Source organism: Saccoglossus kowalevskii, chromosome 5 (assembly GCF_978046115.1).
Source record: "Saccoglossus kowalevskii chromosome 5, keSacKowa6.1, whole genome shotgun sequence".
In the NCBI taxonomy this organism is placed as follows: Eukaryota; Metazoa; Hemichordata; class Enteropneusta; family Harrimaniidae; genus Saccoglossus; species Saccoglossus kowalevskii.
Genome location: NC_140645.1, coordinates 30285179 through 30357267, shown reverse-complemented (window position 1 = coordinate 30357267; position 72089 = coordinate 30285179). Strand labels below are relative to the sequence as shown.

General features: G+C 35.2%; 3 protein-coding genes across 3 annotated transcripts; all 3 read left to right on the top strand.

The window, feature by feature from the left end:
- The first annotated feature begins 20214 nt into the window (after window positions 1–20214).
- On the top strand, window positions 20215–32778 carry LOC146746021 (uncharacterized). The gene is made up of 6 exons (XM_085498898.1): window positions 20215–20350; window positions 21028–21345; window positions 28940–29281; window positions 30062–30118; window positions 30425–30751; window positions 32447–32778. Exons 2-6 carry the CDS (start codon window positions 21180–21182, stop codon window positions 32776–32778), a joined length of 1224 nt encoding a protein of 407 aa, XP_085355024.1. The 5' UTR covers window positions 20215–20350; window positions 21028–21179.
- A 217-nt stretch (window positions 32779–32995) lies between these two features.
- On the top strand, window positions 32996–37351 carry LOC146746020 (uncharacterized). Its single transcript, XM_085499661.1, has 6 exons — window positions 32996–33235; window positions 33339–33635; window positions 33780–34034; window positions 34216–34346; window positions 34431–34523; window positions 35100–37351. Exons 1-6 carry the CDS (start codon window positions 33028–33030, stop codon window positions 35199–35201), a joined length of 1086 nt encoding a protein of 361 aa, XP_085355787.1. The 5' UTR covers window positions 32996–33027; the 3' UTR covers window positions 35202–37351.
- A 13078-nt stretch (window positions 37352–50429) lies between these two features.
- LOC146746019 (uncharacterized) lies at window positions 50430–63519 on the top strand. The gene is made up of 12 exons (XM_085498897.1): window positions 50430–50442; window positions 51645–51962; window positions 52996–53202; window positions 53972–54298; window positions 55293–55610; window positions 55824–56090; window positions 56195–56491; window positions 56631–56882; window positions 62241–62437; window positions 62539–62631; window positions 63099–63185; window positions 63508–63519. The coding sequence occupies exons 1-12, from the start codon at window positions 50430–50432 to the stop codon at window positions 63517–63519; spliced, it is 2388 nt and encodes a 795-aa protein (XP_085355023.1).
- Window positions 63520–72089: the final 8570 nt, after the last annotated feature.

Here is a 72089-nt window from a genome sequence, read left to right as displayed (position 1 = left end):
AGATGCTCGAATATCTTCCGCGGCAGGAAAAATGGAACACACCTATGAAACACCAATGGAAATGCAAGTTAAGGTTAATAGTTGTTAATGAATTCGAATTTTAATTTTTTAAACGAAATTTTAATATTAAGACTAATTAGTCAATCAGCATCTTAATCTGTGTAAATCTATTACATTTTCTACTCGTATGTGTAACTCCAATGCAAGCCTTATAACGTGATATCTAGTTTATGTTAATAGCCATAATGCCAATCAATACAGATACAACCAACCCCTATGTCGGCGAACCATAACATTGGAATAATCGTTGTAAATTAAATTATTATCCTAACTACATAGATATGATGTCTCGCATACACTATTTTGCGCGTATGGGATATATAAGTAAATACACGTGTTTAATTAATGTTTTGGTTGAGATAATAATATTTCATATAATGCAAGATTAGGATTTTTGATCTATTTTATATTATTTTAATATTTAATCTAAAGTGTTATACCCAATAATAATAATATTGATAAGACAAGAAAACGCTTTTGTTATTTGTATACAAAAATCATTCAAACAATATGGTACTCGAATATTCATGTTTAAAGGGAAATAGTGTCCAATCTTATTACCCAGGTCTTTATTATTTCAGGCGCATGGAGAAGATAATAATTACATGACACTCTCTCCAGATACACGAGAACTCGATTCAACATATCAGATGCCAAGTACAGTAGAGGTTAAGGTAATATGACAATTTGAAGAAAAAACGCTTTCTCTAAATACATTTAGCAATTCATGAATGTACTAAATCATCAATCACGAATTACTGCATCATCTAAATCATCAAAGGACAACATACTAAGTACTCCCTCATTCGACGAGTAATTACAAACAGGCAATGTAAGCATGTTAAAACGATTGATAGCGAGTGTAATAGTACATATCTATGTGTATCATATGTTGCGGCTAATAAGCTGCTAATTAGGTGTCAATTATGATAGGTCATGATAGTACTGTCATAAATACATTCTGAATAAAATAATTTACATTTTTTTTCTTTTTTTTTATTGGGGAAGACTTCAATTTAGATTAACTTGGTGCCACCTAATCAATGTAGTTTACCACATAGCAAATATTACAAAAATGATCATAACCAAAATAACAACCCCATTAATAGAATATTTTTCATTGGTGTATTACTTCATTTTTTTGTATAACGGAGCACAATTCATTTTTAAAATGTGAATTCGCTATCTCAACTTGAAACAGTCCAGTCATTTTAGTAACACATCATATTTGCTATGTATGGAAAGCAAAGACAATTTTCACAATCGTCTTTATGATTGACATCAACCAAAGGGCATTGTGGCTAATAAGCTGCTAATTAGGTGTCAATTATGATATGTCATGGTAGTACTGTCATAAATACAGAAATGTATTCATTTGCCGAAACAATTGTTAACGTGATATATGCATCACTAGAATCATTTTCGAGAGACACTATGTTTGGATACGTTAACGACAGTTTTTTTTCTCAAAATGAAAACTGTTATATGGCTTTTATATACACCCTTGAAACCATGTGTAAAGTTGTGCTGTACTGTGCGGGATCATTTATTGGATTAGTTTCTTTTTTTTTATGTGAGTGGATTTTCGCTGTTAAATATGTGGATGCCAGGTAAATACATGACCGACTGCTGTACGGTATCCGATTCATATGTAAAGAATATTCCATCATTGTTGAACACAACTCTGTATTAGACTTGTCAATACAATACGATACTTGTGGTGTAAATACTAATGATACAGATACATGATTACTTTAGTAACTATTTTATTTGAAAAGTTAACATATTTTTTTCATTTCACTTTACTATTATGAGCTATACATTGTGTAAATAAGAACACGGATGAATTAGGTTTTAGAAAGAACAACTTTGTTCCATTGAGACGCGACTACTGTTATTGTGACAAACATGATTAAATGTTTCCCTAAATTTGATATATCCCCTAAAGTTGATATATAATTGAAGAAAACAAAACTACTTAAATGTTTGTTTCAAAGTTTCCATTTGTTTAAACCGTTGTTTGTTATTTGTGTGAACATATTGTCTGTCATTGCAATATTTGGCACTTCGAGTTTTTTTTTGAACGCAACTATGACATTTTTCATATTTTTATTTTGTTAAAATCTACATACAATGACATTGATATATATTGCACTAATAAATACTTAGTAATTATGCGTAAATTCATTTCTGAATCAGCAAAATGTCGCGCAGTACAAATCAATCATTGCTATTATTAATCCTATATTGTATTGTGTATCAATGTTGAAACATTACAAAATATTTTACAACATAATTATAATTTACTATCTCTAATAATAGTTTTCATAGAGAGTACCATCTACACATATTTTCATTAGACAATTTCTGCGATAATAAAATGTTATTTCTGTATATGGTCCAGTCATTATTCTGCGACATGCTGTGGTTTGATAATTAGTTGACGTCATTTAGAGAACGCGAACTTTACAAAAACAAAAATATGTTGTATGATTCATAGATGCATAAAATCCTAACTGGAAATAAATGCACAGTCACTTTGGGGCTGAAAATCAAATTAAATCGATTAGTACTTGTGTTTAAAATTTTCACGTGTTTACATCGCTATTACTATAATAATATTCAAGTGGAAAAGCTCGAGCGCAGTGAAATCGATGCATCGTCCCACAGAAATCTGTAAATGCAAATTACAACATAGTTTCTCTTGACAACTCGCACGTTTATTTCACTGTACATAGCTCAGGGCATGATAGTAGAATGTTGTAGTTTAACAATATGTAGAGCATTTTTGTGTGAACTTTATTTACATAGCATGTACAACCAAAACATGTAATTTTATATGGAACTGGGAAATAACTGAAATTTGACCATTTCTCTTGACAAACTCAGCCATACTTTATATGGCCCCGAAGTTGTTTCGAACTTGCATACAGTGACCCGGTTAAGAAAACGACCAAGAACTAGAAGTTTGCACTAATACAAATACAAGGTTTTATGATTATAATTGTTGTTTTACGAATATAAACATGTTATTTATAAGTACGAATTTAAATCCTCGCACATAAATATTGTTAGTGAATATTGCACCCTGACTTCCATAGTCAAGTCGTTAAAAAACGCATTTGAGCAAGTTATCGATAATTCTTAAACAATTAAATTAGTGGAAGGCAAAAAATAAATTATTGTGCAAATTAGGTAATTAATAAGTATGTTTACAAACCCCAGATTAATAAGATTGTCGCATTGTCTTAGAGTATTATGTACAAGGTTCATTGACATGTAACGATTCGTACTCGAAATATCAGCGGAAGAGCACAATTTAGACAATTTAGTAATCGATATGCATCTATTTTACTCAAAACTAAACAGGTCTGCGCATTGTCCTAGAACATCTATGTACTAAGTTTCATCATAATCCAATTAGTAGTTCGTTGGATATCTCTGGAAAAGTCATGGAACAGCTAAGAATTAGCTAATTATCATGCAATTATTATTAAGTAATCAATATTCATACCTTAAACTAAAACCTAAGCAACTCTACGCATTAGCTCAGGATATTTATGCATCAAGTTTCATCAAAAACTGGCATATGGTTCATGAGATATTAGACACGATATAAAACTGCGCCACCAAACGTCAATGTGCAACTGATTTTTTAGTTTGTGAATTAGAGATTTGTTTGGAGATCAATTTAATATAATTGTCTTATGTCATCCTATAGTATTAAGCGGGTACAACATATTATGAAACAATTGGTCTTCTGGTGGCATTACATTGCACAGTCAGTATTGTAAACAATGCGGGTTTCGTCTATCAGGGTTGTTATAGGTGGATGGCTCGTCAGGTTGAATATACGGGAAGTGGTTGTAACGGGGAATAGGTAACTCGCAAGGCAGTGAATGATACTCTATGATCACTCGACACTAATACGCACCATTCAGTCATAAGGACATCAGTAGTATAGTACAGCCATATATTTATTACAACTTCAATCGTCGCCATAAGCCCCCGGTCCTCTTCCCCGTTATTACGCTAGAACCCCCCATTTTTATAAACGACAGTGTTAATCGTTCAACCAATAGTCTTAATACTTTGCATGCGTTGTATGGTTAAACAATATACATACAGTAGGAACTATATAAAAGTAAGTACATACATTAGGAATTGTATAAAATCAAATACAGACAACAAGAAATATATAAAAATTAAATACAGACAGAAGAAAATTTAAAAACAATTTTGGTGATTAAATAAATAGGATGATTATAATTATAATGTTAAAATGATGGACGAGTCTTTTTAGATGTGTCTGGACCGCGAGTCTTCCAGATGCGTATGAACCGCGAGTCTTTTTAGATGGTTATATTATATTCAGGAGCACCATAACAACATTTTAAATTCCTTACCTCAATTATCTTGTCAGATATTTAGGAGAGCAGTTGATTGCGCTGATGTCGGAGTTCAACTGACTCGATATATTCATCACAGTTAAATATGCACAGAGCTATAAACGGGACAGTGATCATTGGTCGAGGGAATGCTGGCTTAGCCAATAGGGCGTAGCATATTTGTTTAAAGGGACCAATCACCGACCATATGTATATTTTGCGTCTTCTGTCAGGAATCACGTGATGATGCTCATTTCGTAATTGTTGCAATGTGTCTTTTACTCCTATTATCACTTAAAACAAATATATAGATGCGTGAAATTATTACAATAGATATGGAACTAAGGAATATCGTATTGTCTGTCGACATCTTTTATCAACGATACGTTATAGGGTCTTGATGTCAAAACAGGGTGAATGCGTGTTTTCGGTGATACCACGCACATGACAAAATCGGTGCAATGCGTTAACAAAGTATGTATGAGGTGTTAAAATATAGACTCCGCTTTGTGACTATGGGTCAATAGAAGGGTGACAATAAGACAAATTCAAATTGTTGTTTTGAAGCTATACGTTACCTATATGATGAAATTCGCAGGAAAACGGTTAGCACCTAAAATATGTGTGTTACTGAACAAAAGTGGATTAACAAAAAAGAATACAAAATTAAAAGACAATAAATTATTATAATGTTAAAATAGATCAGAGTTAAACAGTGGCATGTTATTCTCTTTCAGTATAGATCTTATAAAATTACGTTTAGGCCGTGAATTCTTCCCTACGGTGAGGATAGTGTTCGTATCTACGAATTGATGTGCCGCGTAGTTGAGATCGGTGTACAGCACATATGAATTACGATTACTGGGATATCCTTGCCATTTACAAAGATATTCCCTAACTCCTTTATTCCAACGACATTTTATGATTTTTCCGACTATATATTCAGATTCATCACTAGAAGCAGACGATTGTGACGATTCTAGGCTAATGTCTCGTGAATCTTGGCTATTAGTCTGTTCTGTTTGGTTAACCGCTATTACGTCATTATGTTCAGCTTGAGGGATATCATAAACCTGGTTGTCATCGTAAGTGGGTCTAATAAATGCCAGTTTTAGGCGGTCTTAATAAACAACCTGACGAAGTTTCTTTCCACTTTCAGAGTCATTAAGTTTGGCTGTATTTGTTGGGTATGTCTCAACAATTTTGTAGGGACCTCTAAATTGATGTGTGAACTTACCACGTTAACTTCAAAATTAATAGGATGTGTGTGACGGTTATAGCGATTAATCATTTCTTGTTGGAACTTACGAGTATTGTTGAGTGCAACTTTTCAGGCATGTTTTCTATTTATGGCTAAATTATTATAGTGAGTGCTAACATTTATATATCATGCCGTAGATGGCGTACATTCTATGTCTACGGGAAAAGTTGGCTGGAAACCGAATAACATGAAAGCGGGACTAACACCAGTCGTAGCGTTTATCGAAATGTGCTGAGAAAATAATGCAAATGGGAGATATTTCGCTGATTGCATAGAGATAGTATGAATGAGCGTTTGAATTGCTCGTTCAGTTAGATCTTGTGCTCTAGGATGTCTACTAGCTGAAATGCGTTTGTTGACATTAAATATACGGCAAACATCTAGAATCACCTGAGAAAGAAGATTATTACAACAATCACTATGTATTTCCCTGATCACCCCAAACATGCTAAAAAACTCAACTAGTTTGTATGCTATGCTTTCGGATCTAGCATCTTTTAGAGTGTAGCATACCGGGTATCGTGTTAGGGCGTCGGTAAAAATAAGAACATAAATAAATATTTTGTTTTAGGCAGGGGGCCTATCAAAGCCATACAAACTCTATGCATTGGGGAGACAAAGGATTGTGACAGGAAATTTGATTTACATTAAATGTTTGCTTGTTTTCTAGTATGACAGCGTTCACATGTCTTCACGTAATTGTACGTTTGTTTTGCCAAAATATCTCTAAGCAGTGCGTATGTACGTTCAAAACCTGCATGATTAGCGGCGGTAGGCGAATCGTGCATACGTTTCAAAGTTTGATTTTGTAGGACCTTAAGGATTACCAGTTGTTTAATTATTTGCTTAGAATCCGTCGTTTAACCGATGGGGGACGCTAGTCAATAGAGATCACTGTCCACTATCATATGATGTTGGGCCTGTAACATGATTCTTTTAGCCAAAATATCATCAACTGAATTCGTGTGTGAATTATTACTGGAAGTATTTTCACTGTCAGGAGATGAAGAAATAGGGTTAGAATTACCGGCACTGGAAGTAGAATCACTGTTGGAATCGTTAGATTCGTTTATACCTAAAGAGAAAACTTGTGCTGTTAAATTGACATCATATACCTCATGTTCTTTCACCTCATCGTCGAATTTAATTGTTTCCCTAAGAAAGTCCAAATTAATGGAGTTAGCATAGAAACGCATCACTTAACGTCTTTTGTGTAATTTCCTTTTGTTAACTCGATCACCAAAGTCTGGCTCATCACTATTGTCTGCATCATAACGAGACAATGGCGAGGTTGTTAATGATGTCTCACCTGCTTGTGAAACCAGAGTGTTGAGTGCATCATTCGGGGATACCGCATTGTTATTTATTCGTTGTGAGACAAAATATAAAAGTAGCAGATGGCTGTGAAGCAACAGTTCCGTTGTTTGCTGGTGTGTCTGCGTTTGTACGTGTGAAATCAAAAGCCTCAAGACTCTCAGTCTGTGCACTACTGTGGGAATAAAATTTAGAACAATGGTTTAAGGAAGCATTTCCCTGATCAGAAATTTCAGAATCCAGTAATATACCCCCTTCTGATTTATACGATCTTCTAGAAAGTACATCGAATTGGTGGTATAGTTTTCCTTTCTTATGGGTTAAAACGAAATTGTAATTTTGTAAAGCCATAACCCATCTGCAAACACAAACACGACCTGAGAGATTTTGGTTTTTGAAGAAATGCAATATGTTTTTATGATCGGTGTAAATCTTAAATTGTCTACCTGCCACGTAGCTACTACAATATTTTACGGCATAATATAATGAGTATAGCTCCAAAATCCCCAATTGACCAACGTGCTTGTTGTTTTGATAATTTGTGACCTGAGGCGAAAATTAATCTTTGTTTAGAATCTTGAGCCTGTTCTAGGGTGAAAGCCACTGCTTTAGTACTGGCATCGCAATAAATTTCGAATTCTTTGTTTAAATCTGGGAACCCTAAAACAGGATAGTTACACAATTTATCTTTCAACTCGACAAATGCCTGTTCACATTTGTCCGTCCATACGAATTTAGTGTTAGATTTAGTTAAGTTATATAACGGACTAGCAATTGCTGAAAAGTGTCTAATGCATTTTCTGTAATAAGTTGCTAGACCAGTGAAAGCTCTGACTTCGCGTGCTGTAGTGGGACGAGGATAATTCGCAATAGCCGATATTTTCTCTGGATCCGGCGAGATACCTTCCACTGACAGTACGTGCCCCAAGAATTTAATCTGACTTTTAGCAAATTGGCATTTACCTGGTTTCAGTTTTAGACCAGTTTTAATGAACGTCTGCAGAACAAAATCTATATGTTGTATATGCGATTCAAATGTAGAGGAAATATAACTATATCGTCAATATATATCATAAGGTATTTCCATAATACATTGTTGAAAATAGCGAATAATATTCTTTGGAATTGGGCACTAGAATTACAAGATTCCATGGGCACACGCTTGTATCGATAAGAATTGTTTGCTGTTTTAAACGTTGTACAGTCCCTGGAATTCGGAGATAATTCTAATTGGTGAAAAGAAGACTACATCCAGAGTTGTAAATAGAGTAGGTTTATTAACGCCCACATATTCTAGACAATCTTGTGCTTTGGGGAGGGGGAAATTAAACGGGATGGTTTGAGAGTTGAAACCTCTAAAATCACAAGTAAAACATATTTTGCCGTTTGGTTTATTAACTAGAACGATAGGAGCATCCAATTGGCTGACTGTTTCCTCAATTATGCCCAATTTTCAGTAATTTGTTTGTTAAGGGATTCTCTTTGATTTGGGTTAAGTCGATACTGTTGTCGGTTAACTGGGCGCCCGTCAGGGTTTAGTTGAATTTCATGAGAAAAGATATTACAAAACTCAATTTGACCATCTCTGCCAACGAATGCTGCTTTATTTCGCAGAATAGTATTCCTTAGTATTTGTCGCTTGAATACATTCAGTTTTAGGTGGAATAGCGAAACTACGAGCAATCGCCCTGGATTTCCGTCCTCTGTGAATGGGTATATCAAAGCAACCCCAAAACACAAATTCGAGTGCAACGTTTGCACTCAGAAAACGGTTAGTCGTTTTTCGTTGCATCAAATTAGCGATCTACAAAAGAAACCGGTGATATTACGCATAGAGTATGATACAGGGCCAAACGATTAATAAATGAAAAACATACATTCACCAATGCATCCAAATATGGTACCAATTACCGATACCAAATATTATTATTACTACCAAACATACGTAATTGTGTAGTTATGTCATGGGTAAATTGATTTAAGTTAACGTTTGTCTATTGAATGCACGGTTACTGAGAGATCGTAACCAGAGAATTTCTACTGAACACTCTCAAAATGTACCATTGTAAGCCATGGTGACAGGTCGCAGATTTAATACACGAAATAAATCAACCATGAGCTTTTTCCAGAAACGTAGTCCGACTACCAATTATACTTTGCAGCAATGTTCCATTGTGACGTCATCAATTAAAATACAATAAATGACCAGCAGTAGACAGCAACTTGGAGACTCAATCTTTTTATTAAAATATTTATTTTATTCTCAGATATATAACTATAAATATGATAATATTCACATACCAAGAACTGATTTTGGATATCGGGGTAACAAGCATTACACGTGCACTTTAATGCCGTCGCTGATTAGCTTCTAACGATGGAAAATGTGGTTGGGATAGGCAGCAAATTTTAGAGTTTGCATTGTCCTTATTTTAGTTTGAATACGAATATACAATTTCAGTTAGGCTCATTAAAGCTTGTCTGTGTGTATTTACGTTGATATGCTGATGAGGTCAATGGTCAAACGGAAAACGGAAACTTTGCACAATTATTTGACTCAGCTAAACATAATTGTATTTTCAAACTTCGTTGCTTTGCTGTAGACAGTCGTAGATGTATAACAATGTAAGTTGTCATCTATGTATGTTAAGGTCATTGGCTGTTTATTTATCCACATAGCCAATACACGGGGTTCCTGCCTCGGATCGCCAACTATAGCGGTCGGAATTTTAATAAGTAACTGTATACCGTCTATATGCTATATGTTCATTAATTCGCTTACAGAGTTCGTTGAATTCGCCATACAAAAAATTAATTTGTTTCATTTGTTTTGCCGAACATTTGTTTCAAACGGTGACATTGAATTACCTGAAAAGAATTACAACGAAAATATGCAATACAGCAACTCTCGTTTTATGAATAGTTATATATTAACCAGTGTGTCAACTGGTGACCTAGATTCATAATAGTGTCTCCTGTTGACCTTTGATTAGATCACGTGATTTTGAAGGGTCAGGCAAAGGGAAGTCCATATCGGCATTATGTTGACTGGAAACCGAGTATTGGTAAAATGTTATTGTGTTTTGATTATTGGAGTTACAGTCTGTAAGTATAATATACAAATGTACCTGTAAATCGTATAAATATGAACTGTTTATACGATTCAAATTGTTTAAGAAATACAAGTTTATCGCACGAAATTGTATAAGGAAGTAAACAAGTCACCTTTAAGGTAGCTGTTTATATGTAACGCTAAACACAGCTACATCGATTCATAATAGTGTCTCCTGTTCCCCTAAGATGTTAATTATCAATTTCAGTTGAGAAAAAGCCATTCGTGTTGTCCTACATAATAAATGTGGGCGAACGTTATCTACAAACGGTTAACTATAAAATGGTAATGGGGGTCACGATTTGTTTACATATGCAACAATGGCAATAATAAAGCTAATTCATTCATTGTATGTAATATTACATCTCATAGACCTCGGTTATATATACATTTTTACTGACTTCATTGTAAAACAAGCTTACACACTGTCATATTTTATATGTTAATGTTTTTGTGCGCATAGTAACATTATTATTGGCCTAGTGTAGTCCTGACAAATAAATTGGCTTTACTTCTTTGTAAAATTAAATTGGTTGAACCAAATATAAGTTTGACGTAGTTATGAAGAGATTGTCAATGAACACTTCTTTCCTTACTAGGTTATAGTTTTGATGCTGTTGGACCAACAGATGTTGATATTCTACTAGGAGAAGATGCTACTCTGAATTGCGTCATCACAGACTTTGCTGGTAACGTGGGAAAGTGGTCTAAACTGGATGACGCTGATAACATATTTGGTTTATATAACGGTGTAGATCCATATGAAAGCACTGGTCACGATTCTACAAAACACTTTGACTGGAGTGTGGATACTACTGGAACAAACCACTATGATTTAAAGATACCCAATGTAGATATCAACGATCAAGGATGTTATTTTTGTGGGATTGGAACTGCAGACTCCATCAGTATGTCAAACACATGTGGAAATCTCAGAATAATAGGTGAATAATTCTTTATTTTAAACTACATGTATCTCGTCAATGATCGGCGTACACTGCGAACCACATCATCGTCTACTTAGTTCACTACGAAACAACATAATATAACAGGTAATCGTTGAAAGAAAATAGAAGCTGTGGACTACCAGGGAGTATATTTAAGGTATATCCGCCCAGAGGCGAGTATATCACAGGTTTTGGATCAGTTTCACGACATATACTGTAGATCACTGTAGACTAATTAATAGTTTGGCGTTGTTTTTTCTAATTATGAAAAACAATCCCAGACTTCTATTTCAACCAAAAATATAAGGTGGGCGCAATGTTGGTCTTTTAAACTGAGAAAGTATGTTAAACCGGCTTGCATAAATCAAAACTACCTCTCACCCAATTACTATCGTGCACGTGACACACTGTTTAATATATTTATTACAACAATAATATCATGCGATATGACGGCGCGTTCTAATTGGTCGATCTGATTGTGATTGGGGTCACCACTCGAATGCATAAATGGGAATATTCATTGGCAGATTTTCTCATAATTGTTATTTTTGTTCGCATGTCTTTAGTTGTGCACGTCAATTCAATAAGCACCCAGTCGATTTTTGCCTTGCCCGTAGTGTAGTGTAAACGAAGGGGAAGGTATAGTAAGGGGAAGATTTTGGCGTTGTTGTTGTTGTTGGCGTGACTTGTGGGTGTGATAACTCAAGTATTTTTTCTCAATCGGTTTGAAATTTATATATGATATAAACAAACATGCAAAAATGGCCGAGTTCGATGTTGGTGTATTTTTCTTGCATAATTAATGAGAGATGGCTACTGATTGGTTTTCGCTTGTGTGCGCGTTAACTCGAGTAATTTTTACATGATCGATCAGAAATTGATATAGGGTATAGACAAACATGCAACGATGGCCAAGTTCGATGTTGGTGCATTTTGCTTGCAGAATTAATGAGAGATGGCTACTGATTGGTTATCTCTTGTGGGTGCGACAACTCAAGTAGTTTTTACCCGATCAGTTTCAAAGTTATATATGTTATAAACAAAGGCGTAAGGATAACCAAGTTCAATATTGGTGCACTTGACATGCATAAATAATTAGATATGTAGTAATTATTTTTTTCAGTTAAAAAGTAATTGTTGTGAAAGCTTTTTTTAGTTGAAGAAAAGTAATTTTAATGTTTTGAAATTCAATCCTCCTAATCTGTATCAGGATTTAACGAGAACATCTATGGTGTAATAGTTGTTATGAAATCCTTATTGGAACCAGTGCCATCTTATGTTTATTATAGAAAAATGCCTTTGTTTTTACTAATTAATATTTGACCTTTGTGTGAAGTCACTGTATGGTAATTAGATCTATTCAAAGTTTATTTTCAAACACATTTGTCAGTTTATACTGTGAGCAGTAATCTCCTCAAATAGCTGCATTGGGTTAATTTTGTACAACTATGTGTCATGTCATTTCCATTGTGTGACTTGAGTATTTTTTTCCATGTTATTATAATCAGAGCCACCTGGAGTTCATTATTAGAAAATGCCTTCTATTTATACATTAGTTAACAATTGATCTTTGTGAGAAGTCATTAATCTGGTCAAGGTTGATATTCAAGACCACTGTGGTTAAACATTATAAGATAGTATTCTACTGTTTGCAGTTGTACTCAGTACTGTTCCTTATTGTTCAGTGAAATATTCAAGACCCCTGTGGTTAAACATTATAAGATATTATATTATAGCATTATCAATACCAGTGAATTTTATGACGTCATTGCAGCAGATTATTCGCGATAATGTATTACATTATTGAGCATCAAGGCCCTGTCCCATGGATATGATGAATACAATGTTGATTTCGAAAACGAATAAAGAAGAAACTATTGAAAAAGAAGAGAAATTGTTAGATAACAAGTATTTAATACCAAAGTCGGCATCAAATAAAACGATCCATAACCAATAACAGCGGGTTTCAATATCGTAATCAGACAATATTTTGAAGGTATCGTCGTCTGTTCTGTACGCTAACGCGCGTTCGGGCGAAGCGTTCCATCTAGTATGCACGCTTCTAGATTCCGCGACTGATGCCACTGTCCTGGTGGTCTCCTGATTAGTTCGCCTTATCGTGTTGATAAAGTGAGGTTAACCGAGGATAATTTATTCAAGCAAATGCAAACGAAATGGGGGTACAATGTATGCCTACGAGTACAGAGAGATGAATTTGTTCTGTTTTTGTACTACAAAATTTTCGAAACGAGACTTATATTTCCTCGGCGTCGACTCCTAGTAAATGTAACAGTCCGGGCACAGTTTGTATAAACATGGAATTATAAACCATAAACTATACTACAAAATTTGCTGAACGAGATCGACGAAAAACTGACGTGACTTGTATTTTCTCGGCGTCGACTTCCGGTAAATGTAACAGTACGGGCACAGTTTGCATAAATAAATGAAAATATCCGTGTTCTCAGGTGTGTATCTGTTTATTTTATACAGTGAGATTAACACTGTTGGTTCTCCTTCTAGGATGGTTAACACCCACTAGCTTTCCGGTCATGTTTGTTCGCCCGCTACGCTGCGTTTGGCTTAAAAGTATTCGTCAAATCCCCACCCTCCCGTGGAATTTAAAATAACTATTACACAGAAAGGACAGTTGCCAATAATATCTACCTCGATTGTTTGAAAACATTAGTGGGATGGGGTAACGATGCAACTACGAACATGTACCCCGGGTACGCACCCCTACGCACAGTCGATCCAGCTGGACCACAGCGGCGATCTAGCGTAGTGTAGTTCAAGCCGCGGTGGACACCGATACGGCGTACCAGTGACGGTGTGACGTTCACTCGGGCGATCACTGTAATGTTACTCCACACCACACATCATTCACTCGCAGTGTAAATGAGTTCAATACAATAATATTTGATGGATTAAAACTAGTTTTTTTTCTTAGTTTGCCATATGAGATTGTGGAAACTATTTCCAAAAAGACATTTTAAATTATTCAGATTCACGGGCCAGTGACTTTGAAACTATTCCGTTCACTGTAGATTTTTATCCAAATTTTTCCGCTTTTTAGAGGCAGCAAATCCACTGGTAATGACAACTCTACAAAATAATAACAATAATGAACTCACCGACAACCCATAATCGACTCAAGCACACTTTGTGCTCCATATATGTACTCGGCTCACGCCTCATTATTGTTTAAGTATTCTACTGTTTGCAGTTGTACTCAGTACTGGTCCTTATTGTTCAGTGAAGTATTCAAGTCCACTGTGGTTAAATATTATAAGATAATATTCTACTGTTTGCAGTTGTACTCAGTACTGGTCCTCATTCTTCAGTGAAATATTCAAGACCATTGTGGTTAAACATTATAAGATAGTATTCTACTGTTTGCAGTTGTACTCAGTACTGGTCCTCATTCTTCAGTGAAATATTCAAGACCATTGTGGTTAAACATTATAAGATAGTATTCTACTGTTTGCAGTTGTACTCAGTACTGGTCCTCATTGTTCTCAAGTGAAATATTCAAGTCCACTGTAGTTAAACATTATAAGATAGTATTCTACTGTTTGCAGTTGTACTCAGTACTGGTCCTCATTGTTCTCAAGTGAAATATTCACGTCCACTGTAGTTAAACATTATAAGATAGTATTTTACTGTTTGTAGTTGTACTCAGTACTGGTCCTCATTGTTCAGTGAAATATTCAAGTCCACTGTAGTTAATCATTATAATATAGTATTCTACTGTTTGCAGTTGTACTCAGTACTGGTCCTTATTGTTCAGTGAAATATTCATGACACTGTAGTTAAGCTACAGTTACTATTGTAATACTTAATACACGTTATATGGTGTAATAGTACATCAGTCTAATCCATTACATTACTATACATGTATTAAAACATCTGATAATAACTGGTATAAATTCAATGATGATAGCGTAACACTTATTGATATCGAAAATATTTTAAAAGAACAGGCATACATGTTATTTTATCAGTTGATAGAAATACATAGCAATTTTTATGAGTCCACCAATTACAGTCAAAAACCATGTCACATACTTAGTGGGCAAGATTTTTCTACTGATTTGGACGATCAGGTTCAAAATAATAATCTTCAATATGATATGTTAAGTAGAGAATTACACAGGCAAATTGAGCTTGAGAAAATAAAAAAAGAGGCATGTGAAAGCTGATGTTATTGATCGTAAGAGGGATAATACAAAACAATATATGAGACAGAAACGTCAAAACCAATATTATCGTCAATCAGAGTCAAGAAAAAAAAATATCCCACAACTGGAGAAGGAAAGATATTCAAGGAGATTAAGTGGGGAAAATATAGAACAATTGGAAAAGGAGAAAAATGCAATGAGATTAAAGAGGAAAAATATACAACAATTTGAGAAGGAGAAAAATGCAATGAGATTAAAGAGGAAAAATATACAACAACTTGAGAAAAAGCGTAATGCAAAGAGATCAAGTAGAAAAAAATGTAGAACAATTGGAAAAGTGGAGAAATGCAAAGAGATTAAAAAGAAAAATAATATACAACATCTTGAGGAAAAGTTTAATGCTAAGAGATTGAAATGTGAAAATGCAGTTGAAAACGATCGATTTAGTTAACTCATTACAGAAAGTCTCGGAAATACTGGGGCAGCCTACTTGCAAACTTGCTAGCGAATTGGCTAACTGCTTGGGTTTTGACTAAATGATTGGGTTTTGCATCTCGCTGGCGCCGACTTGTGATCGCGACCACTCTGGGCGAGTCTATATTGCAGTAGGGACACAGAATGCTTTTTACGCAGCCTTGTATATGTCTGGATTCCTCTGAGTTATTTGTGCCCCCGGTTTGAGCAAACAAGTGATAATATGATAAATGCGAATATTTCACCGATATTGATACTACAAAATGTAAATAGTCAAGTTGAGAAACATTTTCCTACAAATCAGGGAGAAAATAACAAACTTTCACATACAAGAAATCCGTTAGGGTTAAAATTAAGCCGACCGCTAAAATATGTCATTCGTCATTTTTACGTGGATACGAAAGAAATAGAACACTTTCCCTAGGATATTTGAAAGTGAAATCGCCACCCAACTGTAAAACCGTCGCAAATTAGCTCCTCAAGTATGACGATCGTCCCCTACCGTTTCTATTGATTCGCCGTAAGTGGGCGTGATCACAAGACGGCGCCAGCGAGATTCGAAAGCCAACTGTTTAGCCAAATCCCAAGCACGTAAAAAATTCGCTGGCGAGTTTGCTGCCCCAATACAATTGGCTGCCCCAATACTTCTGAAACTTGCTGTAATGAATTTCAGAGATGTATCTGAAGGACCAGAATATGTATGTAATTGCTGTTATCAAACATGGTACAGACATTCTGTTATTGAATGTAATCATGATAAATATAATTAGAAACTTGCTAAATTATGTATAGCTGATTTTAAATTAGTAAGTGATAAACAATGGATATGTAATGATTGTTCTAATTCCCTGAAAAGGGGAGCTATCCCACCATGTTCATATGCTAATAAAATTAAATTTCCTGACAAAAATCCTAAATTAAGAAAGATTGGTTTCTCCAAGAATTCCATTTATGCAAAAAAGAGAGCTACCACGTGGTAGCAATTAAGTATCCATGGTAATATTGTCAACGTAGCTGCTAATGTAAACAGCACAATTGTGAATTTACCACAAATTAAGTGAATCAGAAATAGTACCTATTAAACTAAAAAGGAAACTATCTTACAGCGGTCATGTTCAGTTTGAAAATATTCGTCCTTATAAAGTGTTAGAGGCTCTGCATTATTCAGTGAGCAAGACTGAACTGTTCACTGGGTATAACTGTCTCTGATGCCTATCACTTTTAATAAAAGTGGTGATTGGGGCAGTTTCGTGAATGATGTCACTAATAAGGAGAATACTGTGGAATCAAAAAACAGTAAATCCCACCAACAGTACCAGTAATAGCTGCTTTTAACTCGATGAAGTCACTTCCAAAGGTTTTCTCTTCCATGGCCATTCCCTTCATAATGATCAACCACTAATCTAGAGAAACTACAAAAATCTATGGACATCACAAAGTCAACATCCCTCCCCCAAATGTACAGCTAAGAGTGATATTTGGTGGTACGAAATGAAAAGTATGTTAGAAAATTTCACTATTTCAAGAATTTAGCCAATTCTTGGTCTCAACATAACCAGTTCCATCAACTAATCCCTTGCGGGCAAAGATTCAATACTTTTGCTATGTTTTTCCCCAAGCGTACTGCGACTTTAATAAAATAAAAGACTGCATATTGTCTATATTATGTAGAAATAGGGCTCGAACAGAGATGTTCATTTAACTAGTTGGCTCAATATGGTCTTAAATATTGCGCCCGTCCTCATGCTTGCCAACGTAAGCTATCATATATATGTAACTACGCAGTACAACATGTTGTTTGGAAAATGTGGCCTCGACAGTTTTAAAAATGAAAACGTATACCTTGAAAGACTGTACCTTGTTGGGGGCGTGTCAGTCGCATTTTATGTCAGGAGGAGTATGTCACTGATACTTGACACTGAATCACCATGACATTATGTACGGACTATATGTATATCGAAGTATATCGAAACATTGTCGAATCATGGTATGTAAGGCCAGGTCACGTTATTAGTCTTCTAAAACAACTTAGCCATGTTCGTTATACTAGCACTAAGATAGATGAATGCTCTCCAGGCTTGGTTCTTTAGCCTACGCACGAAGATTAAAATTAATTGTATTTTATTATTTCCATCCGTCGTCTTCAAAATGAAGTTCTATAGTTACAACCAATCCACCGTTAGTCGTGATTACTACTCTGGCTGTGTAATAACGGCTGGGAAGAAAAACGTATCTTTTAAATTATCATTGAATCCTGATTAGCATGTGTATTACAATCGTAATAACTTTAATATGAATGTATTGGCTATAAAGAAGTTTCTCGAAATCTACATTGAGTTCCGTATTATCAATGACTCATTGAAATGTTTATAAACACTGTCGACTTAATTTCATCTATGCCAATGCATTCTTCATAAAACTCGGGAGACGTATATTTCAGTATATAAATGCCTTGACCTTTATTTATCGTATTACAACCAAGTAGTATATATTGTACCATAACATCTCGCTCGAGCCACAGTAAAATACATTAAACACAAGGTGATGAATTCAGATAGAACGATTGACTGTAAATCGAATAGACAAAGTACAATAAATGCGTTTTGTAAATAAATACGGCACACAAGATTACGTGAGTGACACACTAACTTAATAACGTCTAAATACACAACAAATGGTCGCATAAATTACAGGCTAAAACAAAGTGAAAAACATTGACAATATTTCATCACAAACTGTGAAAGCAGGCAGAAACACGCCTCGCTAAATAACACGAGATGAACAATGTCATAGAAAGTACAGTATGAACGATTGCATCACCAGTAAATAAAGTATTTCTGACGACTTTAATGGATAGCATCACCCGAACACATAACAAACAAGCTCAAAAAGTCATCAAGTCGTTCTTACCGACATTTATAAATCTACCCAGCGCATCGACCACTACCATAAAGTAAATAACGGTTATATATCTAAACTGTCAAATTTAGCTAGATTGTCAAATGCCCAACTAAATCAGATGTCATGCTATTACAATATAAGTGAAACCTGTCTTAAATGAAGTGACAATAATGGTATACTGAAAACATTAACAATAAAATACTAAAAGGTAATATCTCTGGATTTAGGCCGCTACAATAAATAAAACAGTGTATGTGGTAAATGAAAACAAGTTTTTAATATATATTCGCATTTATACCTTAAATTAGTAAGCAAGTTAAGCACGAATGGCTAAACAGTATTGTACACTACGGATCATGATAATTGCAATGCGTAGGCGAATATTTGTCAACAATTTCTAAATCAGTAATAAATAAGCTCGCATAGCATCAACATAATTCATACTGTCAAAATGTAGCCATATTCCTATCAGCACGAGCCGACATGCACTAAAGTATTTTATTATTTCTGTATTTTTTCAGTATCGCTATCAACTCGACCAGTGCTCACCAACTTTAACCATGGTGACACAGCAATGGTGACTAGGAATGTCATGACCACGTTTATCTGCACTACTTCAGGAACTAATCCAGCAGCGACTATAGAATGGTTTGTTGGTAGTACACGGATAACAAATGGTATAACAATAAGTGACACATCGAGTAATGGTTTATATGAGACTACAAGTACATTACAGTACATACCAGTATGGAATAGTGACCAAGATAAAGATATTAAATGTGAAGCCTATGTATTTACCACACATACACACTACAGTACATATGTGACATTGGATGTATTAGGTAAGTAATGGTTTATATGAGACTACAAGTACATTACAGTACATACCAGTATGGAATAGTGACCAAGATAAAGATATTAAATGTGAAGATTATGCATTTACTACACATACACACTACAGTACATATGTGACATTGGATATATTAGGTAAGTAATGGTTTATATGACACTACAAGTACATTACCTTACATACCAGTATGGAATAGTGACCAAGATAAAGATATTAAATGTGAAGCCTATGTATTTACTACACATACTCACTACAGTACATATGTGTCATTGGATGTATTAGGTAAGTAATGGTTTATATGACACTACAAGTACATTACAGTACATACCATTATGGAATAGTGACCAAGATAAAGATATTAAATGTTTAGCCTATGTATTTACTACACATACACACTACAGTACATATGTGACATTGGACATATTAGGTAAGTAATGGTTTATATGACACTACAAGTACATTACCTTACATACCAGTATGGAATTATGACCAAGATAAAGATATTAAATGTGAAGCCTATGTATTTACTACACATACTCACTACAGTACATATGTGACATTGGATGTATTAGGTAAGTAATGGTTTATATGACACTACAAGTACATTACAGTACATACCATTATGGAATAGTGACCAAGATAAAGATATTAAATGTGAAGCCTATGTATTTACCACACATACACACTACAGTACATATGTGACATTGGTTGTATTAAGTAAGTAATGGTGTATATGACACTACAAGTACATTACAGTACATACCAGTATGGAATAGTGACCAAGATAAAGATATTAAATGTGAAGCCTATGTATTTACCACACATACACACTACAGTACATATGTGACATTGGATGTATTAGGTAAGTAATGGTTTATATGACACTACAAGTACATTACAGTACATACCAGTATGGAATAGTGACCAAGATAAAGATATTAATTGTGAAGCCTATGTATTTACCACACATACACACTACAGTACATAGACTATCCGTAACTCATTATTCTATGTCAATGCGACAAAGAGACTGTATTTAACAAATTTTAGATTTGACCTAAGGAAAATATAATAAATTAGCAGCCTAACGTAATTACAGTGATATTCCCCCGACCTAGCAACACTGATATTTAGCACTAAATTTTACAGTGGGATATAACTTTCGTGTTTATATTCGTCTGGTCGTATTATAATCGAGACTGGTCTGTATATATTTTGGATTATTATTTCATGATTAATCTTGAATGACAAAGACACCTAATAAAAATATTTTTGCTACTAAAACAGGCCGGTATTCACGTTGAACTTCAGAAATTGTATGAGATATAATTTGCTTGTAGCAACCCCATCATTATTTCTGCGCTGGTTCTACAAATTAGTTTATATATTAACAAGTCTTCAATTATTATATTTTCAGTTACCCTATCGTCACCAGTGCTCTGAAAAAATGTTCTGAAATTGCATGATCTGTAATTAATCCTGGCATTATTTCTGCTCTGGTTCTACATATCAGTTTATATATGTGTTCTTTTTATTTAGTTCCGCCATTGTCCTCAGTGATAGATGGATATAACAATGATGACGACTTTACTGTAAATGCTGGAAGGTCTTCTACCCTGACTTGTACAGCTACAGGAAAACCTGCACCGACTATAGAGTGGTATATTGGTAATACACTACAGTCAACTACGATGACGTCACCTACTCCTAATTCAGAAGACAGTGAATTATTTGATGTATCCAGTACATTTACATTTACACCACAGTGGAGTAACTATCTACAATACGTCAAATGTAAAGCTGATAATGATGCTATTGGAAATGCTGTAGTGACAAGGGTTAAACTTGACGTGAATGGTGAGTATACACTAATAACAAGCTGGGAGTATTACGTATTGCCAGGTACTCTGTCTGTATACCGTACCTCGTCCACATTATGTTTGGTCTCTGTATAAATGACTCAACGTGCGCGTCAGTACATGAGCTGTCGCTCATGACTTTTTGTGTTGAGCCTATCGCACGGTCAAATCTCGGTATTGGTGGATACGTTGTCTTACAGTCAACTGCATTCTTCATATTTGTGTGATCCAACAGACTCAACTACAATCCAATTTAAAACTGTAAGCTATATGACGCGTATTAAAAATACTGGCTTAAATCGTTATTTAACTCAACTCTTTTGGCTAAACCTAAGGCGTTTATAATGACTCCTACTGATTCCGTTCTCCACACTAAAAGACAAGGCTAGTGTGAGTGTAGCTAATATTAACGCAACAATGCGTTAGCTATCACTGGCATGCTTATATTGATGTAAACAAATACATTACATGCACACTTTAGCATGTTGACGCTGTTTTGTTTTATTACTGGCCGCTGTATAATGCCTTTTTGTTTTCATTGCGTTTTGTTTTTTTCAGTCCAGCGAATTTTACCTTTTTATCAAAGTCTTGCTTATGCCAGGCAGTATAATTCCAAGCTACGTCACGATAGTTGAGCTGTTTTACGTTTATGTTCGTTGTATACAGTTATCTAGTAAGGTCATGTATATATGTTGATACTTTGTCGCTTTAATAAAATCATTGTGTGGTGCAGTTTGAAGCTACTAAAATAGTTTAATTACACTCAATGTCACGTGCCACGAATTCAACCTTACAATGTGCGTATGCATAAACGTCAACACTATTTTAACCAAATTAGTGTAAACATACACGTTTCACAAAACAATTGAATTTTACATATAGATGACAATGTAAAAACAGGTTTGAAATTTATCATAATTTCCCATATCGACATCCTGTAATTCTATAATTTTAAAAGGGTGACAAAATAATTTGTCAAATTTACTTCTAATCGAGATAATGGAGTCCCAATACATTAGTATGTGCCATCCATATGGGTCGATTTTTACTAACATTTTGAGTCACATCTTCAAATAATTGGTGAAAAAATAAAGGTAATATTATAACCTGAGGGTTAGATGTTTGTGGATATACCTCTCGATTAGTTATCTGATGAAAGCGGTAAAAAAAAAAACCAAAAAAAAAATATATATCATCTGGTCAAAGTCGATCTAATAAGTTTGGGTCGATGTAATTACGTCGGTAATGGACGTTAACCTTTAATATTCGCCACGTAACTTATTATTCGATAAGTATTTGAACTATACCGGTATAGTTGGCATTATCATCACACATGGGTTATGTATTGTAATTCATTCGAAATGACTGACTAGTATTTTTTTCTACCAGCATCTCGGTTATACTTTTAGATATTTGGTGTGAATTTGATACAAAGGCAAAACGTATGGATGGAAGGATCTTCTCCGTGATTAGGAGGATTTCGATAATGTTTAAGCAACTGTCGATTATTGTGGCCAAACAAACAAAACAAACAAACAAATAAACGAATATTACAAAATTTTAGCATATTTTAATCTATGCCATTTTTGCTTTAAAGTAGGTATTAATATCACACATATTAGGTCAGTGAAGTGTGTCAATTAATTTTATAAATTGATTTAAAATGTCTGACTGATGTAGTAGGATTTAACCGATATTGTAATAAACACCGATAATGTAAATACTCGCAAGAAAAAATGTAACAAAAAAGCAACCGATAATGTAACTAAAAATAACTGATAATGTAATAAGTTTATTTCAACCGATAATGTCACGCAAAATAACCGATAACGATATATATATTTTGAACAATCGATCATGTAACAAGATGACTATCGATAATGTGATAACATATTTACAAATATATTTAATGTTAATGCGACGTGTAGAATCCGTGACACCTGGCGACCATTAATTTTTCCTTATGTGTATCAAATAAAGAAGATGGAATTGTGGCAAAACGTCATTTTTCATCTTTGAAATTTACACTTAGACTATGAAAAATATCCATATTTAATGCTTCAAGTAATAAAGGCACAGTGGTGTAATTCTATTTTAAATTACCCTTAAATCTGCCCTACATACTGTGGTCATTCATTATTGTATTCTCATTATCACAGTTAAACTTTCAAAATACGAACTTAATGTATTAAATTAGACTGAGGGTGTACTACGACAAATTGAAGATTGGAATATTGGAGTCAAATTTTAATCTGGGTCTTGACCTGTTTTCAAGATAAAAAAAAACTGCAAGATTTGATACAAGGTAGCATTAACATATCCTTTGACATGGACACAATCTTGGCGGGGGAACCGGACAGAGACCCAAGCCAGCTGAAATTGGTTAAACGATTGATTTGGAGTCATCTACATTGGGTGGACAGTTAGTAGAATGTCATTTAAGCCACACCTCTAATATTATGGCGTTTTCTATTGGCTGGAGGATGAAATATGTCGACATGACTTGCACTGAAACAGGACGAAACAGCGCATAGAACAATACCAAGCTCGTCCGTAATAGTCACGGTGGTTGTGGGATAATGCAATGTCACAACATTACGAATAAAACAGTCTCGCGGTCGTATCAAGATCAAACTGAAAAGAAAAATTATGTAAACACAGTACCGCTCTATTTATGAGAATTACTATAAATTTGCAATAAATTTACAGGTGAAGCATTTACTAGCAATAAACTGACAAGGTGACACGCCCTCTGCCCCAATACCCTTGTTGAAATATTGTTGGTTGATTCCTGGCCCACAATGTTTTGTCTGTCACCGGATATGTCGGACCCTTTGCGTATACGTCGAAACTAGGTCGGGACTTACCAATACACATTGAATATTGAAATTTTGATTTCAATACATCAATTTTCAATTTAGATTTGTGCACTATACACATATGTTCATGGGGACGTTCGTAAATAAATAATAAATGGCCGTATTATGTACCGCAGCTAATGTAATTTTTTATAACGTATTTTGTATTTCAATTCGACAAATGCGCATTTGAAAATTCAATTTCCGTTGTCGTTTACAATATTGAGAAATTATTTTTTTGCATAATCATATTTAGTTTATGTGCCATGTATTTTATATAAGGAATTGCCGCCATGTGTCACGGATTGCGTAGACCTAATCAGAATTCCTTATCGTCAGTCAATGTCTTTTTTAGTAGCCGTGTTTTTACAGGCATTTTTGATTGATATCGCACAATAGCGTCTTTTTGTTGAGTTTTAAAATAAATAAAGCTATATATCCAAATTCTTATTAGGGTATATAAATATATATACACACTTCGTACAACACTCAATAAATAGTCATTGTATGTATTTCACTTGTAATTATTGTCTATGATAATTCCATCTGGTCAATACAGCATAATTAAAATAATCTTTCAAGTAATTTTACATCCACCACCACATATAAATAAATACCGACAGTCCCTGATTGCCCAATAGTATTTAAGAATCTTGTGTCTGTCACTCTTTTTGATGCATTATTTAGGTAGGTTTGTAATACTATTTCATACAATTTCAGCTTTCTTTATTATGCATTGATGTTTTGCTAGTTCCCTGAAATCAATGTTTGAAATGTGAGCTTACTTTATGCAAATGTATTTTGGGTAATGTCACTATGCTTTGTTTGACGTGTTAATACTGCCTTTGCAGCTGATTTTATGTCTGTGAGAATTGTGACCTTCATATTAAGAGCTATTTATGCTACTCAGTCTGCACTGTATTTCAGTTCAACTTGGCATCCTGACTTACACAGTATTAGACATACTGCAGTTTGGGCTAAGCGCACACAACGCCATTGTATTCAATTTTAATTTGAAATTTCACTACTAAATTGTTGACAATCCATTTCGGTATGCCATTTCCGACATGACAATCAACGGTATTGTTCCCAAAACGACCTGTGTGGGTGCGTGCGTCTGGACCTATATCTTATACATACATGAACCGATTACATTCAAACTTCACATATACATCATCAATTTATTTCACGGTCTGATTCAAGATGGTCGAATGAAGGCCTTTTTGTGTTGAAAATAGTCAAAATGAAGCATTTCCGGCATTCCGGACCCAGACCTCAATCAGATTTTGTTTAACCATGGTACATACATTAGACATTATGAGTTTCTTATGCACGTCATTTCGTTTTTCAGATTGGTTTCAAAATGGCTGACTGGCGGCCATTTTGTTTTGATGAATGTGGTTCAAGAGCCATATCTTTGACTGTCTATAATCAGATTTTGTATTGGATTGATAATAGTATCAAACAGTTAACGTATGTTTTCATATACAGCTTTTAATTTTGTTTTAAGTTTTTCTGATATTACTTTATCTATAATTATATCTATATCTATAATTACATAGTTTCGCTTTTTCCTTCGTGCCACAAATAGTCTAGATCTTTAAGGATGAGCTTTAAACCGAAGATCCGGTTGTAGATGCCAGGGTTGTATGCTGACACTGTATGCTTCATTTACCAGAGAATTTTCTGGCATTTTATTTATTCAAGATCAGTATTTGATAATTTGTTTTATACCTGCTGTAAGTAATAGGTACCTTCAAAATAAATGACATGCCACACTAGTCGCTTTGCTGTTAACTTTGAGTAGGTATTTGCAGTATTCGCTGTATGTTTGTTCCATTGGTGATATGATATTCATATACATTTTTTTTATGTTTAATTAAGCTTATGTAAATCTGACCAGATTTCTCCACGGTATAAGTATTGGATTTATCATGGTATAAAACATTTTAACGTATGTTTTCATATATATATAGGTATATATTTATCTGAGAATAATACATTTTTCATTTTGAAGCATGCTTTCGTAGCTCTATTTTTAAGATCTTTCTGCGCCAAGTCAAATTTACCATTTTTTTTCTGATCAATTTAATTCCAACATAAGTGTAGGTAGACACACTTTCTAATTACACACCATCTTATGAGCAATTTTTGATGGGTTTGCCACTTTTGTTGAATACCATGGTTTTTCATTTATTTGTATTAATACTAAATTTCCATGTTTTGCAGTAAATTGGAAGACTGTTTAGTGCATTCTGCAAACCTGAATTGCTTTCCGATAGTAGAATTAGGTCAGGCACTGAGTAATCATATTCAAAATAGCTAATAATTGTTGTATATTCTTAATAAGTTTGGACGTCCCTTAGCTCATGCCAACAGTTGTTTTCTCCCTGTGTAAATGCAATCGGGTCTATCCGATATGCAAACTAATGCTTTAGCCCGTACTTCGTGTAGCGTGAGCACTACTATCGATTTGAACATAGGTTGTACAAGTAAGGCATTTCAGGGATTGTTTCCTGTCTGCTGGTTAGGAGGGAACTGAGTAGTTAGTAAAAAATGGCTACACCAGCTACCAGTGATGTATGTATTTACAATGTTGTAACTAGTAGTAACATACAAATACATGTACGCTTATGTATAATAAAATAGAACTATTAATCATTCAGACACGCCGATATCATGTCTTATATATGGTCGCGTTTGAGTGATGTAACGAGTAACACAATATCCCCCAAAACATCTATACACATCTGTATATCTTTCCATTATGTCGATAATCCAAAGCTTTGCTTCAATGTTTCCTTGTTGTGTCACGGTGTATGCTATGTGGTGTGTCTCAGAATCGTGGACTATAAAGTTAATATACATCCAACAACTATCTTATCGAAAAAGATCGATCTCGGGCCATATGCAAAAAACAATCCATTAAAATAAAACTATTCAGCTTATCAACTAGGCCTTGGATCTCACCAACGAGTCAAGTGATTATCCTAATTGCAGATGTGAATTCATGTAGCATGGGATAAACTCAACTTGAACTTTCGTTGTGTCACTTTTTAACCATGTTTAAAATAGAAAGTAAATTTCAAGAAACAAGGCATCGTCTCAAATTTATTATCTTTAGTACTTCTACGCATCAGTAGTAACAAGCATGTCATTGCGGAATGTGTATGCAGCTCAGGTCAATGCTTTAGGGATGCAATTCTGACTGGACCTCTATACATATTAACGCTTCTAGTGATTAGTGTAATTAGCTTGTAAATAAACTATGTGGGTGTCTGTAAACATAGGTTATGTAAGTGATTAACAACACTAATTAGCATAGCCACACCAACAATAAACAATCGCCCGGGCGACTGAATTGGGTCTTTAATAATGCCGTTTTACTAAATTTAACCACTTTTTTAATGCTCGGAAAATGGTTCTCCTCATTTTCTTGGGAGGCCACATAATTCACCGTCACTGCATGGAAATCCTGGAACTAATCTTCGAACACGAAGATATACAGTAAATATCAGCATCCGGGACGTGTCCAGTATATAGGAACTTCAGTACTCTTTTTAATTAAAGCAGGAGGGTTGAAAAAAAATAGATTACATTATCGGTTATTATTTGTTACATTATCAGTTGCCTTTTATGTTACACTATTGCTTGTGTGTTGTTACATTATCGTTTTTATTGCAATATCGGTTAATTCATGTTACATTATCGGCTAATAATACATTATTTGGAGTGTAATACATTATTGGGTCCAGCACAGACGACGATATCTGTCGACGATCCCAAATGGGAACATTGAGTTTACGAATTTCCATTGAATGTACGAGAAGACATCACATCACGAAATTGTTCGGAAGAAAAACAATCGATCAACTGTGATAACTCCTTCGAAAATTTGACTCCGACTCATGTAATCTTCGCTGGAGCTCAGGATGCCCCATACGCCGAGCCATGACATGTACAGTGCGTACAATGCGGCTATACTATTTGTTAAATGCGATACGCGTTCATTCGTCTGTCGAAATATTGCATATAAAATATAATACCCAAACGGGTAAAAATAGCGACATTTGGCGACAAAGGTTCAAAAATCCGATCGTTTGATGTTGTAACTTTAGATATTCAAACGCAAAGCCGTAACATTACATTTTTCTAGGCGGGAACAACCACTGGTGGCGCTGTATGGTTTTGAAATCTTTAGTGGTTCCAATAGCTGGAGTTATAGTACAAGGCGCAATGGCACTTATAAAATCTGGTGACAATTTAGTATGGTATAAATCATGTACAGTCTTCTAAAACCAAAGTAGATAGAATGTATGTCAAGGCTGAATATATATGCTTGCGCGGTTTCATAATAAATGCTTTCTATTGATAATTGTTGCTTAAAATAATGTTCATGAAATATTTTTACGTCATAAACCCATTAAAGTTTTTACCAGGTTTATTGTTAGTATGTTGCGTTCAGACGTTCAGATGCGTGTCATCGAATAAACAAGTAACAAGGCGTTTACGATAACGTTTTTTGTCTTTGCTCTTAATACCTTGCATTTGAATGCCAATTTGTTCAATGATCAGTTGTTATTGTACTGTTATAGAATAGTTATCACTGAACTCGCTTCAAGACTGTACTCGACATAAGTACATCCTAGCCACAATCATGATAAAATTACAACGATGTTGTTTTAGTATCCATTATGTCATATTCATAAGAAAAATCTATTATTTTTTTCACAGTTGCTGTCAATACAATTAGAATATCAGATGATGCCAATACTGGTGGATATATAACAGGTGGTGACGTCATAGTTACAGATGGTCTAACACATATACTGACGTGTGAAACCATTGGATCGAAACCTGCAGCTTCTAATATAGAATGGGACACAGATAGTATAACAGTTGTACAGTCATCAAAGTCTGACAGTCCAAACAGTGGAGACAATAGATTATTTGATACAACATCTATTATAGAATTTACACCATTGTGGTCATATCATAGTAAAACTATTACATGTGAAGGAAGTAATTCAGCAAATATACAACCAGTTATCACAAATATTAAACTAGATGTACAAGGTAAGTAAACAATGATATAATATAGTGTAGATAATAGATTATTTGATACAACATCTATTATAGAATTTACATCATTGTGGTCATATCATAGTAAAACTATTACATGTGAAGGAAATAATTCAGCAAATATACAACCAGTTATCACAAATATTAAACTAGATGTACAAGGTAAGTAAACAATGATATAATATAGTGTAGATAATAGATTATTTGATACATCTACTATAGAATTTATACCATTGTGATCATATCATAGTAAAACTATTACATGTGAAGGAAGTAATTCAGCAAATATACAACCAGTTATCACAAATATTAAACTAGATGTACAAGGTAAGTAAACAATGATATAATATAGTGTAGATAATAAATAATTTAATACAAAATCTACTATAGAATTTACATCATTGTGGTCATATCATAGTAAAACTATTACATGAGAAGGAAGTAATTCAGCAAATATACAACCAGTTATCACAAATATTAAACTAGATGTACAGTGTATGTAATCAATGATATAATATAGTGTAGATAATAGATTATTTGATACAACATCTACTATAGAATTTACACCATTGTGGTCATATCATAGTAAAACTATTACATGTGAAGGAAGTAATTCAGCAAATATACAACCAGTTATCACAAATATTAAACTAGATTTACAAGGTAAGTAAACAATGATATAATATAGTGTAGATAATAGATTATTTAATATATCATCTACTATTGGATTTACAATATTGTGGTCATATCATAGTAAAACTATTACATGTGAAGGAAGTAATTCAGCAAATATACAACCAGTTATCACAAATATTAAACTAGATGTACAAGGTAAGTAAACAATGATATAATATAGTGTATATAATAGATTATTTGATACAACATATACTATAAAATTTACACCACTGTGGTCATATCATAGTAAAACTATTACATGTGAAGGAAGTAATTCAGCAAATATACAACCAGTTACCACAAATATCAAACTAGATGTACAAGGTAAGTAAACAATGATATAATATAGTGTAGATAATAGATTATTTGATACAACATCTACTCTAGAATTTACACCATTGTGGTTATATCATAGTAAAACTATCAATTAAATATTCGTTATTTTTGTTATTTCTATTTCAGTATCTCCTAACAGTGTTGCCATTTCAGAAGAGTCATCTGGTGTTGTCATAGTTAATTCTGGTCACATGACTTCATTAACTTGTGTTGCTATGGGAGCACGTCCTGCATCTGACATACAGTGGGCTGTTGATAATGATACTCCAGATGACATTGAGACAATATCAGATAATACACAAGATAGTGATCTGAAGGATACAACAAGTACCACGACCTTCACACCAACTTATCTAGATCATCAGAATACAACGTTGAAATGTAAAGCAACAAATGATGCAACTACTGCTAAAGGGCAACCTGTTATTAAAGAATTGTCACTTGATGTGTGGGGTAAGGATATATATATATATATAATATGACTGTATTTAATTGACTGACATTAAAGGTGTACTCTCATGAAATTATATGTGAAGTATATAAAACTAGACATATACATTGTAACATATTCATAGCTGAAAATGTGCTGGACATATCCATGTACGAGGTCAGGTCAAAAGTCAATGTGCTCAGGCTCTAATATTAACCCCGAATCAACCAATACCACTCGAGAATTCAATCACCACTTGTGTGCAAAAACACAGGGATGATTTGACTAAAAGATGCCAATATAGCACAATACAGTATATACAAAAACAAATAAGGACGGGCGCAAACTGGTCAATCTTGCACATACAAAACCACACATTAAATACGTGAAACCATAGTTCATTATATACAACGAGAATTATGTTTTGTGTTATCACTCATCGTCTGCAATATCATCTGCTTCTGCAATAGGTCTGTACTAAACACGGTCTTCACCATGTTCCAACGCAGCATTAGTAAGGCAGCAAGAATTTACCCTACACCTACCACAGCATGGACAACACTGCTTCAAAAGATATTTTCAAAATATCTGAGAAAAAACACTTGCAGACAAATAATAGCATGAACCTCAAGTATCAGCAATGACGTTACATTCTTTTCGCCAATCGTTAATTGCTTTACTTGATCATTAAATTCGTCAACAGAATCTACGTTGGATTTGTGAAATTTGTTGTTTTTATTGACTTAAGAAAAGCCTTTGAAAACATTACCCATGATATTCTACTGTCTAAATTATAGCACTATAGGATAAGTGGCTCAGCCTTGAGCTGGTATCAACGCTATCGGAAAGGGCGTCAACAATATATCAGTACAAACAGCTGCGACTCTGATGATGGAATGATCCCCTGTGATGTACTGTGAGGCCCACTCATAATGTATTTCATCCCGTTAAAGACAATTCCAATTGTCCTGGTGTCATTAATATTGAATTAATTTTCATCTGGTGTAAACCAAATAAAGTAACCATTGATATAACAAATTTCATGACTGTTGACTGCAAAACAAAAAAAAAAAAAAAAACGCGCGCCACTGAAAGATGAATAACATTTTCAAAAATGATCTGTATATAAAATTCGCTAGTTCAACACATGCATTTTTTAATATGATTTGAAAAATAGCCACCATGAACATTTATTGTATCATTATGGCTCACCAATATCGCGCTCATATCATGTGAAAAACTCATGTGAAAAATTAACGTCAACAAAGTAAAGTTTGACATCGACAAAAGCTTTAAAACTTAACATTTAATATATATCAACTATTAGTATGTCTACAAATGTTATAACATTCATTATGTAATGATGTTTATAGTTATCATTTCAGTAATATTGGTCTTTTTATTTAATCTGTACATAGGTAAACAGTGTATTCTTATGTATGCATCACTGTTCACAACACTTTCTATAAGAATTGAGTATGGTCCAGTTGCCAAGAACTAGATTAGAACGACCTTTTTAGCCCTCACCTTCCATATATCCTTTCACATGCCTTGAGATTGTTGTACAAGACTTTTCCAGTGAAATAAGATTCCTTCCTTCCTTCCTTCCTTCCTTCATTCATTCATTCCTTTGAGCAAACCATATATACATGCGAGGAATTCATACAACGTGAGAATCACATGTTCTCTTTTTACTTTACTCTTTATACACTTTACAGTATCTCCAGACAGTTTATATTTTGTTGGTTACCCTGGCAGCAGTGATGTTACCATGACATCAGGGGAATCATTTGACATCATGTGTAGAACTACCAAAGCCCATCCTGCTGCCAGTATACAGTGGTATATAGATGATGATATAATTACCAGCAATGTCAACAGTAGAATATTATGGGATAGCGATGGTAGAAAAGACACAGTCAGTGAATTATCAATGATACCAAATAGGGGAGACTTTGGAAAGAAGTTAAAATGTGAAAGTAACCATGAAGTCCAGAATAATCCACAAACAATAATGGTTAATATGATTGTACAATGTGAGTATTTATAACACTACTTTAGACTTTACATTTTATAATTGTAGTCGTGCCACATTTACTAATGTTATGGACATATCAAACCTAAAATGATAGATAAACCATAATTATAATTATAATTATGTTCACAATACTAAAATAACAAAAACCAATATCATTCATTTTGCACACAATTCACTATTAATATTTGTAATATATTGACAGATTTACCAACTGCTGTTAGTGACAATGTATATTATTGCAAAGCTGGTGACTCAGTATCCATGGTCCTATCTGTGGATGCATATCCTCTACCAGTAACATTTGGTGCATGGATGAAAGATGACCTGGTACTAGACAATAGTGAAAATACACCATCAACAAGTACAGTGACGATCAATTTAGTAAATGACAATCATTTTGGTATATATAATGTAAGAACAACTAATGATGTAGGGTGGGTTATACTCCACGTTGAGCTGCTACAGTCAGGTGAGCACAAGCACAGATATATCTGAAGATATATATACAACCGTAATATAACATTCATTACTTACATTATATTGTTTGATATTGTATATTTCATATATATTAGACGCACCGGCAGCACCTGTTGGTATAAACATAATAGATCGTTATTATGATTCGTTGACACTACAAATACTTCCCGGAAGTCATGGTGGAGATCCAGAAAACGTTCTGTACTTTGTAGAATATCGTTCACCACTGGATACTGTGTTTGGGCCGTGGCCGTCAGATGGAATGGGAACACGCAACATGACTGTATATTTACTGCAGTTAGAATCATCCACAGCATACGAAATTAGGGCAAAGACAAAAAACAACAACGGAATGGGAGAGTTTTCAAGTATACGATTGTTTAATACATATTGTAAGTTAAGTTATGCATATTCACATCTAATCGTTTTTATTCGCCATTTTCCGTATGTTTTAGACGCAAACTCTACGTTCAATGTCACACATACTTATAATTACCAGTACATATTTTATCCCCCAATTATTTGTAATTATATAGTTACACCAACTGTTACAATGAATGCAGGGACTAATACACTAGCCTGGTCACGACATGAAAATATTAAATATCAATGTGTAAAGATTGAAACGAAAGACGCAGATGGAATGCTGGTTGTTGTACATGAATGCATTGATAGAGATATATTAATGTATAAAGTAGATGATACAAGCGTCACGTACATTGTGACATATTGTGAAATTAATGGTAAATGTGAACAGCGTGGGTTTGAAGCTAGTTACGCATTATCTCAAGGTATATATTCAATTCTGTCTTTTTTGCATTGCACTATCACCAACGCCACTATACTACTTCCAAATCGATTATGTATGTCTTCGTACCAGTTTCTCTCAGATTTACTGTCGCACGGAAAGCAAAATTGGCGACAAAGTTTTTGAATTGCATATGTACATTGTCGTATGCTTATTTCATTCAGAACCTGTTTGTGGTACATGTAGTGTTGGTATTATTAGTGGAATACTGGTTACCATGTTGATATGTTCTGGAGTTGTCATTGGTGTTTTACTTGTTTTATACAGACGTGCAAAGAATTACAGAACAAAACAGGTAAATCAATTTTGATCAGTTTAGCTACGTTTTTTATCTATGTTTTATCTATATTTATTTAATTTTCTTTAATTTCATTTCAAGCATTCTGAAGATGCTCGAATCCATACAACAGTTTTCCCCCTGACAGGAAATGTCGAACACACATATGAAACACCAATGGCAATGCAAATTAAGGTAAATAATTGTTAAATTGTAAATGAACTTTTATTTCTTAAACGAAATTTTAATACTAAGACAAATCTGTCAATCAGCATCTTAATCTGTGTCAATCTACAATACAATAATAACATGTTTTACATTTCTTTAATTGTATCGAATGAAGGACTCTAATGCAAGCTTTATAACGTCATATTTAATGTTAGCAGCCATAATGCAAATCAATACAGACACAACCACGATTTCGGCAAAACATAACATTGGAATAATCCTTGTAAATTAAATTATAACGCTAATTGCATATAATGTCTCGCTTTGACTACTTTGTGCGTATGTTACATAAGTAAATACACGTGGTTAATTAATGTTTTGGTTGAATTAATAATATTTATAAAATTCAAAATTTAAATATTTTGATCTATTTTATTTTATTTTGATATTGAATCCATAGAGTTAGAAATACAATAAATGAATAAAGATAAGGAAAATCTTTTGTTATTTGTATCCACAACCATTCAAATAATATGGTATTTGAATATTCGTGTTAGAAAAAAAAATGTATTTAAACTTATTACTCAGTCTTTATTATTTCAGGCGCATGGAGATGATGATGATTACATGTCACTCTCTCCAGATACCCGGGAGCTTGATTCAACATATCAAATGCCAAGTACAGTCGGGGTCAAGGTAAAATGACAATTTGAAGAAAACGCTTCCTGAAAATACATTTACCAATTCACGAATGTACTAAATCATCAACCACAAATTACTGCCTTATCTAAATTACCAAAAGATAACATAATAAGTACTCCTCCATTCGACGAGCAATTAACATGTATAACAGGCAATGTAAGCATGTTAAAAGAATTGATAGCGATTGTAATATTACATAGCAATGTGTAACATATGTTTGGCTATTAAGTAACTAATTAGATGTCACTTATGATAGGTCATAATAGTACAGTCATAAATAAATTCTGAATAAAATATTTTTTTCCATAAGGGAAGACTTCAATTTAGATTAACTTAGTGCCACCAAATCAATGTAGTTTACGAAATTAGCAATTATTAGAAAATTTATCGCAACAGAAATAACAACCCGATTAATAGAACATTTATCATTGGTGTATCACTTCATTTTTGTATAACCGAGCACAATATATTTTTAAATTGTGAATTTACTATCTTAACTTTGAACAGTCTAGCAACACTTTATTTTTTTCAAAATGGAATTATTTTGTCCATGTTTATTTCATTCGTGCACGAAATGTGTGATAATGTAGTATTGTGATGATAACTGTTATACGTGGGAAATAAAGACAATTTTCACATTTTTGTTTATGATTGACATCAACCAAAGAGCAATGACAACTCATGTGCATTGCATGGCAGGGGATTCTAAGTTTTTTTCAAGAAATGTATTCATTTGCAGAAACAATAGTTAACGTGATATATGCATGACCATAATCATTTTATAGAGACACCATGTTTTGATTAACGACAGTTTTTTCTTTACTAATGTAATTTGCTTGTTATTAAATTTTTCGAAGTCAAAACTGTTACCTGACCTTTATATATGTCCTTGAGATCATGCGTAAAATTATGTTGTACTGCCTGGGATCATTAATTTGAGTTGTTTCTTTAATATTTTTTTCTGTGAGTGAATTTTCACTGTCAATCATGTGAACGCGTGGTAAATACATGAGAGATTGTTGTGCGGTATCCGGTTCATATGCAATCATTGTAGAACGCAACTTTGGGTGTACTTAATGTTACACTTGTCTATACGATACGATATTTGTCGTGCAAATACTAAAGATATATATGCAAGATTAATTTAGAAACTGGTTTCTTTTTTGAAAAGCTAACATATTTTTTATTTCACTTCAAAATTATGAGCAATGCAGTGTGTAAATACCACCACTGATGAATCGAGTTCAATCAGTTGTCAACCAACTTTGTTCAACTGAGATTGGAATACTGTTATTGTGACAAACATGATTTTATGTTTCCCTAATTGCATATACACAATTAGTTGATATATAATTGAAGAAAAAAAAAACTACTTAAATGTGTGTTCAAACTGTAATTATTTGTACGAATATAACATATTATCTTCCATTGCAACATTCGGCGCTTTGATTTTCTTTGAATGCAACTATGACATTTTTCATATTTTCACTTTGTCAAAATCTACACACATTGACATTGTTATATATTGCACAAATAAATACTTAATAACTATGCGTAAATTCATTTCAGGAAAATGTCAAACAGTACAAATCAATTATTTCTAATATTAATTCTGTATTTTCTGTATCAATTATGAAGTATTACTACATATTTTACAACACAGTTATAATTTACTATATAATTTTCATAGAGAGTATCATCTACAACTATTTTTTTAGCCAATTACTTGGATAATTAAATGTTGTTTGTGTATATGATCCAGTCATTATTCTTTAACATTCTGTACTGTGGAAATACTCGTAACTTATTGCCCCCCCCCCCCATTGCAACATTTGGCGCTTCCAGTTTTTTTTCTTGTGGGCAAACATGACATTTTTCATATTGTCATTTAGGTAAAATCTACACACATTAACATTGACGGTAATGTATATTGGACTTAAAAATACTTGATTACTATGAGTAAATTAATTTCAATCATTACTATTATTATTAAGCTTACGAAAAACAATGGAATCCTATATTGTATTGTGTGTCAATTTTGCAGTATCACTACATATTTTAGTAAATCATTTGTTAGAATTCACTATCTAACAATTCTCATTGAGAATATTATCTTTAATCAATTTCGGGAATTATAAAATGTTATTTCTGTATTTGATCTAGTCATTATTTTACAATATTCTGTGGTTTGATAACTTTAATCGACGTCCTTTAGAGAACACTAGCTTTCCAAATTATTTTGTATGATTCATATATGCATTTTATCTGGCTGCACTTCAGAAGAAATATGTTACATACGGCAGACTAATGCCCAAAATACTGTGATAGAGCAAAAAGGCGAATACAAATGAAAACATGACTCAGATTTGTTACGAATTTGCATAGCACTTTTACAAGACAAAATCTTTGAAACGAGACCGTTCCAGAACCAATGATAGGCGGCAACGTATAATGTAATTATTTTATTGTGATTATGATTATGAACTTTTAATACAAGGTGATTAATTGGGGGTGGGCTGGGGTTATGGGCACTTGGAGTCAATCAGTGCGTGTTTGTTGTTTTATATTAAATAATTGAGTGGTCAATTGCTAAACGCATTGGTGTAATTACCGAGCGTAGCAACAGTAGCTAGGATGTGTATATAAAACAAAAACACACGAGCCATGGTGTTTTAGTTGTATGATCAGTTGTTTGCAAAGATCAAAATACCACCTTAGTGTACATAAATACAAATTAGCCTCTTAAATGCGTTGCACCTTGTTCAGTACGGGATAGCAATACATATAACTTGTCGGTGAATCAATTATCCAAGTGCCATTGTTTGTAATGCTCTTCAAACTGAATATATCTGTTCTTCGTTATCAAATTACGATTTGAACTCCATATTTCATCTTTAAATTAAGGAACATGTTTTTGTTTAGAAATGCGGAATACACATGTGGTGGGTTACCGGATAAATATATAACTCTTGGTATATATAAAAGATATTCTCACTGATGTGCATTAAGGCAAAATGATTCATTACCAATAATAGGTCGCACGACCAACTAGGAAACATTCTGCACAAATATACACCAAACCATCACTGATCTTCATTGCAATATAACACAATTTTCCTTATTTTTACTTCACTTTTGATTCCAAAATACTAAATATATCAAAACATTGTAGTATTTTGCTTATATGAATCTTTCTTTTCTGGTCACCAAGATTTCGGGTCATTCACCTGCCATCAACAAAATTTGTATCCTAATAATATTAGTAGTATGGGTACGTGCAAATGACGAACATTCTAACTCTCGACAACAGACAATACGCCTTGCCGATGTAAGGCTTAGTTACACCTAAGTTCGCCCTAGTTGGTAAAACAAATAAGTCGGCTTCAAACAGCATCTAAATAACGCTGACCCCCATAACTCGTTCCAGTCCATTGTTGAACTGGTTAGACGTCATTGACGCATATATTATTCACTCCCCATTTGCCTAGTTTGTTAAATGTAGCAGGTTTTGACGCCTCCGAGTACTCAGGACACATCTGTGAAACCACTCTTGCGTTTTTAGCCCATGCTTCCAGCGAACTGATACATTCACAAAATGACTTTTAAAGACGTATTGTAGTGTCAAGTCTTTTGAATACATAATTAATTTAATTTCAATTGTTGCATAACTGTATGACCAGAAAGTTGCATATTTAAGTTTTGTGCATTATCAATTTGTTGCTTTGTATTTTGTTCATCTTTTATTTGTCTTACCTCAGACTCCAATAAAAGCGGTGTACGTTTCATCGGGTAATAGTTTTCTGTGAGGGGGCCCACTAAGGTGATACATAATTACAACGCATCGACCGGGTCATCCCAATTCATAGTAAAGCGAACAGTACGTTAGGTAGATTTTTGTAACTTTATTCGGGCCACTAATTTTTAAGTCGTTACGAAGGTAATATAAATTAAGTATCTATGTGTGTAACTTTCAGTAATAATATTAGGTTATTAATACAACATCGATTTTTTTATCGGAGTACATCGTACGTTTAGCATTGCGTCTCTCCGATGTGCGATGTACTTGGACGTAAATTACCGTATTTTGTTAACAACCTTATTATTATTGTACATCCTTTTTAACAGACGTTAGAAAAAGCAGTCATGCCAAACTATCGCTTTAGGATTTCACCAGGCGCTGTCGGTGACGTTTTTCGAAATAGGCTAATCAATAATTAAACACGCCATCGGAGTGCACTCCATTCAGCGTTCGTTTCGTACTCGATTTGATTCTGAGAAAGGCCACCGCTCCATTGTGCTTTTATACAGAACGAATATAAGTAAAACGACTGTCTGGCACATATATCTGGATCGGCAGCCGTATTTTATTACCGTGTGACATTGTATAACGTGTATATGATATATTGTATGTAGGTATATACATTTACTTACTGATTATATCGGCCGCACAAGAAGCTCATTGAATGATCACTTATCATTTCATTATGATGTGCTGCACACTTTTTATTAGAATATTTTTCTTTCATCAAAAAAAAAAAATTACTAACAGCTGAACGTCTGTTTTGAAGAGCAACAATGGAGTACGTAAGCACAATTATACAATACAGCATTCCTCTTTTTACAAATAGTTGTATAGCTTTGAACAATGTGACCTTTGAATAGATCACGTGATTTCAAAAGGTCAGACAAAAAAGACCTCTATATCGGCAATATGTTGACTGAAAATCGAGTGTTGGTAAATGGTTATTGTGCCTTGATTATTAGAGCTACAATCTGTGAGTATAATATACACATGTCATAATGAATCGTATATCAAACGAACTCGATTATTGAGGGAACCCGAATGTTACCCACGCAACTGTACAAGGAAGTAAGCCAAGTCACATTTAGGATAGCTGACATTCTACAATTATATGTAATACTAAACATAGCTAAATCAATTAATAATAGTATTTGTTTATTGTTTATCTTTTTCGAACAAGAAAAATTATCAACGTATTTGCTTTCAGTGGGGAACCGAAGACACTCGAGTTGTCCTACATAATAAATGGGCCTATCAGCTAAGTCAAAAATGTAATACTGTGTGTTATACACACAGTGGAAGCAAGAAAGGTAATTTACTCCTTGATTTGCATGTACAGCTGATAGACACATAAAGGGGATATATACCGGAAACATTAATATTCATTATTATAAATCAAATGCGTTCGGTTCGCCTTCTTCATTTTACGTTCCATTCAATATAATGGCATCATTAGTAGTCAATATCGTTTGTGCAAAAACTGTACATGAACGAATTGCAGCCTCCCTTGATCACAACAATGAGTGCAGTTTTTTTCAAGGAATGTGTAGGTCATGTCATGAAAGAAAACCCACGTATTGAGGTAGTCACCGGGAAGCATCAATATAACATAGTTGGTGCCGTCTAGATTCATGAAAGATTATCAAATATTACAAATATGTTTATTCACAAACAATCGAGGGAGTTGTTTCGTTCGTTTCTGGACGATCCGGACCGAGCTCGACACTTCGTCCTTAACTATATAAACACACAACTTTGCATACAATGATCAATCAGATCTCAAGTGTCTTATAAGTTATCGGGTGTGACGTATGAAACATATTTATCGGGTTGTATCACATGTAAGATACATGCTAGATTGAACAACATGTTGACAACATATAAAAAGACATTTATATCAAAGTTAGTAAAAAGGTTCCACATTTATTTTAAGTTTAATTTAAGCTTAATGCTAATTATTTTAATTCCTCAGTAAAAATAGCTCACACACTGTCATATTGTAACTGATATTGCCCGCATAATTACACACCAATGGCGTGTCAAGTCCAATAGTTAAACTTAATTAATTAGTGGAAACGTAGAACTAGTCTCCTCACTGGTCTGTAAAATGTGAAAATGTTTGTACATAATGTTTTTAATCCTGACATTTAAAGGATGGTACGTAAGTGCCAAAATTACACGATCCTGATTGTCACGGGAAACCGTAGAACCAATACAATCAGTTCTTGACATTGACACAACCTTGGCCAATGCTTTCCCAGTGACATTACGAGGATAACCCCGTTTTCTGAAATAATCACATAAAATCCTCGCCTGGTTACGGAAATCAGTATCATATATATAATCAGTATCATGGTTTGCTGAGCATCTACGGCAAACTAGACAGAAAAATCGTTATTATCCGGTTTCACTTCATTTTAATTCTAGTGGACATAATATTACAGATATGTCTATTTCTGGTGTATGTGTTGTCAATGGCAACGAAAATCAGCTCAGGCGTGTCGAGGAGGAAACTATATTCCGCCTTGGAACTAAAGAACCCCATGGTATTAACAAACAGTTCAACTCATTTGTTGAGCTCACTACCTAAGGCGCGTTATTTGTTCTATTGTGGAATTTTTTGTGATTCTAACTTATAGTTCATGCGCGTTCTTACGTTCCTATGTTCTACCTGTACGTTATCACACTTGCTTCTATGCTATCGATAAAGAGCCATTGCTCGAAACGTCTAGCTATTTTTAATAGTTATTTAGGACTACGATTACCAAATATTATCTTCAATATATCATACTTATCAGTCCGAGCAGCGTTTATTTATTTATAAACTACTGTTCTATCTCCCTTTGTTCTACGTCAAAAATTAACGCTGTTTCGTTTGTCATTACTTTGCGCAAAATAACGACAATGTGCAACCATATCAAGTACGAAGTCTAGGCAGGTAGTGTGAATAGATCTGGTGTCGTGGCCTGTGGTGAGAAAACGAAAGGGGTTTCCCCAAGGAAGTAGTTTACACGAACCAGTTCCCTGCACGAACCTAATTCGGGAAAGTAGTGTCACGTGAGTGTATTGGTCTACTGAAAACTCATCTAGTTGCGTTTTATGTTTGAGAATATTACTCAAACACCTTTTTACCTATCGATTTCTTCGTTGTTATTTTTTCGAAAATCTGCCCACGCTCGCTGCTAGAAACCGCCATTCAGAATTTCCGACCAGAATAAAAAATTGGCGACCGGCGCTATGCTATTTGTTTGCAATACACACAGGATGTCGGCCACTGGACCGTTATGCATCAGACTCGTAATATTTCTAGTCTGGGGTTATGCTATTGTCACGACATGGAAGGAGTACCTTCAATGGTCAAGTTAAGGTAGTGAGAAGGGTTTGACGACGTTTTTGAATAAAGTGTTCTCTGCCTGTTATTTCATTCAGAACCATGCTTTAGAATTTATGATTCGAAAGCCTAAATATAGAGGGACAAGTTCGCACTAACCGGACAGTCATTGTTACCACGTGACAAAAAAATGGCGAACCTTGTAAAAATGACGCGATTGCGAGAGCTCACAGCGGAATTTCCGCTTGAAATTTGCGCCATGCATTTCCCGTGATCAAGTTCATTGAAATGTGTCCCCGGTAATCAAAAGACCCATTTTTTTTTTCGATTTCAAAGCAGGTTTGTTGTTTTTGTCCCATAACTATTTCATACTATTCCACAGACTATTATTCTGTGACAAAGCATTTTCTAAAAAAAAAAAAAAACAGACATATTTCACACCGTTATTATCTTGTGATTAGAATGTGTGAGTTTAAACGTCCGAACGCACCTAATTTTACAGCGGTGCCAATGAGTTCATTAATACCTGGGGTTACTCAACACAATTTACAAATCAACTCTCTAGTGTTATGTCAAGTGGACTCATATAGGTATAACAATTTAAAATTAAAATATAACACTTGAACGCATATGCAACATATAACCTGTTATTTTATTGTAACCAGGCGTGACGTTTTGAAAATAACGTTTTACCTGCATCTAGCAAGATTATGAAATGGTTCCAATTGTGGGCGATTGCTTCATGAATATTTATAAACAGATCGGAACTCTAAAACAACCCCTGGCACTGCGACAATGAGCGATAAAAACTGTCCGGGACGCCAAAGTTGTGACGTCGCTCGAATGAAATTATTAAAAAAATGCACTCCTTTTTCTCTCTACATACTAGTTGTCCCACTCTAAAGAGACTGTACTTATTTCTGCCACAGTCCCTCAACACCCGGTTGGGAAACGCCTTTGTTCTAAGATGTTAATCCCCCCGATCGCTGGTAACGGTGTGCGTTATGCTTGTGAAGTGAAACCGGTGACTAGATTTACACTGTCTTCCGCTCTGTGCCTGTGAATCTTTGTCATTTTATACAGCTTATTTCGAAATTATTCCGAGTTGCGTGTGTAATTTGTGTCCGTAAAAGCTTCCTGATAAGGCAAGTGTAATTTAAAAGATATGTTCATTTAATTGACATAACAAAAATCCAGAATTTCGGACCATCACAGCCAGCACTGTTCATTGCAGGGTGCCTTGTTACGGTGACGCTGTACAAAAAGTTTTCACCCTATGAAAATGCGTCCCTACATCTAAAACGATGACAGTCGTCATATTTTTGTTTAATATTTTAATTATTCCCCAACATAGATTATTTTGTGTAGAAGCAGTATTAAAGGGTTCATTTCAGTCGATTATTTTACCGTTAGTTTTGCCCCCGTAGATACTTGTATCCGCCCACGAACCAAGATGGTCGTCGAGTATCGTTCGAAGAAAACGGCTGTTCGAAGTGTTTTTTTTTTCATATTGATGCCTAAAATTTTGAAGAACCGTTGATTAATATCTTAGAAATATCCGAATCATGTTGGTGTAGTCAGATTCCGATATTCTTCTCAGAAAATCACTGAATTAAACAGCTCCCTGATTTAGAGTGTACAAGATTTGTTCATGTTATATCATTTATCTCCATGGTTATATCATGGAGCTATGATTATATCAAGATGGCGATTCGAATGACCAAATTCGATGTTATAGTGACAGTATCTGATTTTAACAAACCTCACAAACACACTTTTCCGACTTGAGCTATTATTTTATTAATATTGAGGTGGAAGTTAAAAAAAGTGCCCAATGCTGTTTTAATGGCTGTTCTGTTTGTTTCGATCAAACTTAGATCGTGTTTTAACACATAAACTACGTTCGATACGTTTTTTGCGGCCCTGAAAGAATGGGTGGCTGCGTCGATGTCTCTGTTTCCGTAGCCTTCTTTCGTGCATTCAGCAGCAACATTCTCTGGGCCCTCTTGCAATATATCATTCCAATCGCTATCGAAATCGACAAAATCCTCGTAGTTTTCCCACATTTCGGTAAATAATGTACCGTCTCTCGCGTTGTGCCAAAAATCGAAACGAAGTGTATACGCATGCGTAGATGTGATTCAAGAAGGCTTCTGTTGTCATATGTCATACCATATGCTAATTGTATTGCAATAGAAAAGTAGGCTTGCGTTCACTTGGGTTAAAGGGGCACCTTCCAGTTAAGATTAATTTCACAACAAATTTACTTTCTGGATTAAAATAACAATGGATAACAAAAGATAGATTAACATTGTAAACAATATAAACAATAGTGTCCCATGATTCTTTGGTGCAATCCATGGGATTGAGCGGTTCCCATGTAACCAAGGAGGTAAAAAGATACCTCCATGAGTTAACGAATAAACAATTTGACGAACGTGTAACACGCATTGAGACAAAAGACAACCGGGGGATGAGAGACTGCCTTTCTACCCACCCCTTATCACGGAGATCTTACCATGGATCTTACATAACCAAAGCTCTTTATTAACAGTTTATTTGTTCACAACTCCAGACTTCGGGCAAATTTATATTCTTGATTATCACAATAAAAATAACATTCCAAAGATTTGCTAAATTAAGATTTGTAGTACTATCAGATTAAATACCACATCACAGTTGAGAGAATAAGACAAAACTATATACAGTATACAATGTATTTCAGCAAAAAAAGTTAGACTACCAAACACGCATATGAAAATTTCAGGATAAACAGCCATTGTCAATAGAGTAGCCAAGGTGTTAAAAATGGATTATGTACTGGCAAACCAAATTCTTCATAGGCATATGTCTCCAACGCGTTCTTTTGGGATCATTTAGTCTTTTTTTTGACTCAGCAACTCTCAAAACCTAATATTAAATATAAGAACGAAACAAATCTGTCGCGATTTCACGCTTTCACGGTAAAGGGATGGTGGCTGCTCCCCCGCTGTAAACCCCTACGTTTACTAACAACTCATTCTACCGTGTCCTTACTTGGTGACGTTTCTCAATTTAAAAACTTGCCACGCTACTAATTTCGCCCAATCATCCGCTTTTATCGGTTTTAAGCAACCAATTATCACATAATATCCGACCACGGGATCTTTTCCGACCGAAAAAACTACCACATTTATATCACTTTCTTTTCTCGCTCGCTTATTTAAAACACCAATCACTGGTACACGAGTGGTTGAATTTGTTGTTTCAATGGTAAAGTTTACGGATACAACGAGTAATAGAGTATTAATTACTATTAAAATCCGAACGACACGATACGGACGGACGAAAATCTATGATACTTTGTATGGAGGGGGGCAAAGGGGGTACAGTTTTACGGGAAATAAAAAGGGCCTTTTACAATTTACAAGGAAAAAAAGACGTTTTTACAATTTACAGTGATAATTGAATTTTGCAATGAATTGTGTCATCTAGTCATTTCACAGTTTCGAAAATGTAATTTCGCTGGATTATTCTTTATGTAAATTATTGTACGTACCGAGAAAAATGACACATTTTTACAGTGTACGATACAAATATTTGATTGATTACGTCGTACGTCTAGCCTGTGATTACACAATTGCGGAATTTATTTTTCCAATTTCCGTTGTACGAACAAAAGATATTGCAATTACCTTGAACGAAAATAATCCTCCTTGCCCCCTTGTATCATTCCCGCACGCAACTTGAACTACGACCTTTTGTTTAACATGCTGAAGGAGCCGAACTGTGTTCCGTTTGAATCCAGGACTGCTCTCTCCTTTCATCAATGATTATCGAGATAGTTACTTGATAAAGACAACGCTAACTCCCTAGGGCAAAGAAACGAAGAAAATATCGATGTGTTTTCCCAAAAATAACGATGCCAAAACCACGAATTAAAATGCGCGCAGCGGGCGATATTTTCAAAATAAAGCGGAAATTAGACAGATTGGGTGAAATTAATACTGTGCACTCGGTTGGTATAAACAGATCCTTAAATACGTAAAAATACGACCGGACAATATCTATCATTCTGAAATATGCCAAAGACAGAAACAAATGCAGCACGTTTTTTTTTATGAGCCAAAATAAACAAAACAAAAATTCTACGAACGAACCCTGTTTGCAATGTTTATTTACACCGCGGCATCTCTTAAACACATTCTCAAAATTTGCGATGTTAATTTTACAAACGTTTAAAACATTGTTATTCTGATATTTTTTGGTCAGCATATAAAATAAAAAATCTTTTGTTCAAAGGGCGGTGGTCATCGCGTCCTGTTGGATAGGGGACTCATAGCGACGTATACAACACGTGTAAACATTGCTTCATTACATGAAGTACGAAAACGCGCTGCGCAAAGACCAGCGCCCTTCAAATTTGTACCTGTATCATACTATTTTAAAGGACGTTGGCGTTTTTTAGTTTGGAAAATAACTTATCAAAAAAGTGGTTATACACTAAATATTTATGTAAACAACTAAACATGTACGCCGAAATAACGGAATAGACTACTAGTATGTTTTAATATTTTTGTAAACTGAACGACGACATCATTTCTGTGAACAACTGATCACCGATATCACGTAATTGACTATGTATTAAATATTTCTGTAAACAACTGATCACTTATATCGTGTAATAGACAACAATGTAACAACCAGTCTTCTCGGTCATTATTATGTTCAGTATTATGTAAATTAGATAATGAAAAGTTCTTACTTTTATTGTTGTTTTATTTGCGAAGAATAATTAGAATGTACTGTATACACGTAATTTCTATTGCATGTTCAAGGGTACCGAATATCCCGCCGTTTAGCGTCCCATCCACAGCTTTACCCTAATGTGATACCATGGAGGTAAAAGTCTTTTTTTCCTCCATGGTGATACCAAGTGAAACGTATATTTTTACTATCGCATTTTACAAAAGTCGAAACTGGGTGTATCATGGTACAACACACGCTGCGACAACTGAGTGATCAGCGACATCTTTGTTGGGCGATGTTTCAATGGTGAATTAGTTTATTTGAAATGGAGTGAATATGATTATGAACTCTATTACAACGTGTTTGAATTATGTGCAGCAATGGGCAATGACCTCCAGAGTTCACGCATTAATATCTAATTAAATTCGCTTAACTCTGTTTTTTAATAAACATGTCGCACTGAAAAACAGGAGATATTTTAGATTAGTTTTATGTTTACCGATCTTCAACTTTTTAGAATAAATGATAGCTACCGTTGTCGAATCAATCAAGAGGCTCGAATCCGGAAGGTTTGGCTATTTTAAACTTCGTAAATAGCATTCTTTTCAAGCTACGACTTCATTCAAGTTTAATGAACGTAAGTGAAATGTATGGAAGAGTCACGATACTTGTACCTACGAAAGTTACGACTCTTATTCTTGAAATTGGTCATAAATACATGCACAAAATACAAGCATATACCATTTTTTCAATGGAACAAAAATCATACTTATTGTTTGAAATACTAGTAACTGATACCTACACATATAACGATAGGTGCGAATTTCAAATATTGAAACCCTTGGCCGAAACGTCCGTCCACCGGAACGCCCAAACCCAATTTTCTGTCATTTTAAATATAATTACTCAGTAAAGTAACAAGGAAGGTATACATGTTCGTTTTATAGTTATAAATCGATGCCAAAGCAAATTCAGAAAATGCAGATAACAGTATAACAGGAAGTGGACACGGTGTCTCGACGTCAGTTATTTTTTTCGCTTTCACACATTATTATTTAGGCCGCAGTTTGGTTACGTCAGAAGCGTCCAACACGCCGGATCTCAGCGTGTTGTTTCTCGGTGTTTTCCTTTATGTACGTAGCACATTTCGACGAAAAGGTAGTCTGCATTATCGGAATAGTGTCTTAAATTGAAGTATCTGCTTTATGTTTCTACAATGCTGTCTTTGGAATCACCATTGAGAAATCAGTTTTCCTTTAATATATACCAACCATTGGTTTTGTTTCCTCGGCAGGCTAATTGACATCTCTCACAGCCATCCTGGTTGCAATTGTAAAAACAAATTTCACGAACCTAATTTAGTCAATGCATGGAGGTATCTGTTTATACTTCATGGTCAATGATAGTTGCGGTTACGCAATCTAGCGCTTGATCATGCTGTAGTTAGGCCACCCATGGAGGCTCTTTTTACCTCCATGGGCCACCTAACCTTGGGATTAAAATGCAATGGTTGTCGCGCCGCGTCGTGTTTGATATGGACTCATAGCGACGTATACAACACGTTGTTTACTTACATAAAATTCAAACACGCACTGAGCAAAGACCACCGCCCTTTCATCAAAAGCCTCTTCTAAGCTGGGATTTATTTATACCGCCCGAATATTTTGATTCGAAATTGAGTTAAGCCACAGCCCCTCCACAAAAGCCTCCATTATTTTACAATGTGAAACCACCTTATTATCGATATCCAGCAACATTTATTATCTTGAATATTACATTTAAGCCCAAATAATAAATGTCAACAATATTAGTAAATGCTAGAACAATCTCAATTATGAATTCTCACATTTAATGTGAGCGTACCATAATCCGTTAAATGGTAAACCACCTATTTTTAGCTGTATATTATATATTATGATTTATAAAGCAACAATAGGACTATTTGTATTTTAATATAAAGATTGAAATTGGTGACCTTTTAGATCTACTGTGAAATACTTTATTTTCGCGAATATACCTTTTTCCTATAAGTCACATTCAACTCGTCAGAAATCAGTAAAAAAAAATCTATGCAAAACACTCAAAAACACTTTTCAGCAAACAATAATTACAGCTAAAATAAAGTATTTCACAGTACATCAACGTTCATCGTCGACCCTGTTCTATTGTAACGTGTTGGCAGTAACTTAAAAATTACATTATCTAAACACATGTTTTCTGAGATAATGTCCGCCGGGATCTTGCTCTGCCGGAATCCAGTAAGTCTCAAATTCAGGTTAACCTCAAAACACATTTCGTGCTCGTAGGATTAGCGATGGTGCGGGTCAAACCCATATATTATCACAAAATGTCAATAGTCGCTAAAGTGTTAATTCCATAGATAAACATACACAATTTACAGAGGGCGCACAACCATCGCATAAGCCATGATAATGAGCTATTTTGCTTCGCATGAATTGTAAAGTTCAACTGGATTTGAGATCGGCGAGGGCGCAATAACAGAAGTAATATTATTATTAGTCACTACGGATTCGCATGTAATAAATTATTATATGTCGCTATAATAGCATATTTATGTAATGTACAGTTACAGTCGCTAGTTAAGCACTTCGCCACAATTGAATCATTGAGTATTAGTTCAAACATTACCATTGTAAAACAAAAAATATATAGTTGACGATAAATTAGTAAATTATAAACGGATTAGTTATAAATATATTTCTATAGTCTTTAGACCTGGCCACCTAAGCAGGTTTATATGAAAAGTGAATGATTTCTACCATGTCAAGCCAGTAGTGCAGCAGTTCAAGCTGCGTGATTTCCGCTTAATAAGTTGAACGTAAAACAACGACAAACTCAGAGTTGCCCGTCAATTTACGTTGAAAATATACAACGGGCAACATAGTATATCAGTTCTTTAAGTTCAGCGTAAAACGATAGCAAATTTGGGAATTTCCGTTGTTTACATTGGGCGTATCAAACGCGCAATTTCTAAATTTACGTCGTTTCAGTTTCGACGGTTACGCGAGGGAAATTCGAACGTTTACGCACCCAAATATAAACAACGGATTTACTGCAAAACACGTTGCTAATCCGGCAAGCGGCTACGACGGAAATTCGAATTTTCATGCAGTGATACCAGTATGGAATAGTAACCAAGATAAAGATATTAAATGGGAAGCCTATGTATTTACCACACATACACACTACAGTAAATATGTGACATTGGATATATTAGGTAAGTAATGGTTTATATGACACTACAAGTACATTACAGTACAAACCAGTATGGAATAGTAACCAAGATAAAGATATTAAATGTGAAGCCTATGTATTTACCACACATACACACTACAGTAAATATGTGACAATGGATGTATTAGGTAAGTATTGGTTTATATGACACTACAAGTACATTACAGTACATACCAGTATGGAATAGTGACCAAGATAAAGATATTAAATGTGAAGCCTATGTATTTACCACACATACACACTACAGTACATATGTGGCAATGGATGTATTAGGTAAGTATTGGTTTATATGACACTACAAGTACATTACAGTACATACCAGTATGGAATAGTGACCAAGATAAAGATATTAAATGTGAAGCCTATGTATTTACCACACATACACACTACAGTACATATGTGACATTGGATGTATTAGGTAAGTTAAGGTTTATTTGACACGCAAGTACATTGCAGTACATATCAGTATGGAATAGTGGTAAAGTTAAAATAATAAATTATAATTCTTAGGGTATTAGATTTTTCTAACGTTATTGTTTTCAGCGTTATACATGCGTCGTTTTAAATGAATGCAAATTGCTTAAGCGAGGTCCATGACAAAGAACGTCAACACAATGTCAGCTTAACAATGATCACAAACCAAGTAATGGGCGTAATAAAACGTTGTTAGTCATTACATGTAACTATTACAGTTTTATAAGCTCCTAATATTACTCTGGTGGATGTCACTGCACTAGTATTGTCGATACTGTATCATGCTGAATTGACCTCAGTCTCCTAAAATCCACGAATCACAACTTTAGTGTGTACGCCAGCTAAATTTGGGAATTATTGATTGGTATAGATAACATGTCCATAATTGCCATTCCATTTTAATGCTAATGCGCCAATTTTCCATCTCATCAAATTTGTAACTTGACCTAAAGAAAATATTATAAAAATAAAACAGTAAATTACGCATTTTACCTTGGTTGATGACAGACTATGAAATGACGTTTAACATGAATAAAGGTATATTCTTCATACATTGCCAGCAGTTATACTTCACACTAAATGTCAAAATGGTCATGTAGCCATGATGTTTCTATTCATCGTAAACATGGTTTGGTCTGTATTGATTGCACAAGTTGGGCTATTCTGAATTGCCCATAGCGTTATTTCATCGTTATATCAAGCATATTTAACCGAACTAGTTTTGCTACTGAAACAAGTCAAAATTTCTGTTGAAATTGTATGAGGTGTAATTAACTTGGCATTATTTCTGTAATTAACGGGGGATTATTACTGCTCCGGTTTCACAAACCAGCTTATACATTTGTTTTTTATTCAGTTCCACCATCATCGCCAGTGATAGATGGTTATACCCATAATGACGACTTTACTGTAAATGCTGGTAAGTCTTCTACCCTGACTTGTACAGCTACGGCAAAACCTGCTTCTCCTATAGATTGGTATATTGGCAATACACTACAGTCAACTACGATGACGTCACCTACTCCTAATTCAGAAGACAGTGAATTATTTGATGTATCCAGTACATTCACATTTACACCACAGTGGATTAACCATCTACAATACATCAAATGTAAAGCTGATAATGATGCTATTGGAAATGCTGTAGTGACGAGGGTTAAACTTGACGTGAATGGTGAGTAGATTTATTTATTTGCCGTGTCCAGATTACAAAATAATAATGTTAAATAATGTATTGTATAATGAATATTTAATAATGTTATGTATAATGAGTTGTTATTATGCCATCGGTTATTTCATGATGTTTCCTTTATTTTTGGGCGTTGTTTCATGTCTTCTTGTGTTCACACTCAGCATATTTAGGATTTTCTCAATCCAGCGCTGTTTACATATCACAGTTTGTGATTGGCGGCCGATCGATCGTCGCAATAACGGCCCCGCCAATATAAGTTCAAGCTACGCCACGATAGTTACAATTTCGACTTATCATTGTATGCTTCAATAACATTCATTTTGATTTGTATCTCAATATATCTGTCGGTTATGTACGTATCAGTGAATTAAATGTTTGGTTGAACGCATGCGTCAATCTGTGAGTTTCAATCAATCCAAGGGCTACCAACCACGCTCTTATTAACTCTCTTACATCTTTTTTTTTGTTCGGTACATTTATCAAATACATCACTTGGTAACATTCCCGTTCATTTCTCTCTAGTAGAAAAATATGTCGATTACGATGAACTCAATTTTGCTGATTTTTAGAAATATTACACACGTCTGAAAACAGTGTTACCACTAAGATGTAAGAGATTCAAATTTTCGCCCACACTCTACAATCACCAGCGTTTGTGGTCGAATAAAATGCCGACGTAGTGTGTTTTTATATTCATTTATAAACTGCCCCTATGAAGGTTGCAAGTTATGGGGTTATCTTGTCTGTTTGTCGTAAACATTATCACGTTTCCTCTGACTGAAATATGACAATTTTCATCCAATCATGTTCCACTATGAATTCTTGAATATGTTGTAAAGTAATATGCACTGGGAAGTCGTTCTTTGAATTCGTATCACGCCTTGTTAGTTGTGCTTCACCTGTACCCACATAAAATATGCCATACAAACAAATCATGACAAAATTACAACAATGTTGCATCAAATTGAAAAAAAACACACGCTCTCTCATGGTCTTCTATTATATTTTCCTAAAGTTGCTGTCAATACAATTATAATATCAGATGATGCTAATACTGGTGGATATACAACAGGTGATAACGTCATAGTTACAGATGGTCTATCACATATACTCACGTGTGAAACCATTGGATCCAAACCTACAGCTTCTAATATAGACTGGGATACTGATAGTATAACAGTTGAACAGTCATCAAAGTCTGACAGTCCAAACAGTGGAGACAGTAGATTATTTGATACAACATCTACTATAGCATTTACACCATTGTGGTCATATCATAGTAAAACTATTACATGTGAAGGAAGTAATTCAGCAAATATACAACCAGTTATCACAAATATTAAAATAGATGTACAAGGTAAGTAAACAATGATATAATATAGTGTAGATAATAGATTATTTGATACAACATCTTCTATAGAATTTACACCATTGTGGTCATATCATAGTAAAACTATTACATGTGAAGGAAGTAATTCAGCAAATATACAACCAGTTATCACAAATATTAAAATAGATGTACAAGGTAAGTAAACAATGATATAATATAGTGTAGATAATAGATTATTTGATACAACATCTACTATAGAATTTACACCATTGTGGTCATATCATAGTAATACTATCACATGTAAAGGAAGTAATTCAGCAAATATACAACCAGTTATCACAAATATTAAAATAGATGTACAAGGTAAGTAAACAATGATATAATATAGTGTAGATAATAGATTATTTGATACAACATCTACTATAGAATTTACACCATTGTGGTCATATCATAGTAAAACTATTACATGTGACGGTAGTAATTCAGCAAATATCGAAACAGTTATCACAAATATTAAACTAGATGTACAAGGTAAGTAGATAATGATATAATATAGTGTAGATAATAGATTATTTGATACAACATCTACTATAGAATTTACACCATTGCGGTCGTATCGTATAATTATTACATTAAATATTTCATGTTATTTCTATTTCAGTATCTCCTTTTAGTGTTATCATTTCAGAAGAGTCATCTGGCTATGTCATAGTTACTTTTGGTCACATGACTACATTAACTTGTGTTGCTATGGCAGCACGTCCCGCATCTGACATACAGTGGACTGTTGATAATGATAATCCAAATGACGATGAGATAATATCAGATAATACACAAGATAGTGATCTGAAAGATACAACAAGTACCATGACATTCACACCAACTTATCTAGACCATCAGAATACAACGTTGACATGTAAAGCTACAAATGATGCAACTATTGCTAAAGGACAACCTGTTATTAAAGAACTTATACTTGATGTGTGGGGTAAGCAAACCTATAACACATACATATTTAAAAGTGTACGCAGTTATATCTATGCCTGACATACACATGTATGTAACTAGGTCACGGGATCGGGTCAAAAGTCACTGCGCCTATACTCTCAGCATCAAATTATTAATTCTCAATAATAATCGAGAATTCAGTCTTTATGTGTAATACATAGATAATTTAACTAACTGTGGATACATACGCTTTTAGCTAATCGAAGTGTGGAGCAGGAATCTCGAGTATCAGCAATGTCGTCACAGTTTTTTTGGCTTATTCAATGACTATGAATTCCAGTATGTCATTAGTGGTGACATGTAACAAATGCGGCTAATTTTTGGCTACAAATGCCATCTTCCAGAATGGGCTTCTCTCAATTGAAATGAGCTAAATTGCCACTGAAAGATGGCATTAAGGCTAAAACATGAAATTAAAATGTTTCTAAATGAATATTTGTACATTTTTTCATACAACATTTGTATCAAGCCAAACTCTACACATGACAACACTGAACTACTACGAGTATGATGTATCAATCATAATTTCATAATATTTATAATTTATGTCAATATAAAACATTGAAGAGTTATCACGTGTCTACATTTCTGATTAGCGACTTGCGTATGTAACTGAAATGTGCGTTATTACTGTGAAGTAAATTATGGATTTAAATGGCTCGTCCTTAAATGTAAATGTGTTTACATATACCGGTATATAATGATAATAATAACCTTATTACATCTCTGGAAATAATACATTCTATTAGTAGTTGATATTATCCATATAACCTATATTTTCCCAGACTGGACACATAGAAAATACAGTGAAGCCTCATTTACAAGAAAGACGGATAGAGTATAAATTGTTCAGTTTATATGAGTTGCTCGGTGTGTAGTTTTATTTATTATTTATAGCAACTATAACTATACCATAAATAAATGCATTGAATGTGATGAATGCATACATGACACGATCTCTATATGCCTTACAGTATCTCCAGACAGTTTATATTTTGATGGTTACCCTGACAACAGTAATGTTACCATGGCATCTGGAGAATCATTTCACATCACATGTATAACTACTAAAGCCCATCCTGCCGCCAGTATACTGTGGTATATAGATGATGATATAATTACCAGCAATGTCAACAGTAGAATATTATGGGATAGCGATGGTAGAAAAGACACAGTCAGTGAATTATCATTGACACCAAATAGGGAAGACTTTGGAAAAAAAATAAAATGTGAAAGCACCCACGATGTCCAGAATAATCCACAAACAATAATTTTCAATATGATTGTACAATGTGAGTATTTATAGCACAACTTAAAACTTGTTTAAATTATATATTTTAGTCGTGCCATATTTACTAATGTTATGGACATATTAATTCTAAAATAATGGTACCTCTTGATAGATAAACCATAATTATGATTAAGTTCACAATACTAAAATATCAATAACCAATACCATTCATTTTGCACACGGTTAACTATCAATATTTGTAATATATTGACAGATTTACCAACTGCTGTTAGTGACAATGTATATTATTGCAAAGTTGGTGACTCGGTGTCCATGGTCCTATCTGTGGATGCATATCCTCTACCAGTAACATTTGGTGCATGGATGAAAGATGATCTGGTACCAGACAATAGTGAAAATACACAATCAACAAGTACAGTCATGATCACTTTAGTAAATCACAATCATTTTGGTATATATAATGTAAGAGCAACTAATGATGTAGGATGGGTTATACTCCACGTTGAGCTGCTGCAGTCAGGTGAGCACAGCATAGATATATCCGGGAATATATAAATACAACTCAGATATAATATACATTACTTACAATATATTTTTTGATATTGTATATTTCATATATATTAGACACACCGGCAGTACCTGTTGGTATAAACATTATAGATCGTTACTATGATTCATTGACACTCCAAATACTACCCGGAAGTCTTGGTGGGGATCCAGAAAACGTTCTGTACTTTGTAGAATATCGTTCACCACTGGATACTGTGTTTGTGCCGTGGCCGTCAGATGGAATGGGAACACGCAACATGACTGTCTATTTACTGCAGCTAGAACCATCTACAGCATACGAAATAAGAGCAAAGGCAAAAAACAACAACGGAATGGGAGAGTTTTCAAGTATACAACTGTTTTATACGTATTGTAAGTTAAGTTACGCATATTTACATCCAATCGCCTCTATTCGTAATTGTCCGTAAGTTTTCAGACGCAAACTCTACTTTCAATGTATAGTCACAAATACTTATATTTACATATTCTATCCCCCGATTCAATTATATAGTTAAACCAACTGTTACAATTGACGCTGGGACTAATACACTAGGCTGGTCACGACATGAAAATATTAAATATCAATGTGTGAAGATTGAGAGGAAAGATGTAGATGGCAAGCTGGTTGTTGTACAGGAATGCATTGATAGAGATATATTAATGTATAAAGTAGATGATACAAGACTTGCGTACATTGTGACATATTGTGAAATTAATGGCAAATGTGAAAATCGTAGGTTTGAACCAAACAGTTTATCTCAAGGTATATATTGAACATTGTCTTATGCCAAACATTACAACTCAATTTACAATACATTAGATTGTCATCAACACTATACTACAATACACTACGTAAGCCAGATCTGAAGGCCTTTGCCGCATTCTGGCCATGCTGTGTGGCGCGTATCGCGTGGACGGGTTTCACGTTCTCTGCACGTAATAAGCTCGGTTATTAAGCATCCTTTTTTTGGGGATGCCCGGTGGCCGAGGGGAAGACGTGTAGTGGCGTGAAGCTAGGCGATTAGGTGCCGTACGCGAGCGCCGGTTCGAGTCACGCACGCAGTACGTATTTACTATAATTAGACATAGTCTTTACCTTGCCGTTTATTCGGTGTTATTTGCTTACTTTACTTCCTATGTCGACAGCAGCTATGAGTTTAATAATTATTTCTCAGTACTTATTCACTGTTAAAATGCTGTACCATTACTTTCACCATCCTACTACAGCCAGATCTGAAGGCCTTTGCCGCATTCTGGCCATGCTGTGTGGCGCGTATCGCGTGGACGGGTTTCACGTTCTCTGCACGTAATAAGCTCGGTTATTAAGCATCCTTTTTTGGGGATGCCCGGTGGCCGAGGGGAAGACGTGTAGTGGCGTGAAGCTAGGCGATTAGGTGCCGTACGCGAGCGCCGGTTCGAGTCACGCACGCAGTACGTATTTACTATAATTAGACATAGTCTTTACCTTGCCGTTTATTCGGTGTTATTTGCTTACTTTACTTCCTATGTCGACAGCAACTATGAGTTTAATAATTATTTCTCAGTACTTATTCACTGTTAAAATGCTGTACCATTACTTTCACCATCCTACTACAGCCAGATCTGAAGGCCTTTGCCGCATTCTGGCCATGCTGTGTGGCGCGTATCGCGTGGACGGGTTTCACGTTCTCTGCACGTAATAAGCTCGGTTATTAAGCATCCTTTTTTGGGGATGCCCGGTGGCCGAGGGGAAGACGTGTAGTGGCGTGAAGCTAGGCGATTAGGTGCCGTACGCGAGCGCCGGTTCGAGTCACGCACGCAGTACGTATTTACTATAATTAGACATAGTCTTTACCTTGCCGTTTATTCGGTGTTATTTGCTTACTTTACTTCCTATGTCGACAGCAACTATGAGTTTAATAATTATTTCTCAGTACTTATTCACTGTTAAAATGCTGTACCATTACTTTCACCATCCTACTACAGCCAGATCTGAAGGCCTTTGCCGCATTCTGGCCATGCTGTGTGGCGCGTATCGCGTGGACGGGTTTCACGTTCTCTGCACGTAATAAGCTCGGTTATTAAGCATCCTTTTTTGGGGATGCCCGGTGGCCGAGGGGAAGACGTGTAGTGGCGTGAAGCTAGGCGATTAGGTGCCGTACGCGAGCGCCGGTTCGAGTCACGCACGCAGTACGTATTTACTATAATTAGACATAGTCTTTACCTTGCCGTTTATTCGGTGTTATTTGCTTACTTTACTTCCTATGTCGACAGCAACTATGAGTTTAATAATTATTTCTCAGTACTTATTCACTGTTAAAATGCTGTACCATTACTTTCACCATCCTACTACAGCCAGATCTGAAGGCCTTTGCCGCATTCTGGCCATGCTGTGTGGCGCGTATCGCGTGGACGGGTTTCACGTTCTCTGCACGTAATAAGCTCGGTTATTAAGCATCCTTTTTTGGGGATGCCCGGTGGCCGAGGGGAAGACGTGTAGTGGCGTGAAGCTAGGCGATTAGGTGCCGTACGCGAGCGCCGGTTCGAGTCACGCACGCAGTACGTATTTACTATAATTAGACATAGTCTTTACCTTGCCGTTTATTCGGTGTTATTTGCTTACTTTACTTCCTATGTCGACAGCAACTATGAGTTTAATAATTATTTCTCAGTACTTATTCACTGTTAAAATGCTGTACCATTACTTTCACCATCCTACTACAGCCAGATCTGAAGGCCTTTGCCGCATTCTGGCCATGCTGTGTGGCGCGTATCGCGTGGACGGGTTTCACGTTCTCTGCACGTAATAAGCTCGGTTATTAAGCATCCTTTTTTGGGGATGCCCGGTGGCCGAGGGGAAGACGTGTAGTGGCGTGAAGCTAGGCGATTAGGTGCCGTACGCGAGCGCCGGTTCGAGTCACGCACGCAGTACGTATTTACTATAATTAGACATAGTCTTTACCTTGCCGTTTATTCGGTGTTATTTGCTTACTTTACTTCCTATGTCGACAGCAACTATGAGTTTAATAATTATTTCTCAGTACTTATTCACTGTTAAAATGCTGTACCATTACTTTCACCATCCTACTACAGCCAGATCTGAAGGCCTTTGCCGCATTCTGGCCATGCTGTGTGGCGCGTATCGCGTGGACGGGTTTCACGTTCTCTGCACGTAATAAGCTCGGTTATTAAGCATCCTTTTTTGGGGATGCCCGGTGGCCGAGGGGAAGACGTGTAGTGGCGTGAAGCTAGGCGATTAGGTGCCGTACGCGAGCGCCGGTTCGAGTCACGCACGCAGTACGTATTTACTATAATTAGACATAGTCTTTACCTTGCCGTTTATTCGGTGTTATTTGCTTACTTTACTTCCTATGTCGACAGCAACTATGAGTTTAATAATTATTTCTCAGTACTTATTCACTGTTAAAATGCTGTACCATTACTTTCACCATCCTACTACAGCCAGATCTGAAGGCCTTTGCCGCATTCTGGCCATGCTGTGTGGCGCGTATCGCGTGGACGGGTTTCACGTTCTCTGCACGTAATAAGCTCGGTTATTAAGCATCCTTTTTTGGGGATGCCCGGTGGCCGAGGGGAAGACGTGTAGTGGCGTGAAGCTAGGCGATTAGGTGCCGTACGCGAGCGCCGGTTCGAGTCACGCACGCAGTACGTATTTACTATAATTAGACATAGTCTTTACCTTGCCGTTTATTCGGTGTTATTTGCTTACTTTACTTCCTATGTCGACAGCAACTATGAGTTTAATAATTATTTCTCAGTACTTATTCACTGTTAAAATGCTGTACCATTACTTTCACCATCCTACTACAGCCAGATCTGAAGGCCTTTGCCGCATTCTGGCCATGCTGTGTGGCGCGTATCGCGTGGACGGGTTTCACGTTCTCTGCACGTAATAAGCTCGGTTATTAAGCATCCTTTTTTGGGGATGCCCGGTGGCCGAGGGGAAGACGTGTAGTGGCGTGAAGCTAGGCGATTAGGTGCCGTACGCGAGCGCCGGTTCGAGTCACGCACGCAGTACGTATTTACTATAATTAGACATAGTCTTTACCTTGCCGTTTATTCGGTGTTATTTGCTTACTTTACTTCCTATGTCGACAGCAACTATGAGTTTAATAATTATTTCTCAGTACTTATTCACTGTTAAAATGCTGTACCATTACTTTCACCATCCTACTACAGCCAGATCTGAAGGCCTTTGCCGCATTCTGGCCATGCTGTGTGGCGCGTATCGCGTGGACGGGTTTCACGTTCTCTGCACGTAATAAGCTCGGTTATTAAGCATCCTTTTTTGGGGATGCCCGGTGGCCGAGGGGAAGACGTGTAGTGGCGTGAAGCTAGGCGATTAGGTGCCGTACGCGAGCGCCGGTTCGAGTCACGCACGCAGTACGTATTTACTATAATTAGACATAGTCTTTACCTTGCCGTTTATTCGGTGTTATTTGCTTACTTTACTTCCTATGTCGACAGCAACTATGAGTTTAATAATTATTTCTCAGTACTTATTCACTGTTAAAATGCTGTACCATTACTTTCACCATCCTACTACAGCCAGATCTGAAGGCCTTTGCCGCATTCTGGCCATGCTGTGTGGCGCGTATCGCGTGGACGGGTTTCACGTTCTCTGCACGTAATAAGCTCGGTTATTAAGCATCCTTTTTTGGGGATGCCCGGTGGCCGAGGGGAAGACGTGTAGTGGCGTGAAGCTAGGCGATTAGGTGCCGTACGCGAGCGCCGGTTCGAGTCACGCACGCAGTACGTATTTACTATAATTAGACATAGTCTTTACCTTGCCGTTTATTCGGTGTTATTTGCTTACTTTACTTCCTATGTCGACAGCAACTATGAGTTTAATAATTATTTCTCAGTACTTATTCACTGTTAAAATGCTGTACCATTACTTTCACCATCCTACTACAGCCAGATCTGAAGGCCTTTGCCGCATTCTGGCCATGCTGTGTGGCGCGTATCGCGTGGACGGGTTTCACGTTCTCTGCACGTAATAAGCTCGGTTATTAAGCATCCTTTTTTGGGGATGCCCGGTGGCCGAGGGGAAGACGTGTAGTGGCGTGAAGCTAGGCGATTAGGTGCCGTACGCGAGCGCCGGTTCGAGTCACGCACGCAGTACGTATTTACTATAATTAGACATAGTCTTTACCTTGCCGTTTATTCGGTGTTATTTGCTTACTTTACTTCCTATGTCGACAGCAACTATGAGTTTAATAATTATTTCTCAGTACTTATTCACTGTTAAAATGCTGTACCATTACTTTCACCATCCTACTACAGCCAGATCTGAAGGCCTTTGCCGCATTCTGGCCATGCTGTGTGGCGCGTATCGCGTGGACGGGTTTCACGTTCTCTGCACGTAATAAGCTCGGTTATTAAGCATCCTTTTTTGGGGATGCCCGGTGGCCGAGGGGAAGACGTGTAGTGGCGTGAAGCTAGGCGATTAGGTGCCGTACGCGAGCGCCGGTTCGAGTCACGCACGCAGTACGTATTTACTATAATTAGACATAGTCTTTACCTTGCCGTTTATTCGGTGTTATTTGCTTACTTTACTTCCTATGTCGACAGCAACTATGAGTTTAATAATTATTTCTCAGTACTTATTCACTGTTAAAATGCTGTACCATTACTTTCACCATCCTACTACAGCCAGATCTGAAGGCCTTTGCCGCATTCTGGCCATGCTGTGTGGCGCGTATCGCGTGGACGGGTTTCACGTTCTCTGCACGTAATAAGCTCGGTTATTAAGCATCCTTTTTTGGGGATGCCCGGTGGCCGAGGGGAAGACGTGTAGTGGCGTGAAGCTAGGCGATTAGGTGCCGTACGCGAGCGCCGGTTCGAGTCACGCACGCAGTACGTATTTACTATAATTAGACATAGTCTTTACCTTGCCGTTTATTCGGTGTTATTTGCTTACTTTACTTCCTATGTCGACAGCAACTATGAGTACAATACACTACATTGCACTACATCACATCACATCACATCACACAACACATCACACCACACTACACCACACCACACTACACTACACTACACTACACTACACTACACTACATGTGAATTGATTATGCTTGTATTCTAACATATTTCTTTCGCATTTAATGTCGCACAGATAGCAAAATTGGAGACAAGGAAGGGGAATTGCATGTTTATATTATCGTGTGTTTATTTCATTCAAAACCTGTCTGTAAAACAAGTAATATTGGTATTATTAGTGGGATACTGGTTACCATGCTGATATGTTCTGGAGTTGTCATTGTTGTTTTACTTGTTTTATATAAACGTGCAAACAAAGACGGAACAAAACAGGTAAGTTGATAAATTCGAAGGTCCCAATTTGGTAAAGTTTAGCTATGATTTTCATCTGTGTTATATTTATTTAATACAATTTTCTTTAATTTTATTTCAAGCATTCTGAAGATGATCGATTCTATACAACAGTTTCCCCTGTGACAGGAAAAATGGAAGACACCTATGAAACACCAATGGCAATGCAAATTAGGGTAGTAGTCATTGATCGTAGTCGCGTTCTATGCTAATCGACTATAATGAATTATGCTACTATAATTTTCTACTGGTATCGAATGAGTACCTCCAATACAAGTCTGTAATGTGATACTTATTTTAAAAGTACAACCATTATTTCGGAAAACCATAACATTGGAATATTTAATGATTACATAGATACGATGTCTCACTTACACTTACGCGTATGTTGTAGAAGTAAATGACGTGTTTAAATAATGTTTGTTGTTGCCATAAAAACATTTCATATAATTCATAATTAAATGTTTTGATCTATATTATTTTATTTTAATATTCAATCAAAAAAAGTTTTACCAAATAATTGTTATTTGTTGATAATATCGATAAGATAAGGGAACTTTTGTCATTCAAACAATATGTATGTCGAATATTCGTGTTGGAAAAAAAAACATTCAATCATATTACTCAGTCTTTATTATTTCAGACGCATGGAGAAGATAGTAACTACATGTCACTCTCTCCAGATACACGAGAACTTGATTCAACATATCAGATGCCAGTTGGGGTCAAGGTAATATGGCAATTTGAAAACAAAAAACAATTTCTTTAAATATCTTTAGCAATTCATGATTGTTCTAAATCGTCAATCACCAATTACTGCATCATACTAAGAACCACCTTCATTCGAGAAGTAATTAATATTTTGTTTATTACAAATATGCAATATAAGCATGTTAAAATGATTGATAGCAATTGTAATATTATATAACTACGTGTATCATATATGTGTTCCGGCTAATAAGTCATTAATTAGGTTTCATGATATGGGTCATATTAGTACAGTCATGAATACATCTTGATTAAAATAATTTCATTTTTTTTTCTTTTCATAGGAAAAAACTTAGACGATTAACTTGTTGCCACGAAATCAATGTAGTTTACCAAATACCAATTATTATTATGAATCTGTCACCGTAACGCCATAGGTTACAGCGTGCCGTACTTTTGCGGTATTTTACGGGGTATTTTTATCGTAACATATTAGAAAACGCGAATTCCATATATGGAACGATTACGCCCGTAACCGTCCTCTAATAATAAAAACAAACATGGCTGTCATCAAAATTTTGGCATTCCCATGATGTATAATAATTAGGTTATTATGAGGATACTGCAAAATATGCACTCAGACAGTACTCGGTAGAATCGACCTACACTGCATTGTCTTCGTGCATACAGTATCCTTGTAATAACCACATATTACACAATGACAGCAACCAAAATAACAACCCGATTAATACAATATTTTTCGTTGGTGCATTACATATTTTTTTATAACAAAGCACTATTCATTTTTGAAATGTGAAAACTGTTACCCCTGCCCCCGAGACAATGTGTAAAGTTGTGCTGGTCTGTGTGGTTATATTCATTGGAGTAGTTGTGCGGTAACCGGTTTATATGCAAAGCATATGCTCATTGTAGAACACAACTTTGAATAAATTGAAAAATCCACTTGTCGATACGATATTAGTCGTGCATCTCAAAATAATACTATAGATATAAATACAATAATATTTTAGCAAATATCTCACCTGACATGTTTTTTGTTTATTCACCTCATAGGCAATACAATGTGTAAATAACATTGCTGAGTCATATTCATTTAGTTAGGTTTCCGGTTTCCTTTAATTGGACATTAACGTAGAAACAACAACTTTATTCCACTGAAATGCGACTAATGTTTGTTATCATGACAAGCATGAATAATTGTTTCTCTAAATTGCATATAAACAATCAAAATATAATTGGTTGATATATAATTGAAGAAAAAACTACATATATGCTTGTTTCAAAGTGCCCGTTTCTTAACCGGTAATTAGTTGTGTAAATATTAGATGTTGTCTAGACACATTACCATTGACGGTAATATATACTGCACAAATAAATACTTAATAACTATGCGTAAATTCATTTCGGAAAAATGTCACACAATACAAATCAATCATTGTTATTATTAATTTTATATAAAACAGTGAAATCCTATATTGTGTCGTGTTTTAATTTTGCAGTGTTACTACTTATTTTTCCAAATAATTTGTTATAATTTACTTTTTATCAATTCTCATCGCAATTATTATCTACACATGTTTTTTTAACTAATTACGGCAATAATGAAATGTTATTTCTTTATATGTATATGTAGTCATTATTTTACAATATGCTGTAGTTGGATAATTGATTGGTGTCATTAAAGCCCCTTTCACAATTGACGCCTCACTCGTGCGATATTTTTTTTTTCGAAAATATTTTTTCCGTCCTGTTGTAGAAGTGTTGTCTTTGAGTCGCAAGCAATATATAAAATTGTACGAGAGGTGAACGACCACTGCACCAGGATACAATAGTTGTGAGACGTAATCGTGCGATTATTTTCATGTTTCCGGGTGCAACAGTCGTACAACGGCTGCAACGGTTGAACGATGATGCGACCAAGTCGCACGACATATGCGTTTTGTAGCGCCATATGTCGCGCGACCTAGCGACATGTTGTACGACTACTACAACCGATCGTACAAGGCTACGACCCATTGTGCGACACACCGCACCACCTGTCGCGCGAGGTGTTGGCCTATAAATACGACACGCGATGCGACTTTCTTCATTACAACCGATGATGCCTGACGAGACGCTGCTACAGTGAACAAGACACAACCAAAATACAAGCATCGGCATGGCCCCAAAGAAGTCAAGGAAAAAGAGGAAAAATCAGCCTGATGAGGAGGAAGGGCCATAGCTGTCATAGCTGGTGATGAGGGTGATGAATTTGGTGAAGCCCAGACTGAGGATGCTGAAATGCTGCAGGAAGGGGGCCACGATCCACCAGCCGCCGCCGAGTTCTCGAGCTTATATTGGGGATGAATAAAAAATCGTACAACGTTGCAAAGGGGGGCAAGACAGGTCTTCCAATAGTTTTAGGGTGGTACAACGGACTCGTACGACAGAACGCATCATCGTACGACATGAAAATACTCGTGCAACCCTCGTTCGAATTTACAGTCATCTATTTGTAAAAATATATATATATATATATATAAGTTAGCATAGTGGCTGCTGCTTTGATTTAAAAAAACAACTTGTGAAACCTATATTTATGTACCTGGATTCCCAGTTCTCAGGTGAAAGTGTTACTGTCTCGTGATCTCTTATGATCTTCTGCCATATTATATACTTGCAAGAACAGCGCCCTCCATGCTCACAAATCGCAAAAGCAAGTCAGTGGTTTCGCGAATGAAAATAAACATTTTCCAATTGCAATGGTGGGTTTAAAAGTGCAAACAGAAATATGTCACACTCGGCCCGATCGGATAACTAATTATTGCATATGTTTTTTGAGATATCAGACAGAAACCCACACCAACCCGTACACACACACTAACTGCAAAATCACTCATCGTGCACTTCGAGCACGGAAGTTAACAAATAAGTTATCTACGCGTAAATTTGTTAGTGTTAGTAGTATTGTAATGGTCGCCTGAGGGAAACGAATGGTACGCCGCCTCGGTGCGAATTGATCGTTTGTACAAGAGTACGTGGGAGGCGGGGTGCGTACCCCAGGTGCATGTACATAGTCGAATCTTTACCCCATCCTATTAGTGTTTTCAAACCAACAAGGTAGATGTTATTAGCAGAACAAATGCTACAAATGGCCTGGGATTTGGCATCAGTCGTACATTCTAGAAGCGCGCGTACTAGATGGAACAACGCTACCGAACGCACTTTAGTGCACAGAGCAGACGATTTTCGTCACAAAATTTCCTTATTGAATTCTGTTGTTATTGACAATGAATCATTTGATTTTAGTATCAAATACTATCTAACAATTACTCTTCTTTTTAAATAGCTTCTTAATTCTTTATTCTGGTACGGGGCCTTGATGCTCAATAATGGGAAACATTAACGCGAATAATTAGAAGGAATGACGTCATGAAATCCACTGGTATTGATAATTATACTGCACACCTATGCAAAGTCAGTATTCCAATAAGTGATAACTAACATACGATCGCCGCTAACCAATTTGTGTTCGCTGGCGGATGAGATTGAAATCAGATTACAAGAAACCTTTCGAACGAATCGACGGAATTTCCGTCTACCGTGAATGCGTTTTTCAATGTTCCAATAACGAAATAAACTCAAACAAATGCTGCACATAAATTTGTACCCAGTTTGCAGTGTGCGCCCATACAACCGGTAGTCGTGTTTTGTTAGAAGCAACGATAATAGGAAAAAGATCATTGAATGCATCCAAATATGGTACCGATACCGATAGTGATAAATATTATCACCACTAAACAACTGTAATTGTGATTATGCCATTGGTAAATTGATTTAAGTCGACGTTTTGGTAGATTTGTTTCGGGTCTATTAAAAGCATGTAATAGTATATGTATAGAGGTACCGAGGTCATTGAGTGATCATAACCAGACAATTCCTTCTGAATCAACACTAATTAAAAACTTAATTGTACACGCCTTTTTTTCTATTTCTCTTGTCATATATGATTGTGTGTATCAAACAGAACAAATTCAAAATATATCCTTGTAAGCCATCATGATGGCATGTCGCAAATTTAATGTAAAAAACAGGGGAAATAATACTTAGACTATTTAAAACTCAATAGACAATAAATTTGAACCACGAACCATGTCACAGTCCGACTACCATGAATACGTTGTGCAGCAATGCTCCCCTTGTGACGTCACCAGGGAATACTATGCAAACAAGGGATAATGAGGAGCCTCAATGTGAAATAAATCAACTGGTAGTAAACTAGTAAGTAGTAAACTCCTTTTTAAAATATTTATTTTATGCACAGATAACTATGGTAGTATTCACATATCAATATGTTATTTTGGACATAGGTAGCAAGCATTTCATAGTCACTTTAATTGATTGGGAAAGACGGCAATTGTTTGAGTTTTCATTATTCCTATTTTATTTTTGAAAGGAAAATATACTTGCCTGATTATTAATATCTTGATTAAAGTTTTATTTGTGTACCTACGTTGTTAAGCTAAGCTGAAGAGGTTAAGAGGTCAAACAGAATACAATAGCACGGTAACATTGCATAATTTGTTCGTTAAATTCGTCGAACAAGAAGCTTATTGAATGGTCAGTTATCTTATAATGTTATTATACACTAAACACTTTTTTTATTATTGTGTATTTTCTCAGCAAAGTATTTTACAAAAAGCCGAAAATTTGTTTCGAAGCGTGACAACGAATTATAACGATTACACAATACATCATATATCGATATATAAATACACGTAGTGATATAGTTGTAAACAGGTGACCTTTGATTTTATCACGTGACTTTGAAAAGTCAGACAAAAGGAAGTCCATATCGGCAGTATGTTGACTACAAACCGTGTATTGGTAAATGGTTATTGTGTTTTGATTATTGGAGTTACAATGTGTGAGTATATACAAATCGTATAATTACGAACTTTTCAAACAATTCGGATTAGTTAAGAAATACAATTGTGTGATGCGAAATGTACGAGGAAGTAAGGCAGGTCACATTTAAGGTAGCTGACCTTCCATAACTTTACCTAATACTAAACATAGCTAAATCCATACATGATAGTATTTGTTTTCATTTTGCCCTTTCGAAGATGTAAAACTATCGACGCTTTCAGTGAAGAAGCAAAGTCACTCGTTCTGTCAGTCACAATAAATGTGGGCGGGTTTTATCTACAAAAGGTTAAACATGTAATGGTGTTTGTCGTCCCAGTATCCTTACACATACAACAATGGAAATAATAAAGCTAATGTATTCATTGATTTGTATGGTATATTATACCTGATATGTATATGCCAACTGAAAAACATAAATATTTATCACAATATATCAAAACTAAAAATGACGTCATTTGTTAAGTGTGCATATAACAACTAATGAGATCGCTAACATCATATTAGATATCAGTTGTGGTAGATGTATGCTAGATTTATTTGATAAAAAATAAAACGCATGTTTCAACAGGGTGGATTAAATTTTCTTAACTTCACTGTAAAAACAAAGTTGCACGCTGTCATAATGTACATGTTAATATTTATTGCTTGGATAAAACAATGTTGTCATTGGCAGTAACCACATATACGTTTGACATAAGTGATGACGAGATTGTTAGTGTTCTTTTATTTTTTCCAGGTTGTAGTTTTGATGTTGTTGGACCGACAGATGTTGATATTTTACTAGGAGAAGATGCTACTCTGGATTGCGTCATCACAGACTTTGCTGGTAACGTGGGGAAGTGGTCTAAAGTGGATGACGCTGATGGTATATTTGATTTATATAACGATGTAGATCCATATGAAGGCTTTGGTCACGATTCTACAAAACACTTTGACTGGAGTGTGGATACTACTGGAACAAACCACTATGATTTAAAGATACCCAATGTAGATATCAACGATGAAGGATGTTATTTTTGTGGGATTGGAACTGCAGACTCCAACAGTATGTCAAACACATGTGGAAATCTCAGAATAATAGGTGAATAATTCTTTATTATAAACTTTATGTATATCTTAAAAGTGTTTTTAACCACATCGTCGTCTACTATGTTCACTACGGCATTATTTTGAATAAAACACGATAACGGTATAAATTAAAACAAAACGGTGCTCTACCTGGGAGTATATTTGAGAAATATCATTAATGATATTAATCAGTTTTGTGACATAAACTGTAGATCACTGTAGAAGCCAATAAACAGTTTAGCATGGTTGTTTTCTAATTCTGGAAAAAATCCCAGGCTTCTATTTTAACCGAAAATACAATATAGGCACAATGTTAGAAAACCGTTTATTAAGTATGTTAGACCGGCTTGCACAAATCAACCGATTAATATAATAATTGCATTTCTAATACCATAAGATATGACGGCGCGTTCTCATTGGTCGATCAGTACCACGTTCTATACAGACGTCACTCGAATGCATAAATGCGACGCGGCGTGTGAATCAGCAATATCAATTATTGCCTACATTTGTAAGAATCATTTAAACACCCGCCATTATATAAACAATAATGAACGACCCGCCAACTCATAATGGGCGAAAGCTCACTTTGTGCGTGAGCCGAGTACATATATAGAGCACAAAGTGTGCTTGAGTCCATTATGGGTTGTCGGGAAGTGAATTTGCTGCCATTAAAAGCGGACAATTTCGCAAAATATCCACAGTGAACGAAACGGTTTCACTGGCCCGTGAATCTGAATAATTTGAAATGTCTTTCTGGATTTTCAAGATCACAATCTTGTATGGCAACTACGAAACTAAGAAAGAAACTAGTGTTAATCCATCAAATAATATTGTATTTAATTCATTTACATTGCGAGTGAATGGGTGACTGGTGTGTGGTGTGGAATAGCATTGTAGTGATCGTCCAACAATTTCTCTTCCTTGTCAATGGTTTCTCCTTTATTCATTTTCGAAAACAACGTTCTTTTCAAATCCATGGCACAGGGCCTTGATGCTCAATGATGGGATACATTATCGCGAATAATCTGCTGCACTGACGTAATAAAATCAACTGGTATTGATAATGCTATAATATAATATTCGTTCAGGTTGAAAATCTTGGGCATATTCATTAGCACACTTACTCATAAGCATGTTTTTTGGTATGTGCACGTCAATTCGCTATTATAACCACCCATTCGTGTTCTTTCTTCTCAAGCGTACTGCTACACTATATTAGTATTTTTCAACAATTCAAGTTACATTGATTGGAATAGAAGTTTGCACATTCCTACTATTACAGGTCTTGGAGATATTCATTTAAATAATTGGCTCAATATGATATAGCCAATTATTGCGCCCGTCCACATCCATGCCTTATTGCCACACAAATTACAACGTAAGCTGTTAAATATATACAACTACGCAGTACAACGTGTTCTTTAGGAATAGTTGCCTCGAAAAAACGTTTATCTTGAAGGACCGTGTTGGGAATGTCAAATTGTATGTCATCAGGGGTTTGTCGCTGATGACACTTGACAATGGGCCACCATGACAAGGTGTACGTGTTATATTGTATTGTACTTTTATAAACTTATTGGTTGTAAGCACATATGTATTTCGAAACATTGTTTAAGCGTGGTAAATCAAGCCACATGATCAGTCTTGAATTTTATTATTTGTATTTGTTCTTCAGTTACAACCAATCCGCCGTTAGTTGTGACTGTTTAATGGTTTAATGATGGCTTTAAATAAAGGTGTTTACAATTTGCTTATAATGGATCCCTTTTAACCATTTGCATGACACATACTTCATTATCTTGTCATAGGAAGAAAAAAATTGTCTTTGAAATTAACACTGAATCCTGATTTGAATGTGTACTACAAGCATAATAACTTTAATTTAAATAAACAGTGTCCGTGGTTTTATTATATATGCACTTATTGTATATATGTACTTATTCGCATTTATACATTTAATTAGTAAGCAAGTTACGAACGAATGGCTAAACAGTATTGTACACTACGGATCGTAATAATAAGAATGCGTAGGCGAAAATTTGTGAAGAACACAATTTTCTAAATAAACAAGCTCGCATAGCATTTACACAAGTTATACTGTCAACATGTAGCCATATTTCTATCAGCACGGGCCGGCATGCAATTAAGTAATTTCTTTTTTATTTTGTCAGTACCGCTATTCAGTCGACCAGTGCTCACCAACTTTAACCATGGTGACACAGCAATGGTGACTAGAAATGTCGTGACCACGTTTATCTGCACTACTTCAGGAACTAACCCAGCAGCGACTATAGAATGGTTTATTGGTAGTACACAGATACCTACTGGTATAACAACAAGTGACACACAGAGTAATGGTTTATATGACACTACAAGTACATTACAGTACATACCAGTATGGAATAGTGACCAAGATAAAGATATTAAATGTGAAGCCTATGTATTTACCACACATACACACTACAGTACATATGTGACATTGGATGTATTAGGTAAGTAATGGTTTATACGATACTACAAGTACATTACAGTACATACCAGTATGGAATAATGACCAAGATAAAGATATTAAATGTGAAGCCTATGTATTTACCACACATACACACTACAGTACATATGTGACATTGGATGTATTAGGTAAGTAATGGTTTATACGACACTACAAGTACATTACAGTACATACCAGTATGGAATATTGACCAAGATAAAGATATTAAATGTGAAGCCTATGTATTTACCACACATACACACTATAGTACATATGTGACATTGGCTGTATTAGGCAAGTAATGGTTTATATGACACTACAAGTACATTACAGTACATACCAGAAAGGAATAGTGACCAAGATAAAGATATGTAATGTGAAGCCTATGTATTTACCACACATGCACACTACAGTACAGATGTGACATTGTATGTATTA

Bases quoted from the DNA above. Each gene is read 5' to 3' on its own strand.
- LOC146746021 (XM_085498898.1), top strand. From the start codon at position 21,180: ATGACGTCACCTACTCCTAATTCAGAAGACAGTGAATTATTTGATGTA. The intron at 21,346-28,939 runs GTGAGTATACAC...TTTTTTTCACAG, and splicing joins GGTTAAACTTGACGTGAATG to TTGCTGTCAATACAATTAGA. The intron at 30,119-30,424 runs GTAAGTAAACAA...TTTCTATTTCAG, and splicing joins TATTAAACTAGATGTACAAG to TATCTCCTAACAGTGTTGCC.
- LOC146746020 (XM_085499661.1), top strand. From the start codon at position 33,028: ATGGTCCTATCTGTGGATGCATATCCTCTACCAGTAACATTTGGTGCA. The intron at 33,236-33,338 runs GTGAGCACAAGC...CATATATATTAG, and splicing joins CGTTGAGCTGCTACAGTCAG to ACGCACCGGCAGCACCTGTT. The intron at 34,524-35,099 runs GTAAATAATTGT...TTATTATTTCAG, and splicing joins CAATGGCAATGCAAATTAAG to GCGCATGGAGATGATGATGA.
- LOC146746019 (XM_085498897.1), top strand. The intron at 55,611-55,823 runs GTGAGTATTTAT...ATATATTGACAG, and splicing joins TTTCAATATGATTGTACAAT to ATTTACCAACTGCTGTTAGT. The intron at 62,438-62,538 runs GTAAGTTGATAA...TTTTATTTCAAG, and splicing joins ACAAAGACGGAACAAAACAG to CATTCTGAAGATGATCGATT.